Source organism: Narcine bancroftii, chromosome 3, assembly GCF_036971445.1.
Source record: "Narcine bancroftii isolate sNarBan1 chromosome 3, sNarBan1.hap1, whole genome shotgun sequence".
In the NCBI taxonomy this organism is placed as follows: Eukaryota; Metazoa; Chordata; class Chondrichthyes; order Torpediniformes; family Narcinidae; genus Narcine; species Narcine bancroftii.
The window spans coordinates 358,822,383-358,894,471 of record NC_091471.1 but is presented as its reverse complement, the minus strand read 5'-3'; the positions used below and the strand labels follow the sequence as shown (position 1 = coordinate 358,894,471).

The 72,089-nt window shown below is 40.6% G+C and overlaps 1 long non-coding RNA gene across 1 annotated transcript; it reads right to left on the bottom strand.

Moving 5' to 3' along the window:
* Positions 1-20,943: 20,943 nt before the first annotated feature.
* Positions 20,944-66,955, bottom strand: LOC138756631 (uncharacterized). The gene is made up of 3 exons (XR_011353204.1): positions 66,871-66,955; positions 65,826-65,993; positions 20,944-22,081 (listed from the first exon to the last, which is right to left on the bottom strand). It is a non-coding gene; the product is annotated as an uncharacterized lncRNA (long non-coding RNA).
* Between the last annotated feature and the right edge of the window lie 5,134 nt (positions 66,956-72,089).

The window sequence follows — 72,089 nt, the reverse complement described above, 5'->3', positions numbered from 1 at the left end:
ATCTTGGGCCAGACCCTGTGGTCACAGAATGTTCAAATAAAGCACTGCTCTTTATTGCATTACAGTCTGGCAATGCACATCTTCCTGGAACTTCATGGCTGTGGGATGTGTGAGATCTCTGACATTGACCTAATGAAGTGACAGGCATTAAAGTATTTGTGAGTTGCATTAATTTAGTAAACTGTATCTCCCTCCTTTGACAACTGCTTTCAAAACACTGATAACCCACTTGAGTCATCTGGTGGAAGACCCTCACCGCTCCATTTGGCAGGATTGTGTAGCGAACTTTCAGCATCAGAAATGGCTCATTAATTCACCTATTTCCATGGGTTTCACAAGTGACTCTGTCCAATGTTCAGGGCTTCCCATGTGGCCAACATTGGTCCTATCTCTGCCATGTTGTAATTAATGCAACCCCAGAAATCAGTCACTCTGAATCTATACAGCATGGAATTAAGCCCTTGGTGTCTGCCCCATCCATCAAGCACGCATTTACCCTCAATCCATATTACCTCTCCACATTCCCATCAATGGCCCACAGATTGTACCATTTAACTACACACCTGAGCCAATTCTTTGTAACCTACTAACTAGTGTGCCATTGGGATGATGAGCACATCGATACACAAAGCCTATACAGGGATTTTCAAACTCCACACAAACCATCAGAGCTCTGGATCAAGTCATCAGTGTGTTTCTACTAGTTGTTCCACAGAGCCACTACTTAAACAGGGCTATTTTTGTCTTGATTCCCCAAAATCTCATTCCACTAAGTAAGAATTATTTTGAAATTTGACATGGTCAGCAGGAGCAGGTAGTACTGTCTGACTCAATGACCTAAGTCCTAAATCCAAATAGGATATTCTCTACACACTTTCAGTTTTGAGAGGGACATCAAATCAGCTCTAGACTGAGTGTTGCATTATGGGGTCCATGTGAATTTAGAGGAATTTTCAAGAATGAGAGAGGATATAGAAACCTATAAAATTATGAAAGGCATAGATAAGATAGTGGTTGGTAAGTTGTTTCCATTGGTGGGGGAACACTAGAACTAAGGGACATAGCCTCAAGATCCAGAACAGTAGTTTTAAGATAGAGATAAGGAAGAACTCCTTTTCCAGAGGGTGGTGAATCTATGGAATTTACTGCCCGTTGAAGCAGTGGAGGCGACCTCAGTAAATATAATTATATCAAGGTTGGATAGACTTTTACATAGTAGGGGAATTAAGGGAAATGGGGAAAAGACAGGTTGGTGGGGATGAGCCTTTGGTCAGATCAGCTGCGATCTCATTGAATGGTGGAGCAGGTTCGACGGGCCGGATGGCCGACTCCTGCTCCTATTTCTTATGTGAAACTGAAGCCAGTGGGCATCAAGAGTCAAACCTCAAACAAAGGAAGATGTTCATGGTTGTTGAAGATCATTGTTCCAGTTCTAATACATCAGTGAAGGAGTTTCTCAGGGTTATGTCCTGGCTCTAACTATCTATAGTTGCTTCTTCACTTACCTTCATTTTGCCATGTCAGAAGTGGGAATGTTTGCTGATAATATTCAATTGTATCTGTAACTCCTCAGCAAATGAAGCAGTCTATATCTCCATGCAACAAAACCTCAGACATGGGTGTGTGAGTGACATATAACATTCACACCATATGTGTCTGGCAATGACCATCTTCAATCAGATCCCTGGTAGTTCAATGGCATTTTCACCATTGTCTCTGCCAACGTCAACATCATGGGAATCTATATTGATCATTAATTTGACTGGACAAGCCACATTGAAACAGAAATTAGAAGATCAAGTTAACCTTGTTTAGAGGAAGGGGTTGGATTATTAGGGACTTTTATTTTTCTCCTTCGTTTTTCTTTAGTAGAGATAAACTAGGTAAAGATGGGTTTAACTCTGGATCATCGATATTGATCATACCACAGAATAAGGTGAAAATCCTTTGGGATTCTTAATTGAATCTTATCTATTTTCTATTCAACATTAATTCTGGCTATATTATGAGGAATGGATTAACTATTAACAATATAATTGTAGAAACTGATGTTTTGAGTGGGATAAGGCTAAGCAAATAATTTTGGTTACAGTTTTGATTTACAGTTTTTGTGTGATATGTATATGATTGATTTAATTGATGTTATTACTTAAAAGACATGTATAAAGGGTTTTTTCTATAAAACAATAAACATATTTTAAAAAGAAGATCATATCAGGCATGTGTTTTCCAGCATGAAGCAACTCACCTCCTGTTACTCAAGAACTTATCTGCCATTTACAATATTCAAGTTAGGGGTGCCTTGGAATACTTTGCACTTGCTAGTGTGAGGATTGCTCCAAAAATTCTCAAGAAGCTACATAATTGCACGAGGCAAGAAGAATTTCAATGTATTTGTACATTGAAGTTATGCGTATGTGTCTAACAATAATCATTCTCCTTACTCTCTCTCACACTCTCAGAGAGCATGTGCACAATCCAGGGTAAACATTTTAATACTACTGATGTAATTAGTCATTTTCCCCCTCCAAATTTCACCCTTCCTTTTTATCTCAAGCCCATGCCTTCCTTGCCAAATACATCTCCCTTGTTGTCAGGGCACAACAAAGATTGTGGATGATCGGCTGTTTATTTTTTTTTAATTGAGAGATATAGCTCGATAACAGGCTCTTCTGGTCCACGAGCCAGAGCTACCCAAACAGACCAATTAATCGACAAATCCCATATGTTTTTTTTAAGGATGGGAGGGAATTGGAGAAGCCAGAGGAAACCCATGTGGTCACAGAAGGGAAGGACGTACAAACTACTTACAGACAGCACTGGATTCGAACCTAGGTCATGGCACTGTAATAGCATTGGATTAACTGAAATTTACAGATTAACAGAAACTCTAAACTGACAGACCATCCAGTGGTTGAGGGTGTTTCTTCTGAGCACGTTGATTCATTTCTGGCATCTAAAGAGGGTTGTTCTGGTATAAAGTGTGGAAATCTTTATCTATTTTTCCCCTTCATTGATTTTTTTTCTTCCTTCCTTAACCAAAGGAAGTTATAGTCGATTATAGCTCAAACTAACTCAATGCACACCAGGAAGGAGTGATATGTTAGCTTTAAAAGGGAATCTGTCTATGCAAGGAGATAGAATATGAGGACTTCAGTCCAACATGTGGTAGGGCACATGGCCTTGTGTCTGTCATTTCAATACACTTTAGAATCTTGGTTTTATTGTTTTGCCCCCAGCCTATCTTCTAAAAACAACAAATGTACCACTTTCATTCAATTAGTCTCTTGATACCATCAGTTGTATAATTGCAGGAATTTAATAATAAAAAAGGTCTGCATAATTTATTGTTCATTAAATCACTCTAAAACACTATGTCATTCACAATGGAATAATAAATGAATGCTTCATGTTTCAAAACAGTTGAATACCTGGTTATAAAAGGAGAAAATTCATTTCATTCTCTAATAATTTAATCTCTAAGGCTAAATTTTTCAAACTATACCCCCAGGCTAGTTTGTACATATTAGATTCCACAAGGAACCTGATCATTCTTTTTTGATCCTTTAATGTCCCTTTTTTTTGTTATGTTACTCGCTTATTTGTGCCTTGCAGGCAGAAGTACATTTGTCCAGGAATTCATCCTCTACCATCAGTGCTAAAAGTGTATTCTTTCCATTAAGGTCAATGGAAAGAATTCAGGTGGAATAGTACACTGTATTGACATCATCCAGCACAGTTAGCTCGAATGGTGAGGCTAAATTTCTTGGTGTATCTTAAAGAAGGGCAGTGATTTCAATTGAGGCAAGAGGCAAATTATTTATAATCAAACTCCAAATCCCATCCCACTTATAATTATAAATGATGTTCACTGCCATCACACCCATGAGACCCACGACTACTTTGGTATTTCTGCACATGACATTTACTGCAGGATTCCTAAAGTTGCTCTCTGTGATTCACTGCTTTTACTTTCACTGCAATGCTTGCCGTCGACCCCATTCCAATCAAGGAAACTCACTGTAAACTGTTGTGAACTCTAGCCCTTGTACACCCATATTAAAATTACATCCCGTGTAGGAATGAAAAACTTTACAAGATTTGTTAAGGGGGATAATTTTCCCCAGTTATGAGTAAAAAAATGTGAATGAGATCGGACTTTCAGCCTGCCATCCATTCAGAAAGAGCTTGATATTCGTATCACGGAGTCTGGTTTAAATAGATCCAGCCATTTGCCTCTATAACTCTCTGTTAAACTTCCCCTGATGAGTTAATTCTAGATTTTGTGAAGGAAATTATCCAAGGCATTTATCGGCTTGAACACGTGATTCTGCTTCCCACTACTTCAATAAACTTTAAAGTAAATGACTAGTTTTTATTTTATTCCCTTCTTTGAGTTATTATAAAAAATATTTTGCAGAATGGAAATGCTCAGTTGTGCATAAAACAGACAGGATTTCAAATTCTGACATAGTCCAGATTCAAAATAGTTACAAATGCCAAATATTCAGACATGGTTGCAAAAACCAGACTTTCAATCACTGTTTGCTAAATGGGATAATACAGGTTCTGTGAAAATAAAGTATGACTGATATTCTTACCAAGAGAATGCATGCGTTTTAGTTAATGATGTGCTGCAGATCATCTGGAAGTCCAAGGTTGAATTTGCAACTTCTCCACTCTTCCCTGAGAGACAGTTACTGCATCTGGTCACTGTACATTTCCAGAAAACCTGCTCTTGAATTGATCAAATCTGTTTCTATGATACTTAAGTGAGCATTTCTTGTTAGATTTATCACATTTTAACATTGAAGGTTCACGAAGGAAACATGCAATATTTTGGAAGGGATATTTATTTGGCCCATTATAAGCCATGGAGTAGCAGCGCAACACTATTCCAGCTCCAGCAACCCTGGTTCAAATCCAGTGCTGCCTGTAAAGAGTTTGTACGTTCTCCCCGTGTCTGTGTGGGTTTCCACTGGGTGCTTTGGCTTCCTCTCACCTTTCAAAACATATGGGGGGTAGTCAGTTAATTGGGGTGTTTGGGTGGCATGGCCTGTTCCTGGCTAGAAAGACCTGTTACTGTGGAGTATTTTAAAATTATAATATCAGGGTCATTACATTTGCCTTGTAACACCACGTTGATCAAACCTCTGCTACATAGAGTTCACTGTTTGACCTGCTCTGTTTTTCCAGCACTGTGTTTTTACTTCAGTCACAGTGTCTGCCGGCTCTCATGTTTTACTCTTGTTCAAAACTATTCTTCTCCCTGGGAAAAAGCAAACAATGTTGTTTCGTGTGGCTGCAGTTTTGGAAGTTTACTGAATCTACTCCATTTGCAATTGTTGGCATTATAATAAAATACACACGTAGAATTTAGACGGTCATTCAGAATCTGTGTAGCTCTCGTTCCTGCCTTTGACTTTACTTTCATTTCTCTCTTCCCTTCCCTCACTTTATCTGGAGCTTCAATGCAATTTCTCTGGAATGTTTCCCAGTTCCTATCAAGGCAGAAATTCCCCCCTTCCCCGATCCACAGTGCCCCCAGTGCCCCTCCACCCCACTTTCTTATTTGGCTGTTAGTCTGATACTCTGATGGCCTCAGCCCAAAACTTCAACTCCCTTTTTGCTTTAAATGGATGCTGCATGACCTACTGAGATTCTCCAGCACATTTTGTGCACTGCATTTGATCCCAGCATCTGCAGATTTCTTGTTGCCCCCAGTTCTGTTGAAATGTTATTGAGCTGAGAGGCTGACAAATTTCCACAAGTTCTGTTCGACTTCATTAGTTCTTATTTTATCTCTGATATCCACCCTCGGCAGTTTTCTTTTTAATTTTATACCAGACCATGTTCAGTCTTTTTAATTGTCTTGGAACTTCTTGAATGTTGGAACCATTCAGAAATTTTAAAAAATAGTCTTCATCTTTGGCAGTCATTGAAGTTTTGAGACATGATTTGAGGGCAGAGTATTCGTCAGTGAGCCATTAGAGATCCTGTGAGTGCTTAGACCATGTTACTAGAGTCCAGGAGAGCTGGGACAAGCCACATCCACTTTCCACATCTGGATCAGGCAATTGTAGCATGAGGTGATGATGGGAGGTGATTGCAGGACATGGGACGTAGGCCAGATCATGCTGGCCCAACATCCTCTTAAACTTGCATGCTTTTTAACTGCCAAAAATATATTTTTTTATAACAATAGAGACTGGACAGCATTTAATTTTTTTTCTTCTTCTGGGAAAATAAAACGATATGGAGGAAAGAATTCCAAAACACTCTAAAATTAGGACTATCGGAAGATGCACCTGCCCTTTCAAAAGGAAAATGTCATCAATATTTTGAGCCTTTTTCATATTAAATTGGTAGCACTGCCAACTCCCAGGACTTGAGAGACACCGATTGGGACTTGGTTATTGTAATAAAAGCAAGAGACCAACTATTTGATTTCTATGTGCAAGCAGGTCCCTTGTGCCATTGCTTTATCAGCCTTATTTGTTGCCTGGGAATGGTCTGTTTTGCTGAATTCATATATTCTTTGATAATTTGGGAAATGACTCTTATCCAACAATGAAGCTAGCTTTCAATGAGGTCAAAACTTGGCTGCTTATCTCAGAATTTAGATACTGGAAGAAGTATCTTTCAGTAGAAAATTTCTTTCAGAACCACACCATATTCAAAGGAAAAAGGAAGTTTGTTGATATTGGTGCCATCATTTTACTGGAACAATCCAAAATTAAAATCCATGCTTAAGTTCTTCCATTATGACAGTGAATCTCCTGATTTCTTTCTGGTGCGGTCACATTGAAAGTGCAACGTTCTCATTCTCAGTTACTTCCTGTGGGGTCCAGTTGCCCAATCTGAATGTCACCAGCTTCATACAGGCTTTAAAAGGCATGTTAAAGGAGCCAGTGGTGGTTTTATATAAAAATTGTTTCACTGCAGGGTCTGGTTCCAAGATGATGGCACCTTTATTTGGCAGTGCCCATGAGGGATTGCAAACTCCAGAAACCAGAGGACTGGCACAGGGCACCAGAAGAACAGGGAGACCACCCCCATTTGAGAAGAAGAAGGATGGGGGTGGTGACCATGGAGGCAGACCAGTGATGGGTTCTGTGGCTGAAGAAACACCCAGGCAGCAGGCTGGTGGTGACTTGAATGAGGAATTCATGCAAACCATGGGCTGCTGCGACCGTGGTCTGCTGCAACTGTGGTTAAGGGATTCACACCAGGCAGCAGAATGCTGGAGACTGGCTCGAGACTGACTGAAGTGGCACCAGGTACTCGAACAATGATGGGAGAAGGTGCTAGGGTTCCTGATCATGTCAGAGACTGTTGATGATGTGTGGCTGTAGAGGCTGAGGCCACCTTGTGGGATCGTTGGGCTTGGGCACCAAGATCCTTGTGTTCCTCCGTACTGCTAAGAATTCTGATATTATCCTTCTAGTTCAATCTTCTGAATTCTGTTACTTCACATTGTTTCAAATTGAACTCCTCTGCCATTTCTTCATCTGACTCTAGATCCAATCTACACACACTTGTAACCCACGACAACTTTATACACTATCCACAACACCTCAATGTCATCTGACCCATCCTTCAATTTCTTCATCTAAATCATTTATCAAAATCTCAAAGAACAGAGGTCCCAGAATGCAACCCAATGGAACACCATTAATCACCAGGCAGAATACATTCTTTCCACTAACATCCTCAGTCTTCTGTGGGCAAGCCAATTCTGAATCCAAGCAGCAAGGTTTACATGGATTTCAAGCCTCGTGGTGTTCTGGATGAGCAAACCATGGTGAACATTGTGAAAAGCCTTATTAAAATCAATATACCTGTACACCATATCCATCACCCAACCTTCATCAATTTATTTTTCACCTCCTCAAAAAACTCAATTAATTAAAAAAATTATTTAGAGCACAGTAAAAACTGATTCTGGCATTTAAAATCGTGCCGCCCAATTATACCCTAATTAACCTACAACCCTGTACATTTAGGAGGGTGAGAGGAAATCAGGAGCTTTTGAGCCATAACATCCCTCATAAAGCCAGGCAGGATATCCCTAATAAGACTATGCTTCTCCGAATGCTTGTAAATCATGTCACTGAGAATGGTCTCCAATCGTTCGGCCGTCACTGATGTAAGATTCACTAGTCTGTAATTCCTAGAATTCTCCATCTTACCTTTCTTCAACAAGGATCCAGACATCATCATTAATTCCCAGAAATCTCTTCCCTCACTTCCCATAGTAGCATGGGGTTTATCCAGTATGGCCACAAGGATTTGTCTATCTGACTGTTTTTCAGAACTCCATCATCCTCCACTTTCTTAATCTCATCATACTTTAGCATATTTCCCTGCTCTGAGAAAGTTGAAAACCTTTGGCATTCTTTACTCCAGAGAGCATGAAGACTGAGTCATTGAGTATATTCATGGCAAAAATAGGATATTGGTGTACGGTGGATCAAGAATCTCAGGGAATTGGGCAGAAAAGTGAAGTTGAAATCAAAATCAGATTAAATATAATCTTATTGAATGTTGGATTAAATTGATGACTGCAATAGTTTTTGTTCCCAAATCCTTTTTTTAAATTCACTGGACTCTCTCATCTCTTCTTTTATGTGGAAAAATCAGCGTCCCTGTCTTTAAAAAGTTTCCCTTCAAAATATTAAAAGGAACATGGGCCTGGCATCACCCAACTTTAGGTTCTATTACTGGGCAGCCAATATTAGATATGTTATCTTTTGGATTCATCATAAGGGACATCTAGGTGCTTTAAGATGGATTAATTTAGAAATTAAATATACTAAAAAGTGTTCCCTTTTTTCGATACTTGGAGCACCTTTACCTTTATCAGCTTCTAAATTAATTGATCATTTTGTTGTCAGACGTACATTGAGAATTAGGTTTCAATTCAGGAAATATTTTGGGCACCATTAATTCTTATTAATTAGTCCTATTTTAGGTAATTCCTTTTTTACCTTCGGTTCAAGATATTGGTTACTGTTAATGATCAAATGTAGGTTTCCAATCCTTTTTAGATTTCTTTATTGACCAAAATCTTGCTTTTTTTGAACAATTATCCACCAAATTTACAATACCTAAAGACTACCTTTTTCATTATTTACAGGTTAAGAGTTTCTTAAATTATTTAATTTTGAGGCTCCCTCAAGACTTTGAACCTAATATGGTAGGAAAGATTTATATTTTCAAACCTGATCACAAACGGATGTTATCAGTGCTTTATGAATGACTTTTAATATCTAGGGATAGTTCCCTGGATAGAATTGAAAAATTATGGGAACAAGATTTTCGAGAGTTATTTTCTGAAACTGCATGGAATTCTATTCTGAAATGAGTGCATTCATCCTCTCTTTGTGTGAGACATTCATTATTGCAATTTAAGGGAGTACAGCGGGCCCACTTGGCTAAATTCTATTCTAATCTTTCTTCTAAATAGGATAAATTTATAACTGAAGAAGGTACATTGTATCATATGTTTGGTTCTGTCCTTCTCTTTCCAATTTTTGGGAAGGGGTATTTTGTAACTTGTCTTCAGTTCCAAGCATTACTTACTCCAAATCCTCTTCCAGCTCTTTTTTTGGAATAAGTGGGTCTGATATTGACTGCTTCACAAACTCATGTTGTTGCCCTCGCCTCGCTTATCATTAGATGGAAAGATGCTGTCCCTCCCACTCATATTCAATGATCTGGTATGATGGCATGCTTGACTGTAGAAAGAAAAAATAGATGCTCCATCACTAAAATTAATCTTTGTTTTTTTTTTATGGGCTTTGTTTCTTAATTATTTTCAAAAATTTGTAAGATTAGGTAACTTTTGGCTTTTGACCCCTTTGATTACCTTCCTTTGATTATCAGGTAGTGAACTGCTTAGGTTTAGCCAGTAGCCTCTGAAGGGAGGGGGCTGATAATTAGGTTAGTGTTTTTTTTAGGGTTTTTTAAAAACTTTTTCTCAATGTAATGAAGGTCTCAACACTATTTTTATTATTGTATATGATTTGTGAATACTTTATTATCATTTACCTATGGAACATTTACTCGATAAAACCAATAAAAATATTGAAAAAGGAAAGAATGGATGGACCCTACTGCTATACCTGCTCCTATTTCTCACAGTTTTATGCTCTTTGTTGTCCTTTTCTCGAGAACTTTGAGTAATTTTTCCAGTTATAGATAATCAGATAATTGTGTTGAAATTGGCCATTACTTGCACTTATACACAGGCTAAAGATATTCCAGTTAAAATGTACCATGACGATATCTGGCCTTAAACCATTGTGTGATATTTTATCATGGCAGATGTTCCAATAGGTCTCACTCAATCATGGATTACATCATGTTATACTTAGATACACATGAGACTGTTTGGAAGCAAGACTTTCAAATTAATGGGGTAGTTACAAGCACTGGCTATTAAAATGACAGACTATGTCAGCATGAAATATCTGTTGAATAACTTTTGTTGGATACAAAGGAAATATTTTGTAATAACATTTATTTTGGCACACTGTAAAATATTGATGAATGGAAGGATAACTCTTCAGTCTGTGATGTGGCCAATACAAGTCCCACACTTGTGAAAACGATCAAGAGGCAAGTGAAATTAAAGCACAGATAAATGAGGAATTGAAGTCCAAAGGAGGTAATATAATCCACTGGAAAGAATTATTGTTGGTATTGTGCTGCGATATTCCATTTGGTTAAGGAAGGTAATTTGTAGATGTACAATTTTGCTTTGGTAAACATGGTAGTCCCTGGTACCTTTTTTATTTATGCATTGAGTACAGAGTTGAAGGAAGCAACTTTACTTATCATGAAGAAATTAGACTTGTAGCAAAGTCTTTCTAGAAAAGAGATACTTGAATGGTAAACCTACCAGCCTTAATCGTAGGATTACAAAACTGATGTAGGAAGATAAATTGGGACAACTTGGCTTATATTTATCTAAGTGTAGTAGAATGAGAAGAGACCTCATAGAATCCTGCAGAAGTCTGGACATATTCAATGCATGAAGAATGTTCCTGATATCCAGAGAGTCTGGGACCAGGGAATACATTCCAAGGATGTGGGAAAAGTCTTTTAAAATTGAAACAGGGAGAAATTTCTCCCTGCCACGGACCATTAAAAACCATTAAACGTGTTCAATAAAGAATTAGATAATGTTCAGAGGGAGAAAGTTGGAAGATCAGTCATTATTATATTTAAAAGATGGCATATGCTTGAGAAAAAAATACATACCTCTTGTTCCTATTTTCTATGTTTCCATATTGATATCGATATTATCAGAATTTTTAGCAGTGGTGCTTTAACTAGGGAATGATGTAATTGTGCAAACAAACATCAGGAAGGTACTTCTGAATGGATAAATCATGAAGTGAATGTCTTAAGATGTCCTTGCACATGCTTGAAGGTTTAACAATGGATTTCATTTTATGAACATTTCAAATTGTATACAAAAACATAGAAGAGAAGCGCTCCCATTCAGGTTCAGGTTTCCTGTTCACGTACTTGATATCTTCAAGTCAGGAGGGCAGAGTACATCTCTCTGGCACTAAACCAATAAGGTCTCGTCAGCAGCCAGTTATATAACAGTGTTTATTCACCACCACATGCTCTGAGCTTCGTGTACAATGCTGAACACTTAACCCTCTTACAGAAGGCAGATAGGCAAACATCAATTACCCACAGCATTAATGAAAAGTTTCAAAAGGAACACCATTCATAAGGCAGTACATTTAAACTTGAATGTTATAATCTTACACAGGGTCTTGACTCCAAAAGAAATGCAGTGATGAATAAGTTAGGAGAAGTTTATTTTTTAGTAAAGGCAAATATTTAGAACAGTGATTCTCAGCCTTTTTCTTTCCACTCACATACCATCTCAAGTAATCCCTATGCCACAGGCACTCTGTGATTAGTAAGGGATTGCTTAAGGTGCTATGTGAATGGGGAAAAAAGTTTGAAAACCCACTGTTTTAATCGTACCTCATTGACTCGTTATGTGCACGGTTTCATAACTCCAAAGGATATGGGCCAATGACAATTTTTCTCAAGCAGAATATTTCAGTAACAATTGGGTCCAGAGCAGTGGCTCTCAACCTTCCCTTCCCACTCACAAACTACCTTAAGTAATCCCTTACGAATCACAGAGCACCTATGTCATAGGGATTACTCAAGGTGGTATGTAAATAAAAATAAAAAGTTTGAAAACCACTGGTTTAGTGGAAGAATGTTGGCCAAGATATCTAACAAACTTCATGTTGCTTTACCAAACAGAGACATGGGGCCATTAAAGCATTGAGAATGGGTGTTACACTTCCTTTGTACTGAAATAAAATATTAATTTGGAAATATGACTAGATTCCTCAGAAATGTTAATGTGCTTGTGAGTATGCACAATTACAAAAGTAAACTATTTTGTACTACTGTCCTCTGCAGGATGACTCAGTCAGTTGCTTAAAAGATCACCTGAATGAGTTTACATTCTACCTCAGATATCTGCCATTCTCAGAAGACACCACGTGATCAAATGAATCAAGATTGTTTCTCAGTTGCACCTTGTCAGTCATTTGTCGCTGATAGGTTAATTTCTTCCAGATCACCCATTGTCTCTGCTCCTATAGATAGAACGATATCAACTTTCATCACTGGAATGCCACACTGTTTGACATTGATGACTTCAAGAGTTCTACTCATGTGTACAAAGTTGACAAGACTAGGTTTTTAATGCAAGTTTCCCCTTATTAAATAAAAATTAAACAATTCGTCAAAAATACATGAAGTTTATAAGATTGGTCTGAATATTTTATCATCACTCAGAGGAAGAAGAATCCCCAGAGGAAGGAAGCCTTCCCATATTTAAATTTCCAATGTCTGTTCAACAAGCTAAGCCTTGTTAGCAAATCTATGCATAATGCAATTATCTATTATATCACATTAACCAGAGGTGTAGCTGAGTGAGCTCCTTCCTCTCTACCCAAACTGGCCAACTTCATGTTGAAATTAAGATGGACAATTTAATGCCAATTTTTTTTTTGTGACGTGGCTTAAAGCCACAAGTTTAATTCACTTAGATTCTCTTTGCCAAAAATAAAAACACTTAACCTTTAAGAGTGTGTACTCAGCTCCTGGCAATTTTTCACTCTATAGAAACTCTTCTGTAGACGCTGTGTGATCTGTTGAGTTTCACCAGCACTCTTGCGCATTACACTACAATTACAGCGTCTGCAGATTTTCCTGTTTCATTCCATTTTAGCTGCCTGGCTGATTCCAACATTATGGCCCAAGAGTTCCATACACTTAAGCTGTTACTCAAACTATGGGGAGAAAGGTTGAGAACATTCAGGATATTTAAGCAAGCTCTACTTCATTTTAGAAGATGCCTTGGCGAATCAATGGACACCTTGTGCAATATTGCTTAACGTATTAATCTTCTGCGAAATATAAATCAATGGAAACCTAGGCCTGGTTCACTGTATTTACTTTGAAAAAAAAATGTAGTGGACAGAACTTTTTTATTAGACATACAGCACAGTTACAGGCCCCTTCAGCCCAAAACCAGAGGAAACCCATGCAGATACAGGAAGAACATACAAACTCCTTCCAGTCAGCACCAGATTCAAACCCCTGTCACTGGCGCCACTGGTAGTGTAGCAGTCATGCTAGCTGCTACACTAACTGTGCCATGAGAATGTGATCATAATGCTTGCTTCCACAAAGAGCTTTAACACTTGTAAATATTTTGTTTTGTGATAGGTGAAAAGCCTATGATAAGTGTGAGAGTTGTTAGATTCATTACTGAGATGATAAATGTTTGTTCATTAAGTATTTAGAGGAGAAGAAACAGCTAAGATTGCACATGAGATATATTAATTGAAATTATTTGCAAATTCTTCCCACCTGGTTCACTTCTGTGGCTATTCATCAATTTCTATTGGATATCAGTACCTGAACACATTTACCATTAAAAAATGAGATGGACATTCTAATCAGTGGGATTAAAAAACCTATTTGTAGCTGATTAAACATTTCTCCAAACTATCACTTCACTACATGCTATTTTTATATATTTTTTAACATTTTGGACATTCAGCATGGTAACAGGCCCTTCTAGCCCACAAACCCATGAGGCCAAAAGACCTAATTTAAATCTACAAACCCATAAATATTTGGAGAATGGGAGGAAACTGGAGCACCCAGAAAAAAACCACATAGAAATTCCTTCCAGAGAGTGCTGGATTTTGCTTGAGAAAAATTGTCACTGGCCCATTTCCTTTGGAGTTATGAAACTATGCACATAATGGGTCAATTAGTTACAATTAAAATAGTGGTTTTCAACCTTTTTCTTTCTACCCACACACCACCTTAAGCCATCCCTTACTAATCACAGAGCACCTATTGCATATTAAAGAGGTATGTGAGTGGAAAGAAAAAAAGGATGAGAACCACTGCTATGGTCCACCAATGTTGGAGGAAATTAATGTTTAAGGTGGTATATCAGTCATGTCAGCTATTTTCTCCTGGTTGTTTCCAAGTTGATGGAGCTGTTCTCATCTATTTGAGCGAAGACTATTCCATCAAGGGCTTAAATTTTGAAGATGGCGGAAATGTTTTATATGGTTCTTCGAGATAGGGTTGTAGCTTCATGAATGTTCCTTACCTGAGTTTTTGATGTTGGATCTTTAATGAAATTAGTCATTTACTTTTATAAACATGCAATTACTGAAAATCATCTTGCATTAATTGAAGTAACAGTATTGAAAAGAATTGCAACATTATTTTTATTAATAAAACACTATACATCCAATCCTTGAGCTCCATAAATAATTCAATGGTGTCAGAAATAAGAGATTTCAGTCCAAAATGTATTGAACTTGCTGCAAATTCTGAAGTTTCTCCCTTCATTTTGACACTTAAAACCTTTGAAATAAAAAGCTGGTAAGACTTCAAGGAAGAAATGTGAGCCATCTATTCAATTATATAATCTAAATTTCTCTGGTATTTCTGCTGAGCACTGACAATTGTAAAGTTATTGCATCTGTAAGTTTAATGTTATCAGCTTTGTAAATGAATAATTGCATTAGGTTAAAATTTTGCTTTATACAACAGAATTAATTCCCCAAGATTAATGCTTTTGTGAAGTTTTCCATCAAACTATTACTTAAATATGAACTTATAGGAAGCTGAAAGTCCATTTGCTGCTATTGCATTTTGTTGGCATCTAATCTTGGACTGCTCTTGCTTTACATAAAAGTTTTATTCAAAAAAAAGGCAAGAGCATTATCTTCATCATTTATGATGAATTGGAACTATTTCAAAATCAGCCTAGGCCCACGGTCAGTTAGAGAGAGGAGGGGAGCATTCTGTGATACAGCGCATGTTTGGCCCAGGACTAGTTGGAGAGGGCCATACTGTAAAACAGTCCAATCTTTGGACCAGGACTATTGGGGAGGGGCATTCTGTGAAACATCCCACCATTTCCCCAGGACTAGTTGGAGAGGGCCATACTGTAAAACAGTCCAATCTTTGGACCAGGACTATTGGGGAGGGGCATTCTGTGAAACATCCCACCATTTCCCCAGGACTAGTTGGAGAGGGCCATACTGTAAAACAGTCCAATCTTTGGACCAGGACTATTGGGGAGGGGCATTCTGTGAAACATCCCACCATTTCCCCAGGACTAGTTGGGGAAGAGATTTCTATGCCATGCCCCACATATTGGATATTGCTTCTCACTCTTCAGCACAAAAGGGTTTGGGCTGCAAATTGGTGGAAGTGTGAGACAATGGATGACAGAACCAACAGTTTACCTCCATACTCAATAGGATTTGCAGAAAGAGGAAGCAATAGAAGAACAATGGAGAAGCAATAACAAAACTATTTAACAATTATCAGTAACACTGGACAATGAAAATATTGGTTCCTGACTTTGGATTTTGGACTTCTGATCGTGAAAATCACCTTAAAATTTTCCTATTAGATAGCTATTTTTAGATATAACCTATTTTTGTGATTTTTCTGTCATATTTTAAGTCCATTTCAAGCAGACAAAACCATAAAGTGCAATGTTCCATTAAAAATGCATTTTCTGTATTTGCACTTGGACTTCTTCCCGCTGACCTTAGAGCAGTCAGTGATGAACACGGTGAACAGTTTCACCAGGACATTGCGACCATAGAAAAGCAGTATCAGAGCAACTGGAATCCATCAATGCTGGGTGAATATTGTTGGACCCTGACACAAGAGGCATCAGATGCTGAGTACAAATGAAAATCAGGAGCAAAAGAGTTTTAGGTCAGTTGAACTAACACAACGTGTCAGCGTCATGAGACGATGAAATTAGCTAAATTCAATAAAAGTTAATTTAATGTTTCTCCAACTTCCTATGCAATACAGCAAATCTGAAATTATCTTTGTGTTCAGCTTGAAGTTGTCTATCATAATCCCCAATTTATTTTTTTAAAGAAGAAATGTTTTGGAAAAAAATGTTGTCCAGTGTAATCACAGAGCAATAGAGATATATGTGCCAAGGCAAACATCAAGCACCATTTACCCTAATTCTTTGTTCATCCCATTTTATTCTCCCCAATATCCATCTCCAATATTCTATCACTCATCTCCAAACATGGGGAAATTTTATATACTGGACAAGTATTTATATATACAAATAAATAACTAAATATTATTTCATGACTATGAATGTCTCGGATAGTTTGTGTGAATAATTCCTTTGGTGGTTCAACTTTCTCCCTGCTCCAGAGAAGAAGCTATACTTCAGCCTGGTGATGCCCCTCTATCTCTCTCTTGACAGGAGCAGCTGAAAGATGCTGTGTGTGGGGTGGATGATACTGTGCGTCCTCTTCAATCAAAGGTACATCCAACCAAACAAATCCAGGGGATAATGTGAAGCAAAACATGTGTTCTTGTTATAAAATCATTCAGCATATCAGATCATATTCATAGAAAAAAGAATCAAGTTTTTCAAAGGCTCTGGATTAAGGCTAGGAAAGGGAGATGTTGGAATTTGGAGCTTGAAAAAATAAAATGCTGGAGGAGCTCAGCATGGTGAGGGATAGTCTGTGACAGAAGGAATGGTGAATATTTCAGGTTGGGAACCTGCATCGGAACTGAAGGTGTAGAGAGAAGATTGCAGTATATTGCTGTGGGAGAAGTGACATACATGATTGTTGGAATCAGCTGAGGCCGGGGATGGTGGGCATGTGGGGAAAAGGGAGGGGGAATTAAGAGACAGAAGTTGGTTGATGATTGGGTGGAAACAGATAAGGAAGGAAAACATTGGCAGTCCAGGTGAGAGGAAGCGATTTTGCAACAGAGATGGAAAGTGATGTGGAACCAGTCAAGGGAGGGATGAAGCTCAGATTAAACCAAAATTGGAAAGGGATAACGAAGGTAGCAAAAGGGGATAAGGAAGGTAGGCCAAGGGAGAAGAAACCCAAATGGATAGGGTAATGGCAGATGGAAAGGTTAACAAAGGGAGAGAGAGCCTACATGGACCATAGAAGTGTGAAGGAGTCACAGGAGTTGGAAACTTGCAACTGGAGCATTCAATGTTTATATCATTGGGTGCAAGGTTACCCAAGTGAAATATGTTCTGTTCTTCTAGTTTTGGCTTCACTGAAGTTGAGGATAGAAGAAAGAAAACATGTTTGAAAGGATAGGGGAGAGGTAAAGGGATTCCCTTGGACAGAGTGAGGCCAAGATTGGTTTGGGGATAAGATGTTTCTCCTTCGCTGTATGCTGCCTAGTACGTTGAGTGCTTCTACAATTTCTTGCTTTGCTTTCAGATTTCTAGCATCTGCATGTTGATTTTCAGATTGCTGGGCAACTTATGCCGCTTTGAAACCTGGGATGTGTCTTAACCTCATCATGAATAGCTGGAGCATTCACATGCCCATAGCAAAACTACAATAAACCCACTCTCTTTGTCCATGCAAATAATGTTTGTGTGGTGGCTAAGGCATTCTCAAAGGATTGACTGGATAAACCTTGACAAGAAAGACAATCTGCAACCAAATTAAAAGTGTGATTTTTTTTTAAAAAGGTACTGAACATTGTCAGTGCAAAGAAATGTTTTGCAGAGATAATTATGAGAAGTTGCAACACTTCAAAGAGGTTGTCAGAGAGATCCAGCAAATAGAATGTTCAGCAGATGCCACATAAAATGCTAAAGCAAAATTCCACACAACAAGAAAGAAATCCGAGATAAAATGCCTTGATGAAAGGCCCAGGCCCAAAGCTTTGGTTACCCTTTACTTCCTATGGATGCTGTGTGACTTGCTTAGTTTCTCCAGTATTGCGCTCAATCCCAGAATCTGCAGACTTTCTTCTTTAACAAGTGGTTCTCCATTTGCCACCCAGAGGAATAAATCACAGCAGCTTATATTATGTCTGAAAGAGAATAGTGGAAAGCCCACCAGAGCTAATGCACAATAAACAGACCAGAACTTAAAGGATATAATAAAAAGCCCTGAGGAATGTTGTTCACACAATCCAGTTTACTGATTTGATCTAGATTACTCAACCTTGTTCCATACAATGTATCATGGCATTAATGTGGCAATGTAAGTGAAGGAAATTAAACTACCATTGTTTAAAATCTTTGGTTTTAACTCTAAATATCATTTATCTTCTCAAAAGCAACATATACTGTTAATGTTCTTGTTTTGTTATCTGAGAAACTGTTGTGTATATTATGACGTCTGATTAAACAATGAAAGATTAAATAAGATGACAATATATAAATATTGAATCCTTGGAAGTTAGGGCCTTAATATAAATAAGAGCCAATAGATTTAGTGATAGTTTAATTATTATCTCTCTCTTGCAAATAACATTTTTTAACGGAGACAGACAAATAAGTAATTGACCATTCTACACTTGGGCAGAGGAAGTGCTGCATTGTATTTTGAATGAAAAGCTAAACTGAGGAACTATCTGTCCTCTCAGAGGTCCTCTAGCACTAAGCAAGGAAGAGCAGAGATGTTCCCCATATTCTCCCTGACAAGACTACCAAGCTGGGATTTATCAGTCAGGTGTTGAATGAAGGAGTTAGGACATCATATGGCAGCTGTATAAGTCATTGTTAAGGCCACATTTGGAGTATTGTGGACGGTTCTGATCAACCTTCTTCAGGAAGCAGATCATTAAGATGGATAGGGTTCAATGACAAAGCAAGAGGGATTGGAGGGCTTAAGTTATAGAGGGACCTTGGAGTTTCTTCCCTGGAGTATAGGATGCTGAGAGGTAACCTAATAAAGATCTATAAAATCATGGGGGCATAACATGAAGAGTCTTCATCTTTATCCCAGAGAAGGAGACTAAAACTGGAGGGCGTAAGATGAAAGCGGAAAGATTTAACAATTGTTTCACACAAGGGGTGGGGTATAGATGAAATGATCTCGCAGAGCCAGGCACAGTTATGACAGGCACACGAATAAGAAAGGGATAGAGAGATATGGGCCAAATGTAGATAAATGGAACTAGGCCAATCAGACATCTTGGTTGACAACAGTGTATTGGGTCAAAAGGCCCAGTTCCGTGCTGTACAGCTTTATCTGTCTGGCTGTCTGCCTCCCTTCCTCAGTGCCTGGACCTTTATCTGGAGCTTTATTTCACAAGTACTTGAGGAGTTTGCTTCTGTAAAGTTATCTGCTGGGTTTCTGTGTTCCTTTTCGATGGTTTAGCAGCTTCCAAATGTTATTGGGGCAGCACGTTTAGTGTAGTGGTTGGCGCAGTGCTGTTACAGTAGCAGTGACCCCGACTCAAATCCAGTGCTGTCTGTAAGGAGTTTGTACCTTCTCCACGTGTCTGCGTGGGATTCCTCCGGGCACTCTGGCTTCCTCCCACCCTTCAAAGAAACATATGGGGGTTGGAGGCTAATTGGGTGTAATTGCATGGCATGGGCTTGAGGGCCTGATGCTGTGCTGCATGTCTAAATGTGAAAAGTTTTAATTTATTTGGTGGTGCAGCTAATGGAACTGCTATCTCACAGGTTCAATCCTGTGGGATGATCTCCTGTTCTGTTTTGAGTGGACTTTGCAACTGCATGGATTTCATAAGTCACATGGGGATACAGAAAGGAAAAAGGCCCTTCAGCCAATAAGCCTGCACCAACAATTAACCACCTATTTACCCTAATCCCACGATAATCCTGCTTTTCTAATCCTCATCACATTCTTATCAACTCCCCTCAGATTCTGCCACTTACCTACACACTGGGAGCAATTTAAAATTCAACTTGTTTCAAATATTTTTACACGTTTGGGAACATCACACTCAGTGGAAGCGACTTTGACAGAATAGTACCATGGACTGGGGGGGTGTTAGACTTGGATCCTACCAGCCACTTAGGTCTCACTCTGGATCGCACAAGGGCTGCTGAGGCGTGACCTCTACGACAAGATGCCACAGCAGGGAAATGCGGTAGCTAATTATCATGGGCTCATCTTGGTAATCTACTCCGACAAAGGTCTCCAAGGCTAATAAATCCTTTCTAAAGTTCAGTGACACAGTGCTCCATGAAGAAACCAACTAAAGCTTTGGGATAATATCCTCCATCTTGTATTCCAATCCTGTAAAATAAGGGCGAGCATTACATTCTCCAGCTTTTAAAATTATTTTCTGCATTTGGACATAAATGATCAAAGTCCTATTGACAACTCCCTAAATCTCTTTATCTTTAAAAGTGCACTATATTATCCTACTTGGCCACAGAGTAGATAACCGCAAAAAGCTCAACGCACATTTATCACCATTGTGTCTTTTCAGTTAATCTGTTTATTTTCTAATTTAGAGATACAGCACAGCAACAGGCCATTTCAGGACCACCCAAATACACCAATCAACCTACAAACCCCATATATTTGTGGGTTGTGGGAGGGGGGGGGGGGTGAGGAATTTGTAGAACCAGTCAAAACTGACATGGAAAATATACTAACTCATTATAGACAGCACCAGATTGGAACCCGAGTAGCTGGAACAGTAATGCAGACTTCATGAGTTGTTTTCATTTGCCCATGAGCCCACTATCTGTCTCCTGGGGCTCAGTCAGTTTTTCAACTCCATCAATGGCTTGCCTTCAGGTCCATCAGCTTGAGTGGTGTAGGTGCAGTATCCCAGGAGAAGCCATCTGCATGCTAATTTACACAATCGGAGAACTATAAAGGACATGAGGAAGCCATTCAGACCACAGTATCCATTATGAACATGCTACCCAGTTAACCTTACTGAACTACTTAGATTTAGGAAAAGGGGACTTGATTTCAAAAGTGTCTCAAATAGAACTTAAAATAATCCTCCAGGCCAAGGCTACCTCTGGAAAGAAGATGCCTTTTTTTTCCTGATATTTATTTTCTAAAACAATGTGATTATGGCTGATCTGTATTCTAACTCGTTGACATTCTTTAGTTCTATGCTTCTTAATATCTTTGGTGAACTGGATTTATTGCTTATGCTAGCATCTGATGCTTTTTGGAAAACTAAGTTCTTTGTGTGTTTAAGATTCCAGCATCTACAGCTTTGGAGTTTCACTTAAATATAATGCCCGACTACGTTAGGGCAGGTGACCACATATTTGCACAAAGCTAAGCTTTGCTGGATAGCATTTTCCTCGTTTGGTGTATGCCTTCCACTTCTTTATATTGCTAAAACCCTCCTACTGCAATGTAGTAACATTAATACAGTAGAACCCCTGGTTTCCAGAATTCAAGCAAACAGCAGCCTCCAGTAACAGGCAAAAAAAAAAGAATAAAATAAGAGGTAAAAATAATTGTGTTTAAAATTGTAAAAGTAAATGTTCTCTTAAGTAACACATAAACCTTAGGTGAATATGGGAGCAAATATTCAGCCAGCGGAGAGCCTTGCCTGTGCTTTGGTCGTAGCAGCTGTTTGAATAAAGTTGTGTGAAACAGCAATGGCGTCGCCCAGGATGAAGAGCTGGTTGATGTCGCTTGCCATTGGGATGACTCTCTTAAAGTGTCTCCTTATTCCTGCTTAGTAAGAATCACGCTGATCAGAGGCTTCATCTGTAAACCTGTGGGAGGAGGGGGCTAATTATCTAGAATATTATTGCTCATCTTTTAGACAGATCCGTGAGGGGGAGGAACCCGCAGATGCAGCAACAGTTAAATGTTTTCAAAGAATGTGAATGAAAATAAAGTCGAATGCTTTTAAGCTTTATATATTCATGCAAGTGAAGTTTGATCAGTGTAAGTACAGTCTAGTATTTTTCTATTTTATTTTTTAAACTGTTTATTCCTTATTTTTCACACTGTGAACCATATCAATCAAAATGCATACAAACATTTCCCTCTTTAATATATACAGTGACATTTTCTCCCCTTTTTCCCCCTACATTCCCATCCCCCTTCCCACCCCCCTCCAAACCCATTAAACATTCAACATATCTTCTTTAGATTGGCTTCGCGGATGAAGATTTATGGAGGGGTAATGTCCACTTCAGCTGCAGGCTCGTTTGTGGCTGACAAGTCCGATGCGGGACAGGCAGAAACGGTTGCAGCGGTTGCAAGGGAAAATTGGTTGGTTGGGGTTGGGTGTTGGGTTTTTCCTCCTTTGTCTTTTGTCAGTGAGATGGGCTCTGCGGTCTTCTTCAAAGGAGGTTGCTGCCCGCCGAACTGTGAGGCGCCAAGATGCACGGTTTGAGGCGAGATCAGCCCACTGGCGGTGGTCAATGTGGCAGGCACCGAGATTTCTTTAGGCAGGCCTTGTACCTCTTCTTTGGTGCACCTCTGTCACGGTGGCCAGTGGAGAGCTCGCCATATAACACGATCTTGGGAAGACGATGGTCCTCCATTCTGGAGACGTGACCTACCCAGCGCAGTTGGATCTTCAGCAGCGTGGATTCAATGCTGTCGGCCTCTGCCATCTCGAGTACTTCAATGTTAGGGATGAAGTCGCTAAAATGAATGTTGAGGATGGAGCGGAGACAACGCTGGTGGAAGCATTCTAGGAGCCGTAGATGATGCCGGTAGAGGACCCATGATTCGGAGCCGAACAGGAGTGTGGGTATGACAATGGCTCTGTATACGCTTAACTTTGTGAGGTTTTTCAGTTAGTTGTTTTTCCAGACTCTTTTGTGTTGTCTTCCAAAGGCACTATTTGCCTTGGCGAGTCTGTTGTCTATCTCGTTGTCGATCCTTGCATCCGATGAAATGGTGCAGCCGAGATAGGTAAACTGGTTGACCGTTTTGAGTTTTGTGTGCCCGATGGAGATGTGGGGGGGCTGGTAGTCATGGTGGGGAGCTGGCTGATGGAGGACCTCAGTTTTCTTCAGGCTGACTTCCAGGCCAAACATTTTGGCAGTTTCCACAAAACAGGACGTCAAGCGCTGAAGAGCTGGCTCTGAATGGGCAACTAAAGCGGCATCATCTGCAAAGAGTAGTTCACGGACAAGTTGCTCTTGTGTTTTGGTGTGAGCTTGCAGGCGCCTCAGATTGAAGAGACTGTCATCCGTGCGGTACTGGATGTAAACAGCATCTTCATTGTTGAGGTCTTTCATGGCTTGTTTCATCATCATGCTGAAGAAGATTGAAAAGAGGGTTGGTGCGAGAACACAGCCTTGCTTCACGCCATTGTTAATGGAGAAGGGTTCAGAGAGCTCATTGCTGTATCTGACCCGACCTTGTTGGTTTTCGTGCAGTTGGATAACCATGTTGAGGAACTTTGGGGGGCATCTGAGGCGCTCTAGTATTTGCCAAAACCCTTTCCTGCTCACGGTGTCGAAGGCTTTGGTGAGGTCAACAAAGGTGATGTAGAGTCTTTTTTGTTCTCTGCACTTTTCTTGGAGCTGTCTGAGGGCAAAGACCATGTCAGTAGTTCCTCTGTTTGCGCGAAAGCTGCACTGTGATTCTGGGAGAACATTCTCGGCGACACTAGGTATTATTCTATTTAGGCAAATTCTAGCGAAGATTTTGCCTGCAATGGAGAGCAGCGTGATTCCCCTGTAGTTTGAGCAGTCTGATTTCTCACCTTTGTTTTTGTACAGGGTGATGATGATGGCATCACGAAGGTCCTGAGGCAGCTTTCCTTGGTCCCAGCAGAGCTTGAAAAACTCATGCAGTTTGGCATGCAGAGCTTTTCCGCCAGCCTTCCAGACCTCTGGGGGGATTCCATCCATACCTGCTGCTTTGCCACTTTTCAGTTGTTCAATTGCCTTATATGTCTCTTCCCGGGTGAGGACCTCATCCAGCTCTAGCCTTAGGGGCTGTTGAGGGAGCTGGAGCAGGGCAGATTCTTGGACTGAGCAGTTGGCACTGACCATTAAATAATGTCATCACACAATGAAAATAAACAAGAAAAATGTGTTATCTACTTTTACACACTGGATTGTCATTTTGTCTTCTTATCATTTTAGGGGGTGGCGGTCCGAGGCAAGTCCTCTCTGTTATGTACCATGTACGGCTTCCAAATTTGCTCAAATAATGTGACTTTATTTTTTTTAATTATATGTTATTTTTTTCCCATGGAATACATTTATTCATTTCCATGCTGTATTCTCAGGCTCTCTTCTGATTTCCAAGTTGACATTATACATTTTTTTGCTACAGCTAAGGCTATCATAATAAATCTTTTTTGCATTTCATCCAGTTTGAGGCCTAATTCTTTACTTTTTATATTACTGAGAAGGAAGATCTCTGGATTTTTTGATATGTTGTTTTTAGTGATTTTATTTAATACCTGATTTAGATCTTCCCAAAACTTTTCCACTTTCTCACATGCCCAAATTGCATGTACTATTGTTCCCATTTCCTTCTTACAGCGAAAACATCTATCTGATAATGTTGGATCCCATTTATTTAACTTTTGGGGTGTGATATATAACCTGTGTTACCAATTCTACTGTATCATGTGTAACCTTGTGATTATTATATTCTTCATAGTTCCAGAGCATAACTTTTCCCATGTTCCATTTTTATCTTTATGTTTAAATCTTTTTCCCACTTTTGTTTGGGTTTATAGCTTATTTCATCATTTTCCTTCTCCTGCAGCTTGATGTACATGTTCGTTATAAATCTTTTTATTATCATTGTGTCCGTAATCACATATTCAAAGCTGCTTTCTTCTGGTAATCTCAGTCTCCTTCCCAATTTGTCCTTCAAGTAGGTTTTCAGTTGGTGGTATGCAAACATTGTACCATGAGTTATGCCATATTTGTACTTCATTTGTTGAAATGTTAATAAATTATTTCCCAAAAAACAATTTTCTATTCTTTTAATTCCTTTTTTCTCCCATTCTCTAAAGGAAAGGTTATCTATTGTAAATAAACTGTTTATTCTTAATGCAGGTATATTCTTCAGGCATTGTAAGAGTGAGTGTCGAGCATCTGGAAAATGCGCTTATCTGGCATCTATGGATCCACATAGGTGCCGTATACCAGGGGTTTTACTGTATTGCGATTAATTCTTATCTCTTCATATTCTAAAAAAATAGAGTTCCTTGCATCGTTGATAAGCTGCAAACCGCTTAGTTCCTACAAAACTTCTTTGTGATTTTAATTGTATGTGAAGCAAACATTGTACCAATGGCTCAAGAATCTCAGTTGAATAATTACTGGGAAATACATACCCTTTCAAGACGATGCAAATACATTTTAACTATTCCTCCCATGTCTATGATTTAAGATGAAAGGAGGATAGTGGAAAATTTAAATGTTTTTGAGGGGAGAAGGGTCAAGGAAAGAAAATATTGGCAGGTTACAGAGCAAAACAAGGTCAAATTCCCAGCAAAACCAGATCGAAAGGGAGGATGGTGAGAGTTAAGGCTATCATAGGCATTATTGATTTAATAGCCCAAATCGAGTTCCTAGACAGAGTAAATGCAAATAGTCTTTTTTCACTGAGGTGAGGTGAGATACAAGCCAGAGGACATGAGTTTAGGGTAAAAGTGGAAAAGTTTAAGTGGAACAGTAGTGGGGGGATTTTTTTTCACAAAGGGAATGGTGGAAGTGTGGTACAAGCTGTCAACTGAAGTGGTTAACGTGGGCTCGTTTTCAACATTTAAGGAAAATGTTGATAGGTACATGGATGGGAGATGCACTGGCTACAGGTCAGTGGGGTGAGTCAGAATAATAGGTTCAGCACAGACCAGAAGGGTCGAACAATCTGTTTTGGTGCTGCAATGTTCTATGGTTCAAGAACATAAAAAATTACCATGAAGAATGAAATGAGAGTTAAAAATAAAATAGATGATGTGAAAAAAGTTTAAATGGAGGTGGGACTGAGTCCATAATCTTGCTTTGAGATGGGTTATACCATGCCTTCAAATTCCAGAGAGGATAATGATGAGCCACCATATGTAGTGTGGGTAGCACAGTTAGTGTAGAAGTTAGTGAAGTGCTATTACAATGCCAGCAACTCGGGGTTCGATCCGCTGCTGTTTGTTAGGAGCTTTTTTCAGGGTTTCTGGTGTCATACCAAACTTTCGCAGACTTCTGAAGAGAAGCCACTGACGTGCTTTCTTCATGATGCCATTAGCATGTTGGGTCCAGGAAAGATCCTCCAAGATAGTGACTCCTAAGAACTTAAATTTGCTCACCTTCTCCACCTCTGATTCCCCCAATTATCACTGGAATTTATACCTCGGGCTTTCCTTTCCTGAAGCTCCTTAGTTTTGGTGATATTAAGTGAAAATTTGTTGTTGGTGCACCATTTGGCTGTTTTCAATCTCCCTCCTACATGCTGTCACCTTTCCTAAAACAACCCATTGAAGTGGCATCATTGCAAATTTGTAGATGGTGTTATTGTCGTACAGAACCACACTGACATGGGTGTAGAGTGAGTAGAGTAATGGGCTAAAAACACAGCCCTGTGGTGCTCCAGTACAAATAGAGATTGTGGAGTAGATGTTCTTACCAATCCTCATTGATTGTGGTCTGAACGAGAGGAAATCCATGATCCAATTACACAGTAAGGTGTTGAGTCCCAGTTCTTGGAGTTTGCTGATAAGTTTTGAGGGGATAATGGTGTTAAATCCCAAAATAGAGTTGGTAAAGAACATCCTGATGAATGCATCTTTACTGTTCAGGTGTTCTAGGGCTTTGTGTAGAGCCAGTGAAATGGCATCTGCCATAGACCTGTTGCTACAATGGGCGACCTGAAATGTATCCATGTCACCACTTACCAGGAGCTGATAGGCTTTCAAATCTCTCCATCACTGTTGATATAAGTGTTACTGGCCAATAGTCATTAAGGCAGGTTCCTACACTCTTCTTGGACACCTGTATGATGGACGCCTGTTTGGAACAGCCTGCTGGAGTGAGATGTTGAAAATATCTGTGAATACATTAGCAATTCAGTCAGCTCAGGTTTTTAAATACTCGACCAAATACTTCATTTGGGCTGGATTGTTTCCTCAGATACATTCTCCTGAAGACAGCATGCATGTCATTCCTCCGAATTGGACTGGTTGGGATTTGGTTTTTTTAGCCCTGCTTTCGGGTGTCCCTTGTTATTTTCATTTTCATCCAGAATCTCCACTTTGCCCGGGAGATAGCTTTTCAGAAGTCATACCTGCTCCTTCTATATTGATCTTGATCTCTGGACTCAAATGCTGGTGACTTGGCTGTCAGCAGGTTCTAGATTTCCTTGTTCAACCAGGGCTTCTCGTTAGAAAAACTCTGAACGATTTGGTGGAACTCATTAAAGTAAAGTGAGGCATGGTTACAGGCCAAGTACTTAATATGCAGCCTGGGAATCTGGTGAGAGTGAAGTCGCAGGATTCACCATGTTGGTAGAATTGCAACTTGCAGAGGATAAGAAGTAGCAAAACCTGTACAAAGGCCTTTAGATTAGAACAACTTGATGATTAAATCAGTGACATCATGAATGAATGAGCAAAGGTGAAGGAGGAGGAAATACAGCTTGAAGACAGCCAAGTGGATCATCAAGATGTTCTCTCACCCAAAAGCGGAAGAAATCTCAACATTAGAGGCCAGGTGGTTCACGAGAAAGTGCATTTTTTATGCAGTATTTACATTATCATCAGCGATAGATAAGAAAGAGCAAAGATTTAGACATTCAACATGGGAACAGGCCTTTTCGGCTCACAAGTCCATGCCACCCAATTACACCCAATTGATCTAGAACCCTTGGTACATTTTTAAGAGTGGGGGAAAATTAGAGCATCTGGAGGAAACCCAAATAGACATGGAGAGAACGTACATACTCCTTACTGATAGTGCCCAATTCGAACCCCAGTCCCGATCGCTGGTGCTGTAAGCAAGCAGCCCTTGCTTTCAGAATGTCTAGAATGAACGTAGTGAATCTACATATATAGACATAAGTCTCATTGATTTAAATGAGGAAATAATGTGATGAACTTACCTTGCAATTGGAACAGTAACTGAATAAGAGACTGCAGGAGCCACATGTATATAGCTTAGGTGTTAAGTGTTCAGTCTTACATAGAGCATATTATAGGTCAGAAACAACCCTTTTGGACAAAGCATCAAAATCTTTGACATTTTATTCTGTCAGCCAGGGATGCAGGGATGCTGGATCTCACTGGAGCTCCACTTCGGCTCCTCATCGGGCCACTGCGGGACTGCTCCGACAGCACCTCGTGGTGGCGGAGCCTGGCAATGGCACCGCCCCCACCTCCCCGCTGAGTGCTATTCTCTATCCTGGACATAACTGTTTCTTCCATGACTGGTCATCCTATTTCGTAGTCCTACACTTTGCTGTCAGTTATACAGTGTCAAATACAACATGGTGGCCAGGTCTCACAAGACTTTCTTGATGCCATTTTGTTGAGCTCTGGCCCCTAAAATTTAGCACTGTACCCCTGCTGTCAGCACATATCAGGAGATAAGTTTGAACTTATTTGAGCCAATGTCTATAAAGTAAGCAAGGTAGCTTAGGTAATGTGGTGAGGTTAGAGATTCAGGCTATATTGTGTTTAGAGAATTGCAACCTCAACCTCAACTCTGGACAACAAGATTTTGTTTCTTGAACACTTTGGCATGGATTTTATCGATTTTGGGCTGCTCATCATGAAAATCACCTTAAAAATATCCTTTCACATACCATTTTTTTTTAGATATAACCTATTTTTGTGATTCCCTCTCATATTTTAAGTCTACTAGTATATTGCCAACAAAGCAAGCTGTTTTGCTCAGTCCAAGCAGGCCTGGGCATGAACTCAGTTCAGGTGCTATGCAAATGTTGCCTTAGGCCTGGGCCTGCTTAGTCAGGAAAGATGCAGACGGGCTATAAAAGCAGCTCACATATACAAATGCTGTACATTACGTTGATATAGACTGAACGCATGTGGATGCACATGTTCTTCAGGCAATAGCATAATAAGTATACTTAACAATAGCATTTATTGTCTTCAGGAAGATTCAATACAGCAGAAATGTCTCTTCGATATCGCAGCAGCTGTGATACATTCTGTTACATTTGTGGTGAGTACTGGTATACGCTTAAGGCTAAATTCAATAACAATTCATTTAATGTTGCTCCAATTTTCTACGTAGTACAGCAAATCTGAAATTATCTTTGTGTTCAGCTTGAAGTTGATGATCATAATCCCCATTTTTTTTTCAGGAAAGCAAGCCTTTTTTAAAAGAAAAAATGTTGTCCATTGTATTAAATCCAACATTTATATCCACAGTGGAATGTACTCCCAACATCCCTGGAATAAGTCCACTTGGAATGTTTGGTACCTGCGCAGCTTGAGTCAAATTGCTTTTGCACATTTACCGCTTGTTTGCATAAACCACGTGCCTGCAGTCAGGGACCATTTCTGAGCCATCCAGTTATTTTGAAGCTGTCTGGCCAGTTCTTGCTAGTTTTCTGGCATGTGCTTCTCAGTGAATTCAACAGAAATTTGTCAGGAGACTGCAGATACAAGCTGTGCAAAAGACAAATGACATGGCAAAGGATCTGTCTCTGGATTTGTTTCATTTCACATGAACACAACACGGAACTAAACCCCCCCCCCCCCCACCCAATCAGCCCTCAGGAACTGAAGCTTTGCAACCACCAGACTCTGTTATGAATGCCACCTGAGCAATGGCTGCTTAGTCCGCTCCTAACAACGAGGGGTGTGTTCGTACAAAATGTCTGGATCTCATTCTCACAGTGTTTGAGGAAACGTATGACAATATGAATGTGGCTTTGCCTCAGTGTTATTCTGACATGCTTTGTATGGGAGCTTGGCCGATCTATTCCCACAACTCTCATCTACACTGATTTTTTTAAAAATATATACATACAGACATTCATACAGTACAGTAACAGGCCATTTCGGCCCATGACCCTTTGGCCCCAACAATGAAGACGCTGTTTACATCCGGTACCGCACGGATGGCAGTCTCTTCAATCTGAGGCGCCTGCAAGCTCACACCAAGACACAAGAGAAACTTGTCCGTGAACTACTCTTTGCAGACGATGCCGCTTTAGTTGCCCATTCAGAGCCAGCTCTTCAGCGCTTGACGTCCTGCTTTGCGGAAACTGCCAAAATGTTTGGCCTGGAAGTCAGCCTGAAGAAAACTGAGGTCCTCCATCAGCCAGCTCCCCACCATGATTACCAGCCCCCCCACATCTCCATCGGGCACACAAAACTCAAAACGGTCAACCAGTTTACCTATCTCGGCTGCACCATTTCATCAGATGCAAGGATCGACAATGAGATAGACAACAGACTCGCCAAGGCAAATAGCGCCTTTGGAAGACTACACAAAAGAGTCTGGAAAAACAACCAACTGAAAAACCTCACAAAGATAAGCGTATACAGAGCCGTTGTCATACCCACACTCCTGTTCGGCTCCGAATCATGGGTCCTCTACCGGCACCACCTACGGCTCCTAGAACGCTTCCACCAGCGTTGTCTCCGCTCCATCCTCAACATCCATTGGAGCGCTTACATCCCTAACGTCGAAGTACTCGAGATGGCAGAGGTCGACAGCATCGAGTCCACGCTGCTGAAGATCCAGCTGCGCTGGATGGGTCACGTCTCCAGAATGGAGGACCATCGCCTTCCCAAGATCGTGTTATATGGCGAGCTCTCCACTGGCCACCGTGACAGAGGTGCACCAAAGAAAAGGTACAAGGACTGCCTAAAGAAATCTCTTGGTGCCTGCCACATTGACCACCGCCAGTGGGCTGATATCGCCTCAAACCGTGCATCTTGGCGCCTCACAGTTTGGCGGGCAGCAACCTCCTTTGAAGAAGACCGCAGAGCCTACCTCACTGACAAAAGGCAAAGGAGGAAAAACCCAACACCCATCCCCAACCAACCAATTTTCCCCTGCAACCGCTGCAATCGTGTCTGCCTGTCCCGCATCGGACTTGTCAGCCACAAACGAGTCTGCAGCTGACGTGGACTTTTTACCCCCTCCATAAATCTTCGTCCGCGAAGCCAAGCCAAAGACACCCAATTAACCTACAAACCCCACTACATTTTGAAGGGTTGGAGGAAACCGGAGCCCCCAGGGAAAACCCATGCAGACTCCAGGAGAATGTGCAAACTCCTTACAAACAGCATGGGATTCGAACCCCGATCCCAATTGCTGGCATTGTAACAGTGTTGCACTAAAAGTTATGCCAACCATGCTGCCTTATGTTTGTACACATGCATCTGATCACAATCTCATTTGCCCTCCTCCGATCCTATAACCTTTTTAATGGTTTGACGCTCAATATTCCAGTTTATCCAGATATGAACTATTCTCATTTTAGCTTACTTCGACGTCTTCTATTTTGAGAATATAACCCTTTGTAACTCAGGTCAAAGTAAACATTACAGACAGTACTTGTAGACATCTAATCTCTCTGCAGATGGAACAATCGGAAAGCAAAGAAGTTACACTCGGTCTTCATGAAGGGTTCCAAATCAAAACACTGATCATTCTTATTTCTATCACTGATGCTACTCGACTCACTGAGTTTGTACAGCAGCGTGCTTTGCTTGAGATTCCACTATTTGCAGTCTCTCATGTGTCTTGAATTATTCTTAGTGTCCCACTCAGTATTTCTCCCTGAAGTAGCAGTAATCTGGCCATGATCACACTGCAACACTGATCTGTTGCTTTGCTTCCTGCATGACTTTAAAATCTATCCAATTGCCTGTGAGCTGTGGGTCATCTGACAACTCTGGAGTCTCCCTCCCCTCCATTGACAAAATCTACTGTGCAAGATCATCAAGGACCCCTTCCACCCTGCACACAGCAGCTTTCAACTGCTCCTGTTGGGAAAGAGATACAGAGCCAGAAGCACAGGATGAGGAGCACTCACATAGTTACAAAACAATATTCATTTATTTATTTGAATATATCAATATTTGTCCTGCATATGTATGATTTGTCTGTATGATTTTGCAGTGCGTGCTTTTCACGGAGGATCAGAGAATGCTGTTTTGCTGGGTTGTACCTGTGCAATCAGAAGACAATAAATTGTACTTGGCTTGACTTCCAGCCCATCACATCCATGGTAACTCCCAGGGGACCAACCCCATTCAACCAAGCCTGCCTCTCCTTCTTTCTCTCCTCCTGCAACTTAATTTCTCATACATGCCCATGCATCCTGCCTTGAGTCAATTTGCCAATACTAAAGGATAACTTAAAGAAGCCAGTAGACCTTCCAGCATGCATTTGGGGTGCTGAAAGAAAGCAGTGGTCACTCCGGTGAATGACCGTGCAAATACCACACAGAGAGTGCCGGAGACCAGGATCAGACCCTGGAGCTGTGAGGCAGCAACATTAACTCTGCTGCCCACAAGGCTTTAGCTCTTACACTCCTGGCCACGTCTGGCTGGGGAGTGGGGTGGGGGGGGAACTATCATTCAACAGCAAAATCCTATTGATGCTATAAATCGAATCAGAAAATATTGGAAAATGCCCAGAATCTTTCAGAGAAAAAGAGTTAATATTCTGATGTGATGGTTGATTTAAATCCTTAACTTTGTTTCTCCCTTGACAGCTGAGTAATTTAAGCATGTTCCAGTTTAACAATCAGTCAAGGTTAGCATAACGGTTTGCGCAGTCCTGTTACATCGCCAGCAACTCGGGCTCGAATCTGGGACACTCTGTCAGACATTCTCCCCATGTCTGCTTGGGTTTCTTCCCACCTTTCAAAACATATGGAAAGGACGGTAGATTAATTGAGTGCATTTGAACGACAAGGGCTTGCGGGCCAGAAGGGCCTGTTACCGTGCTTTCTGTCTAAATTGAAAATTAAGTGAGAGATCGAGGAGATAATTGGATTACCCGCAGTTCATGCTGAGTCTGGATAGACATGGGGTAAGTTTGTTTCATGACAGGTAAGGTAACAGGCAGGCATGAAATCTAAGGCATTATGGAACATAAGGAAATTTACAATCAATTTTTAAATACAAGTTCACTGCACCTTGCTATTCCTGGCCTCACCAATCAGGTGTACATTTCGGATAATTTTGCCATTTCTCACAAGATCCACTGGCATCACTAGGGACTTGTAGGAGGTGCTGACATCACCAGGTGACACCAGAATGACCATCTCTAAAATTTTTGTGAAGTGTTTCAGCAGAAATGTATTTTTTTTAAATAAAAATATCCCTGTAGTTAGTTAAAACAACAAAAAACTTTTTTGTAAGCCTTGCTTACATGTATCAAATATATCTATAAGGCTAATACTTAATGCTAGTTACTTTTTGAACCTTCTAATGCGGTCTGGTCAGAGTTATCATTATTACCCAATTACAATGACACTTCGATTCATGTGGTTTCATTTGCATGTGCTACAAGCACACGCTGTTGTTCTTGTTGCTGCTGGTCTTTTTATAGTCGCTGCTTTTGTCAAATTTTCTGGTGTTTTAGCTACAATATTGTGGTAATTAGTATTCACAAACCTCTAACTTTCTTTGAGAATGAAGTAGTATGATACTGTAATTTCAGGATGTACTTTTAATTTTGCCAGTTGTTTATTTCACTACTATTGCCATTACATACGGGAATTACAAGAAACATTAGTACAGAAAAATTACTAAGGATTCTATATGGGCTGGTACGGGAAGAGGACCCTGGAGGGAAGGGTGGGGTGGGGGTGACACCATGAGTTACTGCACTGGGGACACAAACCCTAGTAATACCACTGGCAAGATCAATAAAGAACAATGATTAAACGTAAAAATACAGGCCATAAGTGATTTGATTTTAAAATACTCTGTTGGACTGCAAGATTGCAGATGACTTTGAACCGAGAAATATCACTGGTAACTTGAAAAGGTCTTTAAGAAAGCATGAGGTCACAGATGCAAACAATATAAGGAAGGCAGTAATCACTGAATGTGCAATCAGAATACTTGGGGTAAGTTCACATTTTAGGAAAGTTCACTTTCCAATAATGATTTGAGTCAGTGTGAAAAATTGCTTGGCAGGGTGTCAGGATGAGAGTGCAAGAAAACTGAAGTGCACCCAGACATTAAAAAACAGTAAGGAGAAAGGAACATCGAACCAAAAGCAGGTCATTCAGCCCTCTGGCCTGTAGATGTCTGATCTGGAATCTAACGTCCTTAGTCAACTTTTTCCATCTCAGTCTTAGCAAAGGTGGCGAAATGTTGAGCAGGTCGATTTGGTTCTGTGGAGGGTGCAAGGTATTTAGAGTTCTGATGAAAGGTCATTGATGACAAGGGAAGAGTCCATTTCTCCCTACGTAGATTGTGGTTGACCTGGGCATTTCCACCATTTTCTGTTTCTATTCTGCATCTCCCCAATCATCTCAGATTTCAGATTTATTGCCAGACTACATACATGACATCACATACAACTCTTGAGATTCCTTTATCCTGCAGGCATGGCTGAATTAAATAAGGTTAGCACATAAAAGAATATCACTAATATTTTAGCCTTCATGCAAAAAAAATGAGACAGCGTTAAATGAGTTTAAATGCATCATTGAGATATAGTGATCTCTTGGCAAACTTGCAGTGAACTTTCCTTTCTTACAAACAGCCACAGTGAAATAACAACATACTGGCCACTGTAATCACATTAATCTAATGACAATAGGTTTCATATTACTATTGGCCTTTCGAGTCAGTGAAAAGTAATGGAGAGCATTTCATACTGGCTGTTGGAACTTAGTTTGAAAATAAAAACATTCTCTTTCCTTCAAGTGTATTTTCATTTGCTTTGTATTCAGCAACTACAGTAAAACCCCAGATTTTTGGAATTCAAGCAACCAGCAAAAAAATTGAAGAGATTTAAAAAATTAAAATAAATATAAAATATTAGGTAATAAATAAGTTTAAAATTATAAAAGTAAATGTTCTCTGAAGTAACATATGAACCTTTGGTGGGAGATGGGAGCAAATGTTCAGCTAGCGGAGAGGTCTTTGCTTGTAGCAATTGTTTGAATAAATTTGTGTGAAGTGGCAATGGTGTTACCCAGGTTGAAGAGCTAGTTGATGCCACTCACCATTGTCTTAAAGTGTCTCCTTATCCCTGTATAGTAAGAGTTGCCCTGGTCAGAGGCTTTATCTGTAAACTTGCAGAGGGGTGGGGGGTATAGTTAATGATTGTTTTTCAGGCAGCTCTGTGGAGGGGGAGGAACCTGCAGAAACATTTTCAAAGAATGTGACTGAAGATAAGGTCATTTTTTTTAAGGTTTCATGCAAGTGAATTTGTTCAGTTTAAAGAGAGTGTTGTATTTTTCTCTTTTAAACTATTTATTTTTAATGCAGGTTTATTAGTTGAGTATTGTAACAATAAGTCTCAAGCAACCAGAAAATACAGAAACGGCATCTACAAATACAAATCCCTATAGGTGCCTGATACCAGGGTTTTTACTGTATAGACCATATATTTTATAAGAAATGCCAGAATGGCAGTTCAGGAGAATGTTATTGAGCCCAGACATGTTTTATTTCCTATGTGTTAATGGATAAATAAAGTGGAAATGTTAACAGGACTCAAACTCTCCTTTGCAGCTTTTATAAGAAGGTTTTCTGCTATTGTAAAGACTGGCATTTGATTGAAGAATTTTTAATTCTTTGCTCTGTTGCATTGGATGTAAGCCATTATAAAGGCAATTTATGGCATAGGAGTTTGTGGTGGGAAATAATGGTTTCCTTTTCCCACCAGGAGTTTAACTAGTTTTGATACACATGAACTGAATTTCATGATAAATGTGTGTCAGTGGGCTGAACCATGACACACTAATTAGTATTTGTTTTAAAATCCCACTGTAGCAAAATTCAGAGGTAAACAATGCCAAGGCTGTATTGCTTGCCGAACTGGTCTGCCGTGGAAAATAGAACATGGGATGTGGAATGTAGAACATAGAACAGTACAGCTCAGGAAGGGGCCCTTAAATTTGGGATCAGAACGCAAATTAAGCTAAATCTCTGTTACTTCATCTTGATCTACATTCTATCCCTGAATATTCATGTGTCTGTCTGTAAGCATCGTAAACGCAATCATATGTGCTTCACCACAATCCCTGGCAGACCATTCCAGTCATTTTCCCCGAACAATTCCTTTAATCTCTGCCTCCACTCCCCCACCCCCTTACGTCGCCACCTTAAATGCGTGTTCTCTAGTATTTGACATTTTAATCCTAGGTTAAAGATCCTGACTCTCTAACCTATCAATTGCTCTTAAATTTACTGAACCTCAATCAGGTCTCCTCTCAGCCTCCAATGCTCTAGAGGAAACAGCTCGAGTTTAACCAACCATCCTCCATAGTTTATCCCTTCTAATCCAGGTAGATTGGCAAATCGTTTCTCTTGTACCCATTCATAAGTAGGTCTGGCATGTCGCTGAATGCTCCATTGAATTTCCTAAGGTGTGCTGTGGAAAGTCTACTGAATAGATGCATCACAGCCATTAGAAACTGAAGTATCCAGGCTGAAGTCCATGAGGCCATTGACATCCTATCCCAAATCAGTTCAGCTATCCAAATAATTGTATATCCAATTTCTTAGAACAACTTCCAATAATGTACCTACTACTGATGTCAGACTCACCAGCCTATAATTTCCAAGATTATTTTGGAGCCTTTTTTAAAGAACAGAACAGGATGAGCTACCCTCCATTCCTCTGGCACCACTCATGTGCCTAAAGACATTTTAAATATTTATGCAAGAGGCCCTGCAATTTCTACAGTAGCCTCCCACAAGGCCCAAGGAAATATTTTGTGAGGCCATGGGGATTTATCCACCCATATTTGCTTCACAAAGCAAGCACTTCCTCCACTTTAATCCGTGAAGGTTCTATGACCTCACTACTTGTTTTCCTTACTTCCCACAACTCTGATCACTTTTCATGAGTGAATACTGATGGAAATAAAACATTTAAGATCTCTCCCATCTCTTTTGACTTCATACAAAGCCCACCACTCTGGGATCTTCAAGGGGACCAATTTTGTCCCTTACTATCCTTTTGCTCTTAATGTACCTTTAGAAACCCTTATGAGTTTCCATCACATTGTCTGCTGAAGCAACCTTTTGTCTTTTTTATAACCTTCTTGATTTCTTTCTTGAGGGTTTTCTTGCATTTTTTATACACCTCAAGTACCTCGTTTGTTCCGTGTTGCCTAAACCTGCTGTAAACCATGCTCTTCTTCAGAAACTGATCCCCAATTTCCCTAGAAAACCTTGTGCCTGTGAGCATTGCTTTTAATCCTGTCAGGAACGTACAAACCCTGTACTTTCAAAATTTCACTTTAAAAATCTTCCATTTACCTTACGCATCCTTGCCAGAAACAATTTATTCCAATCCACGCTTTCAAGATCCTTTCTCATTTCCTCAAAATTAGCCTTACTCCAATTTAGAATCTCATCCTGATGCCCAGATCTATCCTTCTCCATAATTATCTTGAAACTAATGGCAACATGATCACTGAACCCAAAATGTTCTACTATGCATACTTCTGTCACTTGTCCTGTCTCATTCCCTAAAAGGAGATCCAGTCTTGCATTCTTTATATTGATTTTGAAAATATTTCTGAACACATTTAACAATCTCCAAGCCATCCAGCCCTTTAACAGTATGGAAGTCCCCGTCCATATGTGGAAAATTATAATCATTACCATTACATCCTTACCTGTGCCTATCTGCAGAATCCTTTTTGTTCGTTGAAAAGGGTGGTCATTTCTGACTTCAGCTCCTACTATCCCTCGCCTCTTATCTGTTCTCGGCGAAGCCTGTTGAGCCAAAGCCTCACCACTCTGACTCAGCCCACTCTGACAATGTCCACTTCCTGGATGACCTAGTATCCTTTAAAAAAAACCTTTTAGTATCCTGAAATATGGCTGGCAGGTGTGATCTGAAGGAGGAGATTTACATTTGATAGACAGTTGGGTGGGATGTTAGACTTGGGCTGATGGTTCAGAAGAATTCTCAGTAACTCTGAATCAGCCACAGATGTATGGATGAAGATTCCAGAAGTGACATCCAGTCAACTATTTCAAGCTACAGAGCACATCTGGGCACTTCTATGTTTTAGTTATATAATGGAAAAATGCAGACATTTCAACTCAAGAGCAAATATTCCACCTTCTTCACATTCTTTTAATTGAAATATGACTTCCAAGTTCAATATTATCCAACCTCTAAATATCTGCATAAAAGCAATTAGCTGATAACGCTGCAAAGTGATTTCATCGACTTGTGTACAAAGCAGTCACATATATTAATTAATTATTTAGGTAAATTAATCATCTCTGATTGGCCATAATGAACATCACTGACTGGAAATTAAGTCAATCGAAAGAACTTTTGGAAGTCTCCACGATGCATTTAGTACAGCTGATGAATTTCCATACGAACCTGTTTTAAAGATCCTGCAAAGTCAAAAAATGTTGCATCCTGCAAAAGTAAATGCTGAATCTATTAACTTTTCAGAAAGAAATCAATCCTGCCCCTTTTATTTTTATGAATAGCACATTCTTAACGAGATCCTGAATGGGTTTGTGAAGAGCAGATATAGAAAACTAAAGGAAGGAAGGCATAGGACATGTTTGCCTTCATCATTTGGGGTTGAGTCAGGAAAGTCATAGAAAATAGAACAGAATATTACAGCACAGAACAGGCCCTTTGCCCATATAAACTGACCAAAAAAAAAAAATCAAAACCCTCCCTCCCTCATAACTTTTTTTTAGTTGTTTTAAATGCCCCTATTATTCCAGCCTCCACCACCACCCCTGGCAATGCATTCCAGACCCTGATAAATCTCTGTGTTAAAAAAAAAATTCCCCTGATGTCTGCCCTAAACATTCCTCCCTTCACTTTGTTAGATGTCCTCTGATGTTTGCTACTCCTGCCCTGGGAAAAAAAGATGCTGGCTGTCTACCTTATCTATGCTTCTCAAAATCTTGTAGACCTCTACTGTATTAAGTCTACTCTTAACCTTTTCGGTCCAAAGAGAAAAGCCTTGTCTCTGTTAATGTTGCCTCCTAGGGCATATTTTCCCATCCCGGCAAATCTCCTCTGCATCCTTGCCACAGCTTCTACATCTTTTCTGTAATGAGATGGCCAGAACTCAACACAATATTCTAAGTGTGGTCTTACCAGAGATTTTTAGATCTGGAATATTACCTTATGACCCCTGAACCCAGTCCCCTGATTAATGAAGCCCAGAATGCCATAGGCCTTCTTAACTGTCCTATTGACTTTCACGGTGACCTTAAGAGATCTATGGATTTGGACCCCAAGATTCTTCTGTTCTTCCACACTGTTAAGTATCCAACCATTAACCATGTACCCTGCCTTCAAGTTAGACCTTCTAAACTACATCATCTTATACTTATCCAGATTGAGTTCAATCTGCCATTATTCCACCCAACTCTGCATCCTGTCCATATCTTATTGTGCCCTACAACAGCTTTCAACACTATCGACAACACCTCCAACATTCATATAATCCTCAAACGTACTGATCCATCCCTCCACCTCTATATCCACGTAGCTGCATTATGAGTATTATGGCATCTCTGGTCGCCATGTTTTCGGAAGGATGTGATGACTTTGGACATGATGCTAAAGAGTGCTTCCAAGGCTTTGCCTGGATTGGTAACGAGGAGAGGTTTTAGACTGCTTTTGCTGGATCTTCAGAGGCTGAAGAGCGACCACTTACAAGTTTATAAAATTATAAGAGGTATGGGGAGGGTTGATAATCAGATTCTTTTCCATAGGGATGAAATGTCAAATGGTATAATTGTTAGGTGAGAGACAGGCAGAAAATGCAGGAAGGTAGAATTAGTTCATATTGGCACCATGTGAGCTGAAGGGCTTGTTTTCTGTGCTGATCTGTTCCATGCTTTATGTTCTATCTAACCGTTCCAAAGACCAACAATTTACATCTCCAAATAAACATTTGGAGTTGCTGAGAATCTGATGAGAAAACAGAAATGACTAGAAATCATCAACCAGTCAACCAGACCTTCACTGAAAGATAATTAACCTGAACCATTAATCGCGTTGGTCCCTGCACTGTTAGGTATTTCCAACATTTTCTGTGTATGTCCATTTACAGTAAAAATTCCTGTCATCCAGAATTCAAGCATCTGGCAGCCTTAAGCAACTGGAAAAACAATTGCGAAAAATAGTTAAAAAAATACTACTACCACTCGCCTTGCCCATTTAGGAAAAACTTCACGGCAAGTTCGCAAGAAAAATTAGCCATGGAATTATTGAAAGGAGCTGCATGCAAGAGGAGGCAAATGATCAAATCATTTTACATTTTTCTTACATCTTTTTACAATACTTCTTAAAACGATGATCCTGAAATTAATACAAATTCTAGTACTGGTAGCAGTTTGATACAGAAAACTAATGGAGTGAAATGACCATCCGTATTTGAGTCTATTATACAGGGTCAACATGGAACCAGAGAATATGGATTCAATTTATCACATTATCATCCAGATCATTGATGTACATAACAAATAACCATGGACCCAGCACACAAGAAATTCCCACATAATTGAATCCACATCAGGATATTTCATCTCTATTTATATTAGTTTTGAATAACATTATTCCTGAAGCCATGTTCAGTACTTTATGTTATGCATCCTATACTATTGTTTGCATCCACAAGCCACAAGGGGCTGTTAATTTATTGAATGGGGTACGGAAAAGAGATTCATTTGCACAGCTGAACCAAGTGTCTTTGCAACAGCCTGTTCCTCTATAATGAACAACTTAAGGAACACCTCACTCTAACCATCCGATACTCTCATATTCACAAAACAATATGTACTTAATTATTTATTTCTATAGATGAAACACTTGTCCTGCATATGGATTGTTTGTGTGTCTGTGTGTTATGTCTGGTTGTGTGCCTGTGGGTTTTGTAGCAAGGACTAGAGAACACTGTTTCGTCAGGTTGTACTTGTACAATCAGATGGCAATAAACTTGACTTGAAATCTGGACCTGCTTGAAAATTATGTTCCACGCATTTTATGGGAGGTTAGGACTGGGGTGGCAGAAATATTGTTCGTCATTAATGAATGAAGGAATGGAGAGTGTTAGTGTTCTGAGTGGGAGAGGCAGACAGCAATGAGCTGTAAAATTATTTTTAATGTATGGATTTATATCATTTGTTTATTTTCCTTCTCTTTCTAAAAACAACAATCTCATCATTAGAAAAAAATGAATATTAAACCAGAAGAAGAAAATATAAGAATAAAACAAACTTCATTACAAGAGTCAAGAATTCAGGCTTCAACTTCAATAGGCTATAGAGGAACCACTGCACTGTAGGGTGAGGCCGTCAAATGAGGACCATCTTCTTATTTAGATAGATGTATCTCTTTGGAACTATTTCAAGTAAGAACAGGGGAACTCTTTTTCAACATTACTTCCATAAGTACAATTGAAGTCCAAAAATCCAGATACCAGAAATCCGGACCACCCAAGAATCTGGACTTTTTGAAAACTCTCAAACTTTTCAAAGTCAGCGGGCCTTGGTGTGCATGCGTATATGCATAAGCACCAAATTTTTATTTATATGTTTGTTTTGGAAAATGAAGTATGCTGTATTTGCTAATGAATAACATTTGGAATAAACTCCAGAGGCTTGTTAACTCGGCCTGCAACATCACTGGCACCAGACTTCACTCCATCGAGGGCATCTACATGAGGCGGTGTCTTTAATAAAAAAGCAGCCTCTGTCCTCAAAGACCCCAACACCCAGGCCATGCCCTCGTCACCCTGCTACCATCAGGGAAAGGGTACAGCAACCTAAAGACGAGAACTCAGTGGCAAAAGGACAGCTCCTTCCCCGCTGCCATCAGATTCCTGAATAATCAATGAACCAAAGACACGGCCTTACTTTTCATGCCCTATTAATGTTATTAGTATTTTATTTTTTTATAGTAATGTCATAAGATGTTTGCACTACCACGCTGCTTCAAAACACCAAATTTCATGACTTGTTCATGACAATAAATCCTGATTCTGATAAACTGTCAAAATTTACCGGTTCATCTCTACTTCATTCTCCTTAAATATGAACATTAAAAGTACTGCCAGAGAATCCCGAGAATCCCGGTTCCTGAACAGCCTGGGTTTCTGGACTTCTTCTGTAACCTCTTCATTATCGTCTCTTAGTTCGAGGGAGTTTGCTCTGCTTAAGTTGGCTGCCTCTTTTCCTGGATTACCACACTTCAGCCATGCAAATAGCAGGAAAAATCAAAAATCAGATAAGGACAATCTCAAAATGATTTGCAAAGCAACCAAGTCCCAATGTTGGTCGACCCTCTGAGTTCATCCAGTGGATTTTTTTGTGGTTTCAACGCTGCTATTTCCATTTCTTTCTGGTGAGGCAAAGGATAAGTATATCTATCGGTGAGTCAACAATCAAACTGATATGGCTGGTGCTTTCCTTCTTCAAATGTGGTGGGGGAACGGGATTCGAATGGAACAAGTTCAATGTTGACTTCTTTGGCTTTCGTTTACCCACCCCAACCCCACCCCCCTCCCCATCGTCCCTCCAGTCCCTGCCTCCTTTCGCTCAGATATGATCAATTCTACCTAGTCCCTTATCATATCCAAAGAACACCTTTTGTTGGTCTGGATTCTTTCCCCGTTATTTGAATTTTGAGACTTCCCAATAGATCCCACTTCTGCGTTTTCTGATTTTTTTTTTCCTTGAATAAGGGCTCAGACCCGAAACGTCGGCAATATGTCTTTGTCTCGTATAGATGCTGAAAAGACCAGCTGAGTTCCTCCAGCATTTCAGTGTGTTTACTACAATCACACTATCACATTTCACTAGGTTCGGTTTTCCTTTCCAGTTCATGCTGTCAATCTCACAAACTGCTGTACTTCTCCATGATGACCAGTGTGTGTCGCGCAAGGGCTGAAATTAATCATTCAGACCAAGGCACACTGTTTCAGTGTGATTGCTTTGCAGTTTCTCTTGAACCAGCTTGAGTGCTGGGCAATCAACACCAAGATGGAACAGAATGTTTACTGGAGGCTACAGAGGTAAGATTTTTCCACAGACAGTGATCAGTGCCTGGAATCCATTGCCAGAGGTGATGGTGGAGGCTGGAACAACGGGGACATTTAAAAGTAACTTTGCAGAGGTTTGGTTTCACAATGGAAACCCTAGCAAATTTCTACAGATGTGTGGTGCAAAGTGTGCTGACCGGATGCATCATGGTCTGGTATGGGGACACCAATGCCCCTGAGTATAAAGTCCTGTGAAAGTTAGTGGACGTAGTCCAGGACATCGCAGGAAAAACCCTCCCCACCATCGAGAACATCAAGAGGTACATCAGTAAGGAAAGAATGTAGCCTCAAACTAATTGAGCACATGAAAAATAGTAATACTCTAAATCTTGCAAATAAAAGGAAATAAATAATAAGGAGTGCCGAAGATTCAAAATCAAGCAAAATTAAACAGTGTATGTTGGAAGTGGATGAGAAGGGGACAGAGGAGAATTTGTCTTTGTTGATACTAACTGGATTGCAGGGTGTCCTTCCTGTCTCATCCACTGGTCAAGAGTTTTCACTATAAAGAGACATGTTCAATCGGGAGCTGATCTTGAAGCCAGCCACAAATTGTGAATTTCGACCTCCCCAAATTGTATTGAATTACAATAAAATGCAGGAAACACTCAAAAGATCAGACAACATTTTTTGCTTTAATTTTATTTTCAGCATCTGCAACGTTCCTTTAATTAGTCTGATGTTTCATCTTCAATTAGCTAAAAGCTCAGCACTTCACAATAAAGCCAAACATTATTGTGCATGCTGTGCAGGGAGTGTCATGACAAGTGGGGCAGAGCTCCTTCCTTTGGAAGTGCCACAAAAACCAGTGGACTATGGAGAGCACTGTCCAACAACAAAAAAATGACGCTTCACTAGAAGAGATGGTGTTCGTCATCTTACATTCTACTGACATGGGAAACATTGGCACAGGAGTATATAATTCATTCTCTCAGTTTATCATGGTGTGGGCTCATTAATCTTTTTGCTGGAAAATCATGTTTAATTTACAGTTGCATGCTCTAATAGGCCACAAGCCCATGCAGCCCAAATGCACTAATTAACCTACAAACCCCAAACGTATTTGGAGGATGGGAGGAAACAGGAGCACCAGAGAACATACAGACAGACTACAAGCAGCCCTTACAGACATTGCTGGATTCAAATCCAGATAGGGTACAAGCAGCCCTTACAGACAATGCTGGATTAAGCCCAGATAGGGTAAAACCAGCCTTTACACACAGTGCTGGATTCAAACCAGATAGGGTACAAGCAGCCCTTACCGACAGTGCAGGATTAAGCCCAGATAGTGTACAACCAGCCCTTACACACAGTGCTGGATTCAAACCCAGATAGGGTACAAGCAGCCATTGCAGACAATGCTGGATTAAGCCCAGATAGGGTACAACCAGCCCTTACACACAGTGCTGGATTTAGCCCAGATAAGGTACAACCAGCCCTTACACACAGTGCTGGATTAAGCCCAGATAGGGTACAACCAGCCCTTACACACAGTGCTGGATTTAGCCCAGATAAGGTACAACCAGCCCTTACACACAGTGCTGGATTAAGACCGATAGGGTACAACCAGCCCTTACAGACAGTGCTGGATTAAGCCCAGATAGGGGACAAGCAGCCCTTACAGACAGTGCTGGATTAAGACCAGATAGGGTACAACCAGTCCTTACAGACGATGCTACATTAAGCCCAGATAGGGTACAAGCAGCCTTTACAGACAGTGCTGGTTTAAGCCCAGATAGCGGACAAGCAGCCCTTACACATAGTGCTGGATTAAGACCAGACAGGGTACAACCAGCCCTTACACACAGTGCTGGATTAAGCCCAGATAGGGTACAACCAGCCCTTACAGACAATGCTGGATTAAACCCAGATAGGGGTCAAGCAGCCCTTACAGACATTGCTGGATTAAGCCCAGATAGGGGACAACCAGCCCTTACACACAGTGCTGGATTAAGACCAGATAGGGGGCAAGCAGCCCTTACAGACAGTGCTGGATTAAGCCCAGATAAGGTACAACCAGCCCTTACACACAGTGCTGGATTAAGACCGATAGGGGGCAAGCAGCCCTTACACACAGTGCTGGATTTAGCCCAGATAAGGTACAACCAGCCCTTACACACAGTGCTGGATTAAGACCGATAGGGTACAACCAGCCCTTACAGACAGTGCTGGATTAAGCCCAGATAGGGGACAAGCAGCCCTTACAGACAGTGCTGGATTAAGACCAGATAGGGTACAACCAGTCCTTACAGACGATGCTACATTAAGCCCAGATAGGGTACAAGCAGCCTTTACAGACAGTGCTGGTTTAAGCCCAGATAGCGGACAAGCAGCCCTTACACATAGTGCTGGATTAAGACCAGACAGGGTACAACCAGCCCTTACACACAGTGCTGGATTAAGCCCAGATAGGGTACAACCAGCCCTTACAGACAATGCTGGATTAAACCCAGATAGGGGTCAAGCAGCCCTTACAGACATTGCTGGATTAAGCCCAGATAGGGGACAACCAGCCCTTACACACAGTGCTGGATTAAGACCAGATAGGGGGCAAGCAGCCCTTACAGACAGTGCTGGTTTAAGCCCAGATAGCGGACAAGCAGCCCTTACAGACAGTGCTGGATTAAGCCCAGATAGCGGACAAGCAGCCCTTACACATAGTGCTGGATTAAGACCAGACAGGGTACAACCAGCCCTTACAGACAATGCTGGATTAAACCCAGATAGGGGTCAAGCAGCCCTTACACATAGTGCTGGATTAAGCCCAGATAGGGGACAACCAGCCCTTACACACAGTGCTGGATTAAGCCCAGATAGGGTACAACCATCCCTTACAGACAATGCTGGATTAAACCCAGATAGGGGTCAAGCAGCCCTTACAGACATTGCTGGATTAAGCCCAGATAGGGGACAACCAGCCCTTACACACAGTGCTGGATTAAGACCAGATAGGGGGCAAGCAGCCCTTACAGACAGTGCTGGATTAAGCCCAGATAGGGTACAACCAGCCCTTACAGACAATGCTGGATTAAACCCAGATAGGGGTCAAGCAGCCCTTACACATAGTGCTGGATTAAGCCCAGATAGGGGACAACCAGCCCTTACACACAGTGCTGGATTAAGCCCAGATAGGGTACAACCAGCCCTTACAGACAATGCTGGATTAAACCCAGATAGGGGTCAAGCAGCCCTTACAGACATTGCTGGATTAAGCCCAGATAGGGGACAACCAGCCCTTACACACAGTGCTGGATTAAGACCAGATAGGGGGCAAGCAGCCCTTACAGACAGTGCTGGATTAAGCCCAGATAGGGGACAAGCAGCCCTTACAGACAGTGCTGGATTAAGACCAGATAGGGGACAAGCAGCCCTTACAGACAGTGCTCGATTAAGACCGGGTCCATGCACTCCCCAAATGAGTTATTGTTCTTCCCCTCCCCACCCCCATACCACTACCATCACTAGCATCATGTGTTTTCATCTCCACGTGATATAAGTACATTGGAGGGAGGGGGAAATTTGACGGCAACACACGTAGGAGTTCATGGCAGGTGTGGAACATGGTTTCCCCTCTCCCACCAATGAGTGAGTTTTCAATGGTCAATGTGTCCCTCCCCCCCTCCTCCGGTTTACTTAATCCCCCTCCCCCCGATTAGACTTCTTCTGACACTGATTCTACCGGGGTCGCTGGCACTGTGATAGCTTAACAGATGGCCTATGCCCTTATTAACTTGTATTAATCCTTGTGAACGTTTAGAGCAACGGAGAAACTCTCCAGACCTTACTTTTGCTTTAAGAAATAAAGGAAAACATTATTGCAAACCCGAGTATAAATAAAGTGCACAGGTGAAAGAAGAATTGAAAAGGTTGGGTTGAAAGATGCAAAGTGCGGCATCTCCAGCCGCCTGGGTTCAGTCCTGATCTCAGCCCTCATTGTTTTAGAGTGTGCATATTCTTGTGGCGCTACGTCGATTTCTTCTGGCTGATTGAGTTTCCCTCACATCCCAAAGCCACTGACTGTTGTTAATTGCCCCATTTGTAAGTTGGTGATAAGAGGATCAGAGCCTGTGGGAGAGAATATATTACAATAAATTAAGTATGGGTTGGGATTGATGGGACTGCTCTGTGAGGTAAGCATGATGACCTACAATATGGAGAAATGTGACAAGGAGACAGCGTGGGATGAGAACCCCGGTCCTGATCGCTGGCGCTGTAACAGCTTTGCACTAACCACTATTCTAACCGTACCACCCATGAAAAGTGAATTGAGATCTGTAAACATCTGAACAGTTTTTGTTCGCTTAGTTAAGAGAAGCCCATTCATCAATGTATGTTGTTGTTTAAAGAGTATCACATGCTGCTAATTAGCCCGAATACTTTATCACTGGATTTGAAGAGTAATGTCTTCAGAACTGCATTTACACACGTTACTGCTTTATTGTGTCAGTCTGAAAAAGAATACAGGAGTCAAAAGAGAATGCTAAACTTGTGGTCTCTGCCTCTGAAGAGTGATTGGTGCTAAATGAATCACGTTGACATTGTCACCCTGATTCACTTCGATGTTCCCTGAAAAATGCTTTTACCGGCAATCTACATATAGAAAGCATGGAAAATATTCTCAATTACGTCTTCTAAGCAGCTATTGCAGAAGAGTGAAATTACTGTTTGCAATATTATTTGAGGCCGAACAGATATGCAATCCCATTCAAACATTATTTCAGAAAAAGGCCTCACTTGGTTAAAAATTAACAACTGGAGGGTTCATGGTTAGAGTATGGAGAATTTTGTCATTAAGTTTATGCCAGATTTGGTTAGATTCTTAGTGTTTAGAAGGAATTGCTGTCCAATTATACCCAATTAACCTCACAACCCCGTACATCTTTGGAGGATGGAACGAAACTGGAGCACCTGGCGAAAACTCACACAGATCATGGGGAGAACGTACAAACTCTATACGGGCAGCGCCAGATTTGAATCTGGATGGCTGGCGTTGTAATAGTGTTGCGCTAACCTTGTCGCTTAATTCTTAAATTGTCTCGCATGATCAACGATGACTTTCTTTCACTCTAGTTTTGTGGCAAAAGAGACCAATTAAAGAGATGTCGATTTTAAAATGTGCTTAAAAGTTCAGTAGCATCAAGGAAGAATTTTGTACGTAACACAATGTACAGTATATGACAATATACGAGACTCACACCAGCAGGTTCAGGAACAGCTGCTCCCCCTCCACTATCAGACTCCTCCGCAACAAACTCAATCAGGGACTCATTTAAGGACTCTTACTTCTGCAGTTTATTGATATTTTCCTCTGTATTGCACAGTTTGTTTACATGTATACATTTTTTTTTGCTCTACCAATAACTGGTAATTCTGCCTCAATGGCAGGAAAAAGAATCTAAGGGTTAACATGTACCTAAGTAAAGATCTGGACCCACTGCAATTCGCCTATTGTAACAATCACTCCACGGCAGATGCAATTTTGCTGGCTCTCAACTCTGGATTACCTCGAAAACACCAACATACGGCTGCTCTTCATCGACTGCAGCTCAGCCTTCAATACCATTATTCCCTCAGCACTAGTCAAGAGCTACAAACTCGAAACCTCTGTAACCACTCCCCCCCCCCCACCCCCCTCCCCCCCGCAACTAGATCCTTGATTTTCTCATTGGAAGACTACAGTCAGTATGAATTAGAAACAATGTCTCCTCCTCACTGATCATCAACACAAGCTCACCCCAAGGATGCATGCTTAGCCCACTGCTCTACTTGTTATACACCCATGACTGATGGCCAGGCACAATTCCAATGGAGGGAGATAGATCAGCTCATTTGAATGGTGTAACAACAACAATCTTGTGCTCAATGTCAGCAAAACCAAAGAATTGATTGTGGATTCAAGAGAAAGTCAAGGGAACACGACCCAGTCCTCATCGAGGGCTCAGTAGTGGAGAAGGTCAAGAACTTCATATTCCTGAGTGTTAATATTCCAAGCATCTGGCCTGGAGCCTCCATGTTGATACAACCACAAAGAAGGCTCACCAGCCGCTATATTTTGTGAGGTGCTTGAGAAGATTTGGTACTCACCAAAGACTCTCATAAACTTCTACAGGTGTACCATGGAGAGTATTCTGGCTGGTTGTCTCACTGCCTGATATGGAGGTGCTAACTCTCAGGAAAAGAATAAACATCAGAGGGTTGTTAACTTGACCTGCGACCATGCTATATGTCTAAATTTAAAATTTGTACAAATAAATAAATATTGTTTCGCAATTATGAGCGTCTTGGTGGGTTAGTGAGAGCAGTTCCTATGGCTGTTCAGTATTCTCACTGTCCATGGGAAGAAACTGCTCCTCAGCCTGATGCTGATGGCTCTGGTACTCCTGTATCTCTTTTCAGATGGAACCAAGTGAACGATGCTGTGTGGAGGGTGGAAGGGGTCCTCAATGATTTTGTGCGCCTTCTTAAGAGAAAGATCCCAGTAGATCACATTGACGTGGGGGAGGGGAGACTCCAGTGATCCTCTTGGCTGCTCTTATGATCCTGTGGATTGACCTCCGATCCATTTCTCTGCAGCAAGCGTACCACACTGATGCAGACGGCCAGGACACTCTCAATAATGCTCCTGCAGAAGGATGGCATAATGGTGACTGCTTCAGTCTTCTCAGGAAGTGTAGTCACTGTTGCTCCTTCCTGACAAATGAGGAGATGTTATGTGTCCATGATAGGTCACTCCCAGCTCCCACTCTCTCCACCTCAGAGATGTTGAATCACTCACTCACCATCACCCTGTCCCTTTCCTCCCAAACCACACTTTCCTCTGAGCAGGTAAAACAGGAGGACAAAGCTCAGGTGGCAACACAGACTGCAAATTTTGTGAGCATGTGATTTTGAACTCCTCTGTGTGGAGGTTGGTCAGTCATGTGTATTGAGAGTGTTAATAATTAATACATCTGCAGCTCTTGGTACTGTGATACAAATGGTGCACACATATTAAAACTCTCAAGGAAAAAGTGAAGGGATACGTGAAACCCCTGTTATCATATCAGATGGAACAATTCATTGGATTTACAGCATGGGTAGATGTCATCGGGAGACTTGAGTCATTAGTTTATCCATTACAGTGAGGGGGATATTTGAGAATGTCGTGGGCAGTACAAGAAGATCCAGGATAAGATGAGGAAGGAAATTTCACTTTAAATGGAATTTTATATCTGATAGGAGTGCGGAACCAGAAGATGACTACACTCGATTGACAAAGGAACAAATGGAAAAATGGATATTGATCAGCTGGTGAAAATATCCAGCAATTGAGAAACTGTTATGAGCAATGTCAGAAAAAGCTGGAGAGACTCAGCAGGTCATGTAGCATCTATAGGATGCTATATATGTCCATATATTCCAGCCTGATAGCATTTTATGATCTCCACAATGGCAAAGCATGCAAAATAGAAGACTTTGTGAACAACCTGCTTGGGAATAAAAAATGTTACATTTCATGCATTTCTAAATATTTCAGTGCTGAGCTATCAAGGAACATGGCACCATCATTCACCCTGTTCCAACAATTCTGACTGGTGCTAAATCTGAAATTGTGCACAAGAAACATAAATAGGACTATTTATCAAAGAACAGAAATGTATTTTCAGCCCTATGCCCATGTTTAATCACAAAAAACTCTTTGCAAGGAATGCAATGAGAATGGTCTATGAGAAACTCAGTTCTATGATACCCAGATACACAAAGCTTGAAGAGATGTCTTGTCATAAAATGTTACCTGACTATAAATAGTTAAGCACAAATGATCCTTCAAAATTAAAAAAAGATATTCAATGAGAGGACATACATTTAACGTTTATACGTTTAAAACTGATGTTAAGCCCTCTGGAGTAAAAACTGTTAAGGATTTACAATCTTCTGAGCAAAGAAATTTCTCCTTGCCTCAGCTCTGAGGGCAAATCCTTAGATTCATAATGAAACAGCCTCTTAGCGTCTTTTTGTTGTTCAAAGTGTATTATTAAAAGTTTATTTTTTACTCCTTTTTGTGATTCTGGCGTCATTGGTAATGGGTATTTAAATAATGCATCCAGTGATAAGAAAGTATGGATATAAACTTGGGGCTTGAAGTTTAAATAGAAACTTTAAAATTCCAAAGGAAAGAATGGCTTCCATGCACATGAATGCCTCAGTTCACCATTCTGCAATAATTACTGCCTGTACAAAGTTTTGTTTCCAGAATAAGATGCCAGAATAGAAGCCTGAAGTAGAACAGACACTGATCATAAGTGGGTGCCTTGTCTGGAAAATTCCTTCATTGTTTCCCCACCCAGAAAGGCCACACAACACCCTTCCCATTTCTGATGGCTTGATCCAGGGGCTGGAGAGCTACAGTTTCTCAGCATTCTGCTCAATGTATAATCACAGAATGCAAGGAGAAGGATGGCTATAATGTCATGGTCCTTTTAAAAGGGGGGGAGGGGAGGGGAGAAAGGATATCTTCCCCTTCCTTCCCCTCAAAATACCAATAATCAGTACTAATGTTCAGAGAGGAGTTCAGGTCTTGAAACATTGTTTTTAAACTTTTGTAATAAAATTAGATCGGCAGCACAGTGACAGGCCCTTTCGGCCCACTAGTCTAGGCCACCCAATTACACCCAAATGACCTACAACCCCTGGTACATTTTGAATGGTGGGAGGAAACCGGAGCGCCCGGAGAGAACAGACAAACTCCTTACAGAGAGCACAGAATTCAAACCCCTGTCCCGGTGGCTAACCACTACACTAATGTGCTAACCACTACACGAACCATGCCACCCTATTCCTGCTTAGAAATTTTCTATTCAGCCAAGTTAATGATTCAGAGGAAGAATGCAATGACACAACCATGTGGTGGGACAGCAGTATGATTGGGTTAAGTGTCTGGGCATTCCATTCTGACTGCTTGACATTTTCTACTAGCCTACAGTTCACTACAAGAAATAATTGCATTTACATGAATATATCAAAACAAATTAATTACTTCTGAAATGTGGTCACTGTTTCAGTGTAGGAAATGTAGAAACCAATTTGCGAACAGCAAGCTCCCACAAACAGCAACATATTAATGATCAGACTGAGAGAAATTTGTTAGTCAGGACTCTGAGAACAAATCAAAATCAGAGTTTATTGTCACGAACAAGTCCCCGAAATTTGTTGCTTTGCGTCAGCGTCGCAATGCTAAAATTTCGATAAACCACCTTACAAAGTAAAGAAAAGGCAAGTTCATTGTTCATTCAAGAATTTTGATGGCAGAGGAAAATAATCTGTCCTGGTGCTGCTGAGCGCTCGTCTTCAAGCTCCTGTACCTTTTCCCCAATGGACGCAGAGTGAAGAGGGCATGGTCCGGATGGTGGGGTGTCTTTCCTAAGACACTGCTTCTTGTAGATGTCCTCTATAGAGTGAAGACGTGCCCATGATGTCACAGGGTGAGTTAACAACCCTCTGTAGTCTTTTCTTGTCCTGAGCATTGGCACCTCCATACAAGACAGTGATGCAACCAGCCAGAATACTCGCCACACAAAGTTTGTAGAAGATTGAGTATCTTCAGTGATATAGCGAATCTCCTCCAACTCCTCACAGAGTATAGCCACAAGCAAGCCTTGTTCATGATTACATGGACATGTAGGCTCCAAGACAGATCCTCAGAGATGTTGACATCCAGGAATTTGAAGTTCTCGTCGCTCTCTCTCCACTGCTGGCCCCGAATGAGAACTGGTTCGGGTACTTTGCAAAGTAAGATTCACATATTTGTGAGTGTTTCAGCAACAATGTTGGTCGAGTGTCCACTAAACTTTCCAAGAGGGAAATAATGGCATTCCCCATTCTTATTGGCACCTGGCACAGGAAGTTAGACTGGTTGATAGAAACTTCATGTTTGTTTGTTTAGAGTCAGAGGTAGTCAATCCAATCTCTGGAATTCAAGTGGAACTTATCTTAATCTACCCCGATAAGCATGGTGGAAGCAATTAGAATATTAACAAGGTCATTGCCAGAACAGGATGGAAATTAATTTGTATTTGATTGATGGATAGACACATTGAAGACCTTATATAGAAATATGGACCTTGAACTATTGTGTACCTGAGGTATCTCAATAAGTGTTGAGTCATTATGTTATGCACAACAACGTCACCGTGCTAAATGATCCACTAATAGAGCTCTTGTACAAGATCAACTGCAAGTGCTAAATAACACTTGCTTATAGTTGTCATATGCTTTATCTTTATATTCTTGAGAAGATTATGGATAAAAATAAACAAGTTATTTTCCAACATTATGCTGGATGAAACATAGCAGCTTCAGAGAGCAAATCACTCTCCAGTTGTGGCCCACCACGAGTAACAAACACTTTGCTGGCAACAGCATCAAACAGTCAATGCAAGTAAAGTAAACCTTTAATTGGAGGTTCAGTAAGAGTGTGAGAGTTTATTGTCAAATGCATAGCATTATGATGTATAAATGCACCAAATTTCTTATTACTGCAGGCAGGCAGGCACATGTTTCACCAACTGCAATAGAGCAAGTTAAATTATCACAATATGTCAGGATTAAAAAAGATGTTTTAAAGAAGTGATGCTTTTAGTTGTGCAGCCAAGGAGTGGTTGAGCCTTATTGCTTGTAACGCGGGAGGATGAGGGGTGATCACATAGAGGTGTACAAAATCATGAGGTGAATGTAGAGAGTCGTTTGCATAGAGTAGGTGAATCAACAACCAACAAATATTCTAATGATGGAGATCATGGTTGCAATGCAGCTAGCAATGCCTTAGTATTTGATTAGACTTGGCTGCTAGCAGGGGGCTGACGCACAGTACATCATCTGTAATGGAGACTTGCAGCCTCACGGCCTGCCTCATGGTGCTGTTCACAACAACTTTAAAGTAAAGTTCCTTTTTCCTTCATCCACATGTTGCCTTAAGAACTCACACAAGAGGAAACATGATTGTCAAATGTGGGATCAAGGAAATTGGAAGAAAATGCTTGAAAAGGGAAAATCTAAAGTCAGCAACTGATCAGTGAAGAGAAGCTAACACAGTGAAAAATGCAAGGATAACAACCCACCAGCGAAACTTCAGCTTACTGGCTGAAAATTGGAACAGATTTAAACTGCATTTTGGATTGCATTTCGTGGTAATCGGAGCTGACGAGAAAAATTATAAATTGAAAGCTTCAGTTTTCTTACATGTCATGGGTGATGAAGCCCTGGAAGGTGCATAATGACTTCACATTTGCTGCTGAAGGAGACAAAATGAAACAGGAAAAAATAATGGAACAGTTTGAGGCAAACTGCATACCTAAACATAATGTGACATTTGAGAGGCACAGATTTTTCACATGTATACAGAAAATGGAAGAAAGTATTGATCAGTATGTGACTAAATTGAGAAACAGAAGCAAAATGTGTGAATTTGGTGGACTGACCAACTCGCTGATAAAAGACAGACTTGTGTGTGGTATTCCAGGTAATAGTCTAAGGGAAATATTGCCTCAGCTCTTGAAGTGTATCACAAAACTATCCATATGGTCTATGAGCACCTGGACAGAGTTGATACCTTAATGGATGACATCATAGTATCAGGAACCACGAGAATGGAGCATGATGAGAGACTAAGGAAAGTGCTTGAAGCAACAAGGAAAGCAAACCTGAAGCTGAATAGAGAGAAATGGCAGCTCAGGGTGACAGAACTAACATTTGTAGGAGATATTATTGGCAATGAGGCCATCAGACCAGATTCCAGGAAGGTGTCCACTATTGGGAACATGCCAAGGCCACAATGCAAAAAGGACGTACAGAGGTTTAATGGAATGGTCAACTATATGGGTAAATTCATGTCCAACCTCTCAGAAAAGATGCTCCATTGAAAAGACGAACAGAAAGGAACATTGAATCATGGGCACGAAAAGTCATCGACCGAACTAAAGAATCTGCTCACAGAGGAACCAGTTCTGAGGTTTTACGACCCAGCGAGACCCATCAAGATATCATCAGGCGCATCACATAGTGGGCTCAGTGCAGTTCTTCTGCAAAAATATGATGGCAGGCAACCCTCTGCTCAATGACAGATGCGGAGACACGATATGCTCAAATTGAAAAGGAGCTGCTCAGCGTCACATACGCCTGGGAAAGATCTCATCAGTTAGTGTCAGGACAAGCAATCAGTGTGGAGACTGACCATAAGCCCTTGATTACATTGTTCCAAAAGCCATTAAGTGAATGTCCACTTAGAAAACAAAGAACGATGATTAGGCTGAAACGCTATACACTGAATGTAGCGTACACTCCAGGTCAGCTAATGAACACAGCAGACACGTTGTTTAGAGCTGTTGATGTGAGAGAGCACGCAAACACCAAAATGGATGAAAATATGAATGCGTTCCTGGACATGATCACAAGTGTACTGCCTATATCCAATGCAGAAATGGAGCTCATAAAGTCAGAGACAAATAAAGATGACGCACTGAGACAACTGAGAAAAAACATCTTGGATGGATGGCCCAACATGAAACAGGGCTGCTCACCTGGCGTTGCAGAGTACTGGAACTGCAGGGCAGAACTATCAGTGGTTGAAGACGTCATCTACAGAGGAAGCAAAATCCTTATCCCAGAGTCTGAGAAAAGAGATGCTGAAAAGGATCCATGGAGAACATCTCAGAATCGAAAAGACCACAAGAGGTGATGTACTGGCCAAGAATCAACAATGATATAACAAATAGTGTCAAACTGTACAAAAGGCCAGAAGTATTAAGCAAGCCATCCGACAGAACCACTAAAGCTACATCCAGCACCATATAGACCTTACCAAAAGGTAGGCGGTGGTCTATTTGAACATCAAGGGAAGGACTACCTTGTAGTCACAGACTATTACTCCCTGTATCCAGAGGTGTGTAAACTGAATATCATCACTGCCAATGCTGTAATAACAGGTATGAGAGCCATATCCTCCAGACATGGCATGGCAAACAAGATCTTCACAGAAAATGGACCCTACTTTTGCAATGTAAAGTTCCAACAGTTTGCCAAAGACTCATTTGTACACATCTCGTCAAGTTCTTATTTTCCACAGTCCAATGGTCTAGTGGAAAAATCAGGACAGTGAAAAGACTAATGAACAAAGCAAAATACTTTTACCAGAGGATGCTAGTATATCGCACAATGCCGCTCGAGTGTGATATGTCACCAGCACAACTCCTTATGGGACATAAGCTAAGATCAAACCTACCCATTCAGGAGAACCTCTTAAAAACAAAAGAGCGGGAGAAGGTGAGGAAATTCAAAGAACAACAGAAAGAAAAGCAAAAGTATAATTTTGACAGAGGAACAAAAAGTCTACCAGAATTCTACACCAGTGACCAAATAAGGCTAGAAGACAAAATAAACTTATGGACTCAGAAGGGAACTGTCTTTAGTGGTCCAACCAAGATCATACACCATTCAGAAGGTGCTGTTCTGTGAAGATATCGTCAAGATCTTCAAATGGAACCAGCCACAGTGGATGAAAAGACAGATACTGTTGAACAACCTGAATGCACATTTGAGAAGACTTAATCTGAGGCAACAACTCAGATTCAAGGACAATTAATTAGGAGATCATCAAGACACTTGAATCCTTCCAAGAGACTCATTGAGCAAATTTAAAGACTCCTGTTATAGAATGTAGTGCTATCTTATTCGCTCTTCAAGTTTTAGTGTATGTAAATATGAACTCACAAAAAAAGTTTAAAAAATGTTAACAATGTTGATAATAATGAAAATTTAAGTTCTTGGGGTTAAAATTAAAACTGCAAAGTTATACAAAGAAAACATGTTAGTTAAAAGTAATCTACTTTTGTTTTAAGAGAGGGAGATGTAATGATAAAGATCATGGTTGCAATGCAACAAGCAATCCCTTCCTGTTTGATTAGACTTGGCTGCCAGCAGGGGGCTGACGCACTGTATGTTAGATCTATAATTGAGGTTGCAGCCTCATGGTATGTCTCATGGTGCTGTTTACAACAACTTTAAATGAAAGAACCTTTTCCTTCATCCATGTTTTGTCTTAAGAACACAAGGTGAATACAAGGTGAAACAGATACGGTTGCAGGTGAGGGGTGAGATGTTTAACAAGAATTTGAGGGGCAATATCTGGGGGATTATCCAACAGGTCAGACAGGAAGCTGCTTCCAACAAAAGAATTTCCACGTTCTTACTCCTGGAGGGTCATCTGACCCGGCAAGTCAGAAAGTCATTTCCCCATGTCAATCAAGGTTAGAACCTCCCACAATGAGGCTGCCATGCAATTGGTTCTCCTAGATCATGTGGGTGGCACTGGACTGGCTCTTCCAAATAATGAGTAACTTTTAAAAAGAAACGCAAGAGGGTGGAGAGTGTTTGGAATCGGCTGCCAAGGAGCAGTCTGAGGCGTGCACGATTGTAATGTTCAAGAAAAAAAAATTAGATGAATAGGATGAGTTCGGGATATGGACCAAATGAAGGCACGTGGAACTAGTATGGGTGGAGCACTTTGGTCAGAGTGCGCCAAATGGACCTGTTCCCATGGTGCTTGGCTCTTTGTCTCCCTCAGAGGACAATTGTAGTCATTAATTGGAGATTACTGTGGGAAATGGGCAGATCCTCCCTCCCCTCACGTCTGCCAATCTCACACGTCTTTGTGAAATGACCTTCAATGTCCAACTTAAGTTCAGAGTATCAAGGTGTAACATTTCACCATGTAGATCCTCTGCCAATTAGACTGGATATATATTAGAACTCATGAACAGCTGTTGTTTTCCAATTTTTTTTGCAATTAGCAATTTGGTTTCACCTGTTTCTATTTGTCCACAAAAAAAAACCATGCATTGCATCTCGAAAACAACCCAAAATATGATTTTCCTTTGAAAATCTGAGCCAGGAATTAGGAAGAGAAAGTAGATTATCATGACTTGACTCAGAACTTCAAATGTAACCCTGATCACACTCATACTTTGACACTTTGAATGTGACAGTATCTGAGACAGTAAGTACTTGGAACTGAATGTGAAACAGAATTGGGCTGAAGTAGTTGACTCAAACTATTTTTAAGCTATAGATTATTCAAGCATGCCTTCATTGGATCCTTGTAGTCACAGCTAATTACAGAATCAACCTCATTGACCCATAAATTGGTATTACATTGTTTTAACAGAATGCAAATGTCAGGAGCCATTTAATCAATGCAAATAATCAAACCTTAATGACAAATATAAATGTTGAAATTCTAAATAAAAGGCATTTCATTCAAGAGCCTGTTGCAGCTGACTTGGCGACACTCTTGTTTCTGAATCATAAGGTACATGGTTCAACTGCCACTCTAGAGAGTGGAGCAGAGATAAAACATTCCTCGATTTCAACGCAGTGCAATGGAAGTCCTGCTGTGGTGAAGGTGCCACTTTTGTAACCACATTCTTTTTTTTTAAATTAATACCGAACTAAGGGATTGTGTCTGAAAACCTGAATGGTCTCCTCGGGAAATAAATCTGCAATCCAGACTTTGTTTATTCCAGTATCAGTCCACAACCCAATGATGTAACTGCAAATGTCGGCCTCTTTTATCCTCCCAGATGGAAGATAAGAATATTATGGGATCTTTTTGAAGAAGAATGGCTAAGCTACTCCTGGAAAATTCTTATTCTTCAGCAACTGAGCAAAATTTAACGAATGCCTTCATTATATTGCTGCATGCAAATTGGCCGTTGCACGTCCGATATTACAACAGATTACACTTCAAGCAGCTCCATCAGTTCAAAAGTATTTTGGAAGGCAAATAAAGGAACTTGCAATACGCAATAAAAAATATAGTACATATTGCTTTCATCTGTGCTTCCCTCTGTCATCCAGTTATTTTGTTATTTTTATAGTCAACAAAACTGAAGGTTGCAATAATTACCTTATTCAACAGGGTCGTGTAGCCGTTAACGCAAAGCTATTGCAGCGCCAGTGACCCAGGTTCAAATCGGGCGCTGACTGTACATTCTCTCTGCCAGTGTGTGGGTTTCCTTAGGGTGCTCTGGTTTCCTCCCACCCTTCGAAACATACAAGGATTGTAGATTAATTGGGTTATTTCAGCGGCACGGCCTCGTGATCTAAATTTAAAATTTGATTTATTATCTTGCATTTTGAGAAGCAATGAATGAAAGTAGTAAATCTTGTGCTCATTTACCAGCTTTCATGACTTCTGCGGGTATTGTAGACAAAATAGTAATTGCTATAACACAGGATATCCAAGAACCAATTTGTTTACATCCGGCTCCAGATATACAGAGAAGCTCGTTCCTTTCCCTAATATTCAATACGTGAAATCAATGCTACTGTAGGAAGAGCCTTATAACTGAGCATCCAGATAGATGTCTATGAAACAAATACTTTGAAAATAATAAAAATGGAAAAGGCCTTCACTCCATCCAAACCATTATTTCAAAACTTAAAACAAATATTTACGTTGTCCTTGTAAAAGCCCAAGTCTATTCCTTGCTTACATCAACCAAATTTCATTTTGATGAATTTGACCCAAAATGCTGACTGGCCATTGCTATCCTTGGATGCTTCCCGACCTGTTGTGTCCTCCTGCTTCCCTTTGTTGTTTTTTTTTAAATACTTTATTTTTCCCATAAATATATTCATTCAGCTTTTTTATACATTTCAAATATATATTAAAAGTTTACAAACACAAAAGTAAAAAATTCCCCTTTTCCCTCCCCCACCCATAAATGTAAGAATATAACCTTACGCACCTTCAAGCTCTCTTTTTTTTCATGATTGTAAAGATGTGATATCCCTGCTTCCCTTTGTTAACTTATTTTCATAATTCAATAATTTTTCTACCCCTGTTCAGCTTTTATTTTGGCTGCACAATAGATGGAGCACAGAAACGGCCCAGTCAAATTTATCCTTCAGCACAACGCATAAACATCTTCATCTAACCCAGTGGTTTTCAACCATTTTTCTTGCCACTATGGCATCGGTGCTCTGTGATTATTAAGGGATTGCTTAAGGTGGGATGTGGGCGGAAAGGGAACGATGAGAATCACTGCTCTAGACCCAATTGTTACTGAAATATTGTGCTTGAGAAAAATTGTCATTGGCCCATTTCCTTCGGAGTTATGAAACCATGCACATAATGAGTCATTTAAGTACGATTAAAACAGTGGTTTTCAAACCTTTTTCTTTCCACTCACATACCACCTTAAGCAATCCCTTACTAATCACAGAGCACCTAGGGCATAGGGAATACTTAAAGTGGTACGTGAATGGAAAGAAAAAGGTTGCCCCTTTATCTAATTACTCTATTCCTCTCCTAACCATGTATTTATCCAGTTGTGAATTCACTATAATAGTCCCAGCTCACTCAAATGATGGACAGATGAGGAAAGAGCAACATGAACACCACAGAATTTGTCTGTTCCCTCACTGATCCCTGGAGAATACAGAAGGATAAGTACTGGAGGACATGAAAGATCATGATACTATCAAAATGCAAGTGTACTGGACAAGTTTATTTTGAGATATTAAGGAGGCAAAATTAAAGGAATTTTGAGAGAGTGGAAGCTTAATTAAAAATGTACTGAACTCATTGTTTTGCCTAACCAATTGATTTTGGTTTGTTATAATTACCTTTCTTGAACAAATAGCAACTCATTAAGTGTGCCAGACTGAAGAATGGACTCCGCTGTTTTATCTTGCTTTGACTTCAAATCAGAAAAAGAGGCTTTTTATACATCAAACATGTCTTTTGCCACCATTCTCCATCTAATCATGCCATTTTAACCTTTCAATCCTTTTGAGCTTAGCCTCCTCATAAATGCTTCCAAACTATGAATCTCAGCTGCTATTTTGGTGATGAAAATGGGAATTTTACATCCAATGTGCTCTTTGAGCAAAAACAATGTTCCAAAAATTGCCGCTTGATTATCCCCATGGCACTGTTTCAACGTCATCTCTTGTCCTTTCCACATTTAATCAACGTAATCTTTTCATAATCTAAAAGATTTGCGCTCAAACAGCATGACTTATTTTTCCGTTCTCGGAATACTTGGAGAATACTTGTTAATTTCCTTGAAGTGTAAATGCTGTTACTGTGTCCTCAAACAACAGGGAAAACCACTTGAGAGCATACAAACCAAATCACCAGCTAATTGGTTCTTCATTTGATGTACTGTTTGAGGTAAATGACTTGGCTTCTCATTAAAAGAGCACAAATTACAAATTCATTGCCACACTAATATGTCAGCCTCTCTCAAGTTCGTTTAACAGTATCTAAATATCAAAGTTCACAGTTCAAACTTCAGATTTATTGTCAGAGTACATCATACGTAACATCACATTCTTCCCAGAGATTATATAGGTATAATAAAAGAGAGAAATTTAAACAATGAAGATATGTGAACAAATTTATCGTGCAATAAAGAAATATTCAGAAATAGTGCAAATAACAGTAAGAGTCCTTAAATGAGTCTCCGATTGAGTCTGTTGTTTAGGAGTCTGATGGTGGAGGGGGAGCATCTGTTTTAGGTGGGTCAAGTCTTGTGGCACCTGTATCTCTTTCCTGATGGTAGCAGCAAGAGCAGAGCATGTCCTGAGTCATGTGGATTCTTAATGATTGCTGCTGCTCTCTAACAGCAGTGTTCCATATAGATTTTATTGATTGGGGTGGGTGGGGGGGGAAGAGTTTTGCCTGTGATGTCCTGGTCCATGTCCACTACCTTTTCCAGGGCTTTCCATTCAGATATATTGGTGCCCCCATACCAGACCCTGATGCATACTTCCCACTACACTTCTGTAAGAGTTTACCAAAGTTTTCAATGTCATACAAAACTTGTGCAAGCTCCTTAAGAAGTAGAGGCTCTGATGTGCTTTCTTCACAATTACATTAGTGTGTTGGGTCTAGGAAAGGTGCTCCAAGATTGTGACTCCCAGGAATTTAAATTTGCTCACCCTCTCCATCTCTGGTCTCCGATGATCACTGGATCATACACTTCTGGTTTTCCCTTCCTAAAGTCCACCATCAACTCCTTGATTTTGGAGACATTGAATGCGACTAAGACCATTCAGCCAGGATTTTACTTTTCATCCTGAATGTTGACTCATTGCCCCCTCTTTGATACCGTGATATTGACATCAAATTTGTGGATGATGTTATTGACATACTGAGCCACACAGTCATGGGTGTAAAATGAGTTGAGAAGAGGACTAAGTACTGTAAGGTAAAAACATCATGAGATGGGACTGTTGTCCTCCTATTCTGATGGATTATGGAGGAGATGTTCTTACCAGTCTACACTGATTGTGGTCTGAAGGTGAGGAAGTCCATGGTCCAGTTGCACAGTGTGCTTCTGAAGACTAGGACTTGGAGTTTGTTGATCAGTTTTGAAGAAATGATGATGTTGACTGCCGAACTGTAGTCAATAAAGACCATCATGATGTTGTGTGTCTTTGCTGTCCAGGTGTCCCAGGGCTTTGTGTAGAGCCAGTGAGATACGGTATCTGCCGTAAATCTGTTGCTGCAGTAGGCAAATTGGACCATATGCAACCCAATGAAACAACATTTCTCCGATCACAGTGCACAGGCATAGCACATAATAATTACATATAGATATAGAGATATAATTTTAAATAAATATATGTAAATATTTTGGGATGATTGGTTAGAGGATAGTGTTTAATCTCAGCCTGCAGGAAGAACCTATTACCCAGCTTGGAAGCCCTGATTTTGATGCTCCTGTGCCACCTTCATGATGATAACTATGTGCTGGATGGAAAAGGTCCTCTATATAAGCCAAATAATGTGAGTTGAACCAGGCAATTTAGTGAGTCATCTGGCAGTGTGAATGCTCCCAGCTGGGCAGGCGGATGGTGGGGGGGGGGGGGTGGGGGGGTGGGAAAATCAGCCAAGCTCTGATACTTGGTAGGGGATTGTATCAGAGCCTTGCTGAGTTGACTCAGGGTTGTCTCAGCTGCATTGTGAACGGCCAACCCGATATCATTAATGATGTTAGTGCTTGCGTCAGCTGGTAGTTTTAATATCGTTGCAGTTCTATTTCACAGGACGGCTGGTGGAGCTGTTACAGGGCAGCCAGTGAGGCTATCAGCAAATGGCTGGTGGAGCTGTTAGCATTAACTGTGTTTTAAATCATCTCAAGATTAGTTATAGTACCTAATACAATGTAAATGCTATGTAAATAATTTTTATACTCTATTGGAATCATGACAAGCTGGTCTGTGGGTTTGTCCTACGTTTGAACAATCTGAGGCCCACTGCAGTAGATTTTCCCATGGTCTTTTATTCATTGCCCACATATTTCTTATTAAATTGGGCATGTCTTTTCCCACCGTCTTTTATACGTTAAGCGCATATGTCTTATTAAATTGTGCACATTTTTTCCTACGGTCCTTTATACATTGTGCACATAGATGCTTTATTCCCACTACAATTTCACTGTTCTGCGAGTATGTAATACATCACAGAGGACGTCACCACTGGAGATTAGGCCCCTCCTTAGCGCCACAATATCCACATGAACCAGGGAATTCATGATCCAGTGTGAACAGCTCAGCCAGTACTGCAACACAGGCCATTAATTCACCTATTTAGTGGGTTGCCAGTGTGAAAGGGCCTATACATAATTCTTTAAGCCCTATTTAAGCAATGGTCCCCATTAAACATTGTCAATAGAGGAAAGGCAGACACCAGTGATCATCTCAGCTGTTTTGATTATCCTCTGTATTGACTTCTAGTCTGATGCTTTGCAACAAAGATGCAGTCAGACAAGAGCCTCTGAATGGTGCTCCTGCAAAAAGTTGTCAGTAGCCTTGCCCTCCTCAATGTCCTTAGAAAGGTAGGTGTTGCTATGCCTTCCTGAGTAATAAGGAGGTGTTGTGTGTCCAGAGTAGGTCTCAGAAGCATGTTTGAATGCACTGTCCATGAGACCATCATCGGGCTTACACATTAGTTATTTCAAGAAAGACTTTACATTTCCAAGATTATTTCAGAATTGTTGAAAATGGAACATATGTTAACCTCCTCTTAAAATGTTTTGATAAATCTAAGCAATCACCCATAGTAAAGAGTCCCAAATGCAAATCCAGTGTCAAGTCTGATCGGCAAAATTATCATATTCAAACAAAAGCAGACGATGATAACTGATTAGCTTAGAAGGGACATACTGAATAATGAGCAAAACCTTCCCAAACAAAAGGTCAAAAATAAAACGAGGCTTAACAGGCAGAGTGCGAGAGCCCAAAACACCGACTGTCTCCTGCTCTCTGTGGACGCTGCCTGACCCATTGGGTTCCTCGAGAACTTTGTCCGTTACTCTAGTCTTCCCGAATCTGCAGACTTCTTGTTTTTCACCTTTAAATTGTGATGTATTTTGCTTTTTCTTGCTTTCATGACTTGCCATTTTCAAAATGATGCCGGGTTTATAAGAAGTCAGTCAGGATGATAGTGCAGGACATAAACTTTTAAAAATTAATGCACACACCTGGGGAGTAGACAAAAGCTAAAAGTAGATAAGAATCTCCAAAATTAAAATAGCGATCATTTTTATAACTTTGATAGACATGGACGGTTGTTTCTGTAATTATGATTGAGTGCACTGTTAAAATCTCAGATTAATCAGATATAATAATTTCTGCTGTGTATAATTACAGCAGGAAATTGAAGTCCGCCTCTACTTTTATTTTCCATTGGGGAAGATTTCAACAGTATGTCCTGTGGAGGATCAGATGATTTATGACAACTTAAGAATTTCCAACTTAAACAGAATATCTAAATATATGACAAAAAAGTGATATTTTCTCTACTACAATAGTGAAGCGAATTACCTCGCCATTATTCTCACACTAAATGTTCCTCCTCCATTATAACAATTCAACTAGCAGTACATTACTTCCCATAATACTGCACACAGCACATCCACTTATCTAACATTGATTCAGTCACTGGAGATCCACGACTCCATTACATATTTTATTTAATAGATATCCTGTCTCTTAATACAACCCCAAATCTGCACTGACTTTTCAATGAGTTCAAATGACTCAAATACCAAGAGTTAAGGTACTCTGCAGTTGATCTGAAAATAGCATGGGCATCAACTGGCATCAAGCTAAAGCAGTGACCTATCTCGGTGTAATCTAATAGGAACATGACACCAGACCAGATGGAAATACAGTTAGTAATTAAGAAGAATCTTCTCAGCTTCAGATCATAGCCTTTAATATTTCATGCTCGTTAGCATTTATGAAATGATAAAGCCTATCTATCCTTACCTCGCGTGACATTAAGTAGCTGATAAGGTTTATCAGGACATGGTTCATGTTTCTCCATGACCTTCTGATTCTTTGCCAGGGTGCCTTTATGCCTTAGCCTGTACTGGGAGAACTCAGTAGAACTCAGCTGCCAGCAACGTTTAAGCCATCTTGAAACTGGACTGCTGTCTGAGGAAGTAGGATTTGACCTTCAGCATACAGACATCATATTCTTCCAAAAATAAGTATGAATTACCTTTTGTAATATCATTAATCTCATCAACGGAGAACATACGCAAGACCAAGTGAAACTGGAGCAGGAGAAGGCCATACAACCCCATTCAATATGATCATGCCTGATGTGATCTCAACCTTGACTTCACTTTTCTGTGATAATGAAGTCTGTCTGTCTGTCTCTCTATGTTCCATCCACCTTTCTATAGTACAGACAGTTGTTCCATTTTGCATTAGGATAATTGTGACATTTATTATCTATCTTTTGTATTTGTAATTTTAATTCAATTGAAACTAGTTTTGTTTTTAAGCTGAAACAACTAAGAATTTTGATGTATATGTACATTATGCAAAATATATGAAAATAAACTCATTCTAATTATCTAGTGCATGTATCCCAACCTGAGTATGCAGAATTCAACTCTCTGGACAACCCTTTGAAAAGAGAAATGCCACTTGATCTTTGTGTTACTGTGAGGACATATCCTGGTTATAGATCCCACGACCAGAGGATCCTGCCTCTAAACATGAATCCCCTTCAGAATCCTACTTAGTTCAATCAGCTTTCAACTTTTGAATCTCTGGAGAGCTCAAGCTCAACTTGTTCGATCTTTTTTATTAGCTAACTCCTTCATTCACAGATTCAATTGACTAAATACTCAATGTATTGTTTTGAATGTAAGAATATCCTTCCTTAAAAAGAGCAACCTCTTTGCAGAACTTCATGATGTGGCCTCATGAAAATTCTGTACAATTATGCCAAAACATTTTTATCTTTGTACTCTACCACCCTTGCAATTAAAACCAACATCCCATTTCCCTTTTTACTAACTTGCTGACCAGTCCATGCCTTGGCTTTGTGAACAACGATTTAGGAAGGGGGCTGTCCATGTCAGCTGCAGGCTCACTGGTGGTTGATGAAGCCAATGTGGAATCGACATGCCCGGCTGCAGCAGCTGTGAGCAATCCTTTAAGACCTGCCAGTAGGTGTGGCTACACTCTCAGCCAATCACAGTCATCCTACACTATCATCTGTACATATGTACATATACACATTGGTGATAGAATCTGTACTATCACATGGCTGTAAGGGAAATTCTGTTCTGGGTTTGATGCTATTGTGTCACTGTTCTTCCTCCATCTCCTTTTGTTGTCAAGGCTAGCCCTTCATGTGTTCTCGAAGGAGGAGACAGACTGGTGAATGGTATGCTGCCAGGCCATGCAATTGGAGGCCAGAGCAGACACCCTGGCGATGGAATTTGTGACAGGTACCAAAGGATTTCTTTAGTCCTGGTACCTCTTTTTCAGAGCCCCTCTGTCACGGTGGCCAGTGGAGAGTTTGCCATACGGCACAATCTTGGGCAGGTGATGATCCTCCATCCTCTGCCCAATGTAGCTGCATCTTCAACAGTATGGTCTCGATGCTGGTAAGTTCTGCCTGTTTGAGGACTTCAATGTTGGTGACAAAATCACTCCAGTAGATGTTGAGGGTGGTGCAGAGGCAGTGCTGGTGGAAGCGCTCAAGGAGTTGTAGGCGATGACAGTAGGTGACCCACAATTTGGAGCCTTACAGGAGGGTGGTCAGTACAATGGCTCTGTACACACTGACCTTTGTACCTTGTGTCGGCAAAGAGTAGCTCTCGAATGAGTTTCTCTAATGTCTCAGTGTGGACTATAGTTGCCTCAAGTTGAACAAGCTGCCATAGGTGTGGTATCAGATATAGACACCATCATTGTCATCAAGGTCTTCTGAGGCCCTTTGGAGCATCGTGCTGAAGAGGATGGTGAAGAGAATCAGCACTAGGACACAGCCTTGATTTACACCACTGCCAATTGAAAAAGGCTCTGAGAGGTCATTGTTGTGCCTGACTTGGCCACGCTGATCCTCATGTAGCTGAATGAGCATGTTGAGGAACTTTGGGGGACATCCCAGTTGTTCCATGATTTGGCACAAACCTTCCCTGCTCACAGAGTCGAATTCTTTGGTAAGGTCGACACATGTCATGAGACAGTTCCTTGTTCTGTTTACTACACTCTCTTGGAGCTGCCTGAGAACAAATGCCTTGTCGATGGTGCTCCTGTTGGCTCTGAAGCCACATTATTTCTCTGAGAGATATTCTTCAGCAATGATTGGCACCAGTCTTGGTGTACCTGCATGGTATGAGTTTCACATCATACTCCATCAGCTTCATCAGATTATATTCCTTTGCATATTCTTGGTGTATTTTCAAATTATCCATAGTCATTAAGTCAGTTATGAAGCTGAAGAAGTTTGGTTAAATGCTCCTGGTCTCGTTCTCAACCTTTTTTTGGCTATGGCCCCCTTAGGACTCTACTCAAAGTTTATGGGCCCCCTTCCCTGTGAAGCAGTCAAATGTAGTTGGTTCTTCCATACATCTCTCCTACCAACTGCATAAAAAACATTAAAAATATATTATGATTTCAGTCTGGCTGCCTTAAATGTGCTGTGGACCCCAGGGAGACCATACGGTCCCTAAAGAGAATGGTTGGTCTAAATCATTCACTTAGGTTGTAGCTATGCAAGGCCTGACCATAAAAGATCTTGCAAAAAACTCTCCCCAACAGCTCGAGCAAGCCTGCCTGCCAGGATATTGGTCACTCTCCAGTTCAGGTGCAGCCCATCATTTTTCTACAATTCATACCTTCCCCAAAAGTGATCTCAATGATCCAGAATCTGGACCCATGCACCAATTCTTCAGACACGCAGTCTTCTGCCACAATTTCCTATTCCTACCCTCACTGGTGAGTGCCACAGGCAGCAATCCGAAGATTACTACCCTTGAGGTCCTGCTTTTCAGCTTCCTTCCTAACTCCATATATTCCCTCTTCAGGACCTCATCCCTACTCTATGTCATTGATAACAACATGGACCACAACATCTGGCTACTTGAGAATATCATGGACTCTATTTGAGATGTCCCTGACCCAGGCAACATGCCATCCAATAGTCTTGATCTTGTTCACAGAACCTCCTATCTATTCTCCTTATGATTGAAACCCGAATAATTTTAGCTCTCCTCTCTCCCCCTTCCCTTCTTAGCCAAAGGGCCAGACTCTGAGCCAGAGATGCGACCTCTATGACTTGTCCTTGTTAGATCAAACTCCCCAATAGAATCCAAAACTATACTTATTATTGAAGGGAACAGCCACAGAGGTGCTCTGCACTGTCTGCCTTCCTTCACCGAATATCACCCAGTCACCTGCCTCTCAACGTTTGGGTGTGACTGTCTCCCTATAGCTTCTGTCTATCATGCTCTCTGCCTCCCGAATGATCTGGAGTTCATCCAGCTCCAGTTCCAGTTCCCTAACATGGTCTGTAAGGAGCTGCAGCTGGATGAAGCTCTTCTAGGTGAAGTCGCCAGGGACAATTGCACTCTACCAGATTTCTCACATCCTGAAACTGGATCATTCCACTATCCTAGCTGCCATCTCCACTACCTACTCTTTATCACTATGCAACCTTACCTATAGAACATCCTCAGTTGCTGTTTACCGACACTTCTCGAGCCAAAACCTCGAAATCCCCACTCCTACACTGGGCCACTCACACACAATTGATTCATTTAGATTCATAGACTTATACAGCATGGAAATAGGTCCTTCAGCCTATTTAGATTATGCTGGTCAATGTGATTATTAATGCTAATCCCATTTGTCTCCATTTAAACCATATTCATGCTCTATTCATGCTTATGAGCATGGTAACATACAGCACAGTAATAGCCCTTCCAGCCCACAAGCCCATGCTGCCCAAATACCCCAATTCACCTACAACTCCCATAGATTTTTGAAGGCTTGGAGGAAACCCACACAGTCATGGCGAGAACGTACAAACTCCATACAGACAGCACTGCAATAGCGTTGTTCTAACTGCTATGCTAATGTACCTGCCCAAATGTTTTTTTAAACATTGTAATTTTACCCACCCCTACCACCTCCTCTGGCACCTCATTTTATTTACTCGCCATCTTCTATGTGAAAAATGTACCCTGTAAGTCCCCTTTAAATATTTCTGCTCTCACCTTAAAGCTATGCATTCCAGTTTTAGACCCCTGCCCTGTGACTATCTACCCCAGCCTTTCTTAACCTTTTTTTTGCACATGGCCCCTGAGAACTGTTCAAGGTTTATGGGCTCCCAGCCCTGTGAAGATTTTGTTTCTTCCGTACTTCCAACTACTTAAAAAACGTAAAAAATGAATTTATGTTACATGTGGTGAAAAGAAAACAAGGCTAACTGATTTGCTCTTGATCTCCAATCCAGGCAACATTCCTACAAAATGTTTCTGCATTCTTTTAGAATAGTTAAAACAAGAATAAAGGCACAGACTGAACACCCAGCATTTGAGGAAGTGTAGTCCAGGTAGTTGTGGAAGTTTAGAGGGTTTAGAGTATATGTTGGTGGAAATCTTGTCTCTCGAGATGGAGACAGAGAGATCCAGGAAGGTGAGAATGTTATTGGAGATGGACCAGGTGAGTTTGAGATTAGGGTGGAAGTTAAACAATGAAGCAGCCCCAAAGAGGAAGAGTTGGTGGGAGGTCTTGCCTGTGAAGGCTTGTAGCATGGATTGCTCCACAAAGCCCACAAACAGGCAGGCATAGCTGGGACCCATGCAGGTACCCATAGCTAATCCTTTAATTTGGAGGAAGTGAGATGAGTTAAAGGAGAAGAGGACAAGTTTTGCCAGGCGAAGGAGGGTGATGGTCGAAGGTGGCTGGTTGGCTCTTTGGTCCAGGAAGAACCAAAGTGCTTTCAGATCTTCTGTGTGGTGGATGGAGATATAAAGAGAATGGACATTCATCGTGAAGTGAGGTGGTCCGGTTTGGGGAATCTGAAGTTATTGTGGAGGTGGAGGGTATGTGAAGTGTCGCGGATGTGGGTAGGGAGGCAGTGGACCAGGGGAGAAAAGATAGAGCAATGGTAAGGTGAAACTAGTCTGGTGGGACAGGAGCAGGGAGAAACAATGGGTGTACATGGATAGTTGGGTTGCGATCCCTGTTAACTGTTAGTTTAATTTTCCAGTCCACCCTTACTCCAACCAATCAAACTATTATTATGATCTCCAACATAAACAGGGCCTGAGTGGTTATGACCGACACTTGCCTTTGTTTCTTATGCTCACATGTTCAAAAATCTCTGACAGAGAAAGATAGGAATAATTGTCCTGTCATCACGAAAGCTTCAAAGCGAGCGTGGAATGAAGGAAGCTTGATCAAACTGGGAATTAAGAAGGCATTCTCCACTGCATCATCAAAGACGCCTGAGGTTGTTGAAGGTTAAGTCACGAGACAGGGAAATGCACTTCTGCCATCTTCAGCTGCTTTCTCCGTCACCTTCTGTCCACTGTGGCATATTCGGTGACGTTTGCTGAAACTTACATTGCAGTCTTAGTTTGCACTGGATAGTTAAGACAAGGGTCAATCAAGGCATGGTTGAGGAATATACCAGGAGATGAGCTGCGGTAGAGATGGATTTAGAAAATATCACGAAAGGATCTTCATAGTGTGGCATGGGACCTGAACCTTGATTCATTGTGAAGTTAGGCACAAAAGTTGCAATCAATCTGCCTCAACTAATTATTAGAGAAAAAGGCAGTCTTTGACTTCCTGATCATTAATTTACTGTATTGATGCAGAGTATGTAACGTCTCATATTGTTTGGTTGCAATAATCTGGGCATGTGTACAAAACAATTCACTTAGTTGATGGAAAAGACCATTAGTTTTTATAAAATTAGTCCAATTAGTCGTTCTTAAAATCATTAGCCTAATTTTAACGAAATATTGCATTAACTTGGAATTACTCAAATCGATTAATGGAAATACAACCATGTTTTCTCAATGAATTATTTCTCATTCAAATTATATTTTTCACTTTCAAATGACTAATAGGGGAAGAATTGAAAGGTGCCTTGATTAGTTTGAGATTCTGTTGTAATTATTAATTGCTACCGCATGTAGATTATGCTTTGAAATGAGGACAGCACGGTTAGCAGAATGAATAGCGCAATGCTGTTACAGCGCCAGTGACTGG